The 72,089-nt window shown below is 42.7% G+C and overlaps 1 protein-coding gene and 1 long non-coding RNA gene across 2 annotated transcripts in view; one reads left to right on the top strand and one right to left on the bottom strand.

The window, feature by feature from the left end:
* Nucleotides 1–19,222: 19,222 nt before the first annotated feature.
* LOC104865781 lies at nt 19,223–38,836 on the bottom strand. The gene is made up of 4 exons (XR_781262.1): nt 38,783–38,836; nt 33,191–33,394; nt 20,642–20,704; nt 19,223–19,284 (listed from the first exon to the last, which is right to left on the bottom strand). It is a non-coding gene; the product is annotated as an uncharacterized LOC104865781 (long non-coding RNA).
* A 31,589-nt stretch (nt 38,837–70,425) lies between these two features.
* Nucleotides 70,426–72,089, top strand: part of Gja5 (gap junction protein alpha 5) — a 17,149-nt gene continuing 15,485 nt past the window's right edge. The window contains exon 1 of the mRNA XM_010629486.2: nt 70,426–70,539. The gene's annotated coding sequence lies outside the window, so the exon portion shown is untranslated. The remainder of the gene's footprint in view (nt 70,540–72,089) is intronic.

The following is a 72,089-nucleotide window of genomic DNA, read 5'->3' as shown; positions in this document are numbered from 1 at the left end:
ATTAGCAGGTCCTGCTTTAGAGAAGCTTGTCTGAGAGCACGGCGTTGGGAGGGAAAAAATAAATCACCTTCCTCCCAAGGAATGGCGTTAACCAGACTCCTCCAGGGGCCTTTTTTCAAATCTCTTTCATATCTTAACCTTGCTCTGATGCACTTTTGTCTATTCAGATTGTGAATTTTCTTTGTATCTTAGTATGTTGTATAAAGTTTGTTGTTGAAAACTGCATGTGATATGTCCAGATAAAAGAAAATTAGCATGGCTTTTAGCGTGAAGCTTTATGTTTTTCTGGTCAATAGTAAATCTGTGTTTAATATTTGCTGTAGTCATGGTATCAGAAAATAAAATTCCTTCCAGTGTCCTTACTTTGGTCTCCTCTGTTATCTTTGGGTTTACCTCAAGGCATTTTTAAAGGATTCAAGATGGCGGAGCAGAGATGGGCAGTGAAATGTGGCGTCTCTGGGACCTGGAGTTGAGACACCTGGAAGCTAATAATTTGGTGAACAGAAGGAAAAACGTGAATCTCCAGGATATGGGAGAAAGCTGACGGGAAGATGAGAAACTGTGGAGAAGCTGTGCAGTGTAGAGAAAAGAATGAGGCACTGTGGAAGGCTTACCGCAGGTCCCAGAGAGGGGTATCGGCCTCCACTGGTGCAGAGTAAGCTGGGAGTGGGGAGGTGGCTCCAAGAGGGCAGCGAACCAGGCCAGTAGCACTGCTCTCAAGAGAAGCCCATAACTATAGGTGACTGCAAAAGCAGTATGGTGTTTTATTCTGAAAGTGACTCTTTCCTCAAGGCAGGCTGGATTTTGGAGGAAACCCAGCATAGCACTTGTCATATCTGAGCGGATTTAATCAGAAGTCATCTTGGGGAGATGTTAATTGCTTGGGACTGAGCCACAGAGCAGCTGCAGAGCAGCTATCCTCAAGAGTTTCTGGGGTCATCCTGCCACAGGACTCGGTAGGAAATGGCCCTGGAAGATAGCTGTAGAGTGGGCATGGGATGGACGTAGACCCCATGAGAAATTTAAGCTCAGCCAGGAAGAACATGGGGGCCCTGCCATCCATGGTGAGAAGCCAGGCCCAGGGTGTGTGACTTTCACAGGTGGCTGGGTCTGCAGGTGCTGGCATTAAGTCTGGTGGTCTGCTTGAAACCTCACCCCCAACCACACTGCCTCAATGAGCCAATCAGATCCCAAGTTGTGCTTCCACGATTTGAAGACGAAAGTGTGGGGCTGTGAACCTCCAATGGCAGCCTCACCTCTTTGTGCTGTGTGTTAAAGGTTATCACTGGCTTGGAACCCTGGCCCTACTAGGTGCAGATTCTGTCCTAATATAGTTGACACCTAAACTTCTGGGTGTAACTTCAGCCTCTTGGCTGACTGAGTCTCTTGAGGGTAGAATGACAACGCAGTCAACTTTTTAGTCTCCTTTGGCTCTAGCCCACAGTTCCCGAAAATGGTATGCGAACATTTTTTGAACTGCAAATAATTGTGAGGCCTAAGAGCCCAGGTTCTGTGCAGATGGAATGCTGTCACAGGCAGTGGCAGGCAAAAGAAACCTCAAACATCTCAAATAGTCTCCCAGTGATGGACTTAAACCAGAACAGCTGCTCTGCTGTGACTCCAGGGATTAGTCAGGGACCGGGTGAGTTTGCAGGACTGTGGACTGCTGGGGACCAGAAGCCCCTGATATCTGAGCTCTGTGCAGGAACCCGGGAAGACTGGAGACTGGGTATCTTATTACTCCATTTAAAGAAACACTCCTCAGCCCACAGTAAGCCGCCACTAGCATTTAATGCTGAAATAATTCCTTATGAAGTGGGTATTCTTATGTACATTTTGAAGATTAAAAAACAAAAAATTCAGGGGGGTAAGTTATTTAAGAAAATTGAGCTAAACCATGATTCAAGGTTAGAGATTGTGGCCTGGAATAGAGGGCAGTAATATCTATTCCATGATATTTGTTGAACACTTAATATGTGTCATTCTGTACGAAGAGTTTTTAAAGTATAAGGCTCAGATTTTATCTTTTAAGAGGCTATAACCTGGAGTTGAGTCTGACATGGGTGACTTGGTTGGTGCGGGATAACTAAATTTATTCAGGGCAGAGAGCAGTCCTTATGGACACACACACACACACACACACACACACAGAAGTACACACTTGTTTGCATATGGGAACATAGTTAAACTAAAACTGATTAGTTGTGCCTCGGAAGACTAGCAGAAGTTTCTTATGGGAGCTGAAGGGATGGAATGGCTTTGAGTTTAGGAAAGAAATCTCCTGTCTTTTCCTCACTCTACTGGTGTCAGGCGTACTCTCCAACACTCAGGTGTGAGGAATAGAATTCAGCCATACTTGGTCATATACGTGGACTATATTAAAGCTAAACCAGGATATACTGGATTTGCAAACAGAAGGATAAACCAGAGTACATTTTTACCTAACAAACTGGGTTCATCAAAGCCAATTTCTTAAGCGACTGAATGAGTTGGAGGCCTACTAGAATATTAAGATTTTTATAAGTAGAAGGCACAGATTCTATCTTTCAAGAGAATATAATCTGGATGTGAAATACCCAAATATTCCTAAATCTGTTCTTCATACTGCTATGCAGTTAATTTTGTGAAGGTAAATGCTGCATTTTTTAGATTTACCTTGGATATATTTCATCTTGTTATCCTGGGCAGATCATTTTGGATCCTGATTCTGTTCTTTGCATTTTCTATTTTTAGCTTCATTTGTGTTGCACCCTGATAAACACCTTCTTGCATATGCATACGATCTCTTGTTGAAAATACTGATGGGACGGGATGGAGGTGAGCAGGCAGAGGTAGGCAGTTGTGGACCTGGAATGTCTGGGGGCAGTCGTGTCCCATAGCACCCAGTAGGGCTTGGTGTGAACACCTCTGGTAAGCACAGAGCAGAGACACACATCTGTCAAGCACTTGGCCCTTTCTACTCAGAGTGACTGCGAAAAGCAAACATAATCACTCTCATGTGCAGTACAGTGGCCTCTGCAACAACAAAACCTCATATCTACAGGTTTCTACGTGGTTTCACATGGATCATCTCAGTGGGCTTCACAACAACCTGAGGAGGGAGGGCGCACAGACCTTGCCATTCTAATTCCCAGGCAAAGCCGGGAAATCAGAGCTGACAGAGGTAAGCGACTTCCCATTGCTCACACGGCAGTAAGCAGAGGGTCTGGGTCTCAAACCCTCTTCTGACTTCTAAACTTGTAATTTTTTTACTCATCTAAGAAAGTGGCCATCGTTCCTGAAAGCTAAAACTCTTATTTTTCCCTTTTTCTTTGGGGGGAGGGTGACGTCTCACACTTGTAAGGATTGGCTAAGTGTGTCTTCCACTACTAGACTCGGCTCCATGAGAGCAGGTACTGTGCTGGCCCGCGTGGTTTACAGCTGCATGCTTTCTGCCTATCTGATGTCTGATACAGTAGAGGTGCTCAGAGAATGGGTGACAAATGCACAACTGTTATCTAGATGTAACTGTTAATGATAACAGTCTTTATTTTGTTTATCAGGGCTGGGGCTTTAAATCGCTCCCTTCTACTAAGCACTGAGTAAGTACAGCAGTATGGCTACATTCTCTTGATGCCGAAATCAAGTCACTCTCCCAGCACATTCTGTTTATCCTCACACACACCTTGACAATGAGCATGGGTTAGGGGTGTTGTTGTCTTCTCACCCATGAGAATAGAACCTTTATCTCACTCAAAGCTTCACAGGCCTTTTCAGGAGCAGCTGTGAGTAGATTTTATGTTTCTCTATATTCAGTCCATAGCTGAGAATGCTAAATCCCACTAAAGCTATCAGGCACCAGAGCCTTATGCTGTCTTTCAAGGGTCTACAATGCTCCCAAATTAATGCATGGAAATGACTGCAGGATCTTGGAAAAACAGCTGGTTACTTCCCAGTAGAATTAGCTGTAACCAGTTTAGTCACTTGCAGAGAGAAGGAAGGAAATCTCTTGCAAAAGCCAGCCACATTCCCTATAATATAATAACAAACAAATCTGTTCCCGAGGAGACCCAAGTGCCCAGTTGGTTTAGGAAGATTCAGAGCCAGATAGAGATCTGTACGCTTATGAATGTGAGTGATTTCAGAGCCAGGCATGGTCTTAGATGTGGTGATTCTGTTACATTCGAGGCAAATACTTTGAGGACAGTGGCAAATATTTATATGAAGTTAAAGAAAGCAGAAATGTTGGCAGGTGGAAAACCTTGAGTTGCACGGAGGCAGCTGTGACTATGTGACAGTCTCATTCCTTTCCCTTGCCTGAGATCAGCAACCAACTACTGGTTTCCATTCCCACTGACCCTAAAGTGGCCTACAAGACAGAGCTGGAGGGCAGCCTGCCCCAGGGGAGTCAGTTGTTTCATAGTATTTTTTTTATTACATAGTTTTGAAAAAATACAAAATTGAATAAAAAAGAGCAATAAGTATGGCAGAAGTGTTTATCCTTAACCATTTGAGAACAGGTGGCCAATTCTCAGAGTAATCCATTTCCTGCAGATAAAGATGTTCTTCTGAATGACAACAGTATAATCAGGAAAAATCAGACAATTAGCCTTAATGCATCACCACCATCAAACCCCATTCAAAGTTTTGTCAAGTGCTGTGATAATATTCTTTGTAGCGAAAATACCCAGTTCAAATCACATGCTGCACGTGTCAAATCTCTTTGGTTAATTGCAGTTTAGAATGGTCCTTCATTGCCCTTGTCTGTCACACCCTTGCCACTTTTCAAGATTACAGGCCAGCTATTTTGTAGAGTGTACCTCAATTTAGGCTTGCCTGCTTTTTCCTCAGTAGACTCAGGCTATGTATTTTTGAAAGGAAAGACACTATTCTTGGTGCGTCATACCAAATGACGCATATTTTTAATTTTTCCCATTACTGATGCTAAATTTGGTTGTTTTATCAAGATGATACCTGCAATATGCGTTCCTTACTCTATTCCTGCTCTAGTTTTCCATACCAGGCTTGGAAGATGACTCCAAAGTACTGGTGGAAAGCAGACTGATAAAGCTATTCACCTGCCAACATGTTCTACCTGTCACAAAAAGGGAAGAGGTGCAGAGGCCAGGATGTTGAGTTCTGAAGCTGAAGAGTCATAGAGAATTTATTCTAAAGCCTTGGAACCTAATCAAGGAAACTGAACATTTGACTGAATGTTGGAACTGTGAGAGCTCAGTGACTCCTTTGTATCTCTCATTGCCTCCACTTTGGAACTAGAATGTCTCTAGCTACTATCCTATGTCCTTCCTGTCATTGTATGTTTGGTGCAGTGGGACAACTAGTCTGTTTGGTTCCAAAGGTCCTGAAATGGAGAGGAACTGTGCCCCAGGTATTTTACTTAATAGAGGACACCCAGAAGGCTCATCTAATCTGAGACTGAGGACTTAAAAGATGACAGTTTGGACTTTGAGCTGCTGAGATGAGAGAGCATGAGCTTCCTCTGCTGGCTTTGGAGAAGGAAGCGGCCAGGTTATGAAAGGGCTGGATGGCAGGGAACTGGGCGGCCACAGGAGCCAAGAGCCCTTCCTCACGGTCAGTGAAAGAAAGGACTCAGTCTTACAAACACAGGGAAAAATGATATGAGCTTAGAATAGCATTGAGAACTTTACAAAGAAATGCAGCCCAGGTGACATGGACTGCAAACTTTTAAGAACCTGAACAAAAGACCCAGGTAAGCCATGCCTGAATTCCAGACTCTCAGGAACTGGGAGGTAATGAATACATGTTGTTTTAAGCTACTAAATATGTGATAACTTGTTACAAAGCAGTGAAGAAGAAACATACTGGGCTGGGGATTTAGCTCAGTGGTTCCACCGCCTGCCTCGAAAGTGCAAGGACCTGAGTTATATTCCCAGTACAAAAAAAAAAAAACAAACAAACAAACAAAAAAAAAACCAACAAAAACTGACACACTATCCAAAGTTTCTAGTCCTTATCTGCTCAGGGCTACCATTTTCTGTCCTTCGTACATCCCCTAAGATCTAACTAACTTTTGACTTCAAACCAATCAAGCCACCAACCAAATAACCAACACACATACAGAGTTTTTGCAAAAAGTACTAGATTCATTAGGGATACTCTTGCTTTTTGGGCATCTTCAGGGTTGAGTTTCATGGAAGGAGCCAGTTTGTCATGCTATCTGCATGGCCCCCAGATTTGAATCTGAAGATTACCCTTGACCTTACGTGGCGGGTGAACGGGCAAGAGCAGCTGCATGGAGAACATTAGGAGGCCATCGTGGAAGTCTGGTGTGGGTTGACAATGACTTGGCCAGATGATGGCAAGGAATTGGGAGAAAAGTAGATGGATCTGGGGGGAGGTAATAGAAGTTCCCTGTGATCTCAGTGCCCAGAGACAACCGTTGTTAATATTAATGTTGGCCATGCCAATATTGTAGTGTATTTTCTATCTTCCTCTTCTTTATGCCTACACGTATAATAGTATATTTACAGTATTAGGGTAACATTATGCTTTAATTTTTTTCTTTTTTGGTACCAGGAATTGAACTCAGGACCTTGCACTTGCCAGGTAGGTGCTGTACCGCTGAGCTACATCCCCAGCCCATGTTTTAATTTTGTAGGTTAACATTTACCCATACTTGTTGTAACCAATTACTGGAAGCATTAAATATCATTTGAAGCCATATTTTTAACAACCCCCTGCCTTTTCCATTTCTAAACATATTAATGGAAAATACCCAGAAGGATTTTGTAGACAAAAATGGAGTGAATGATGGCCGGAAGTAGGGGGACCACACACCGTGGATGTCACTGAGGGTGGCTAGGAGCAGGAGCCATCTACCCAAGTCCGTGGTTGAGAGGAGTTGTTTGGGGAGCAGCCCAGAGTGTCAGTGGTCAGACACCAGGATGTCTCACTCTCCTGCTGGTCATACATGGCTTCCCTGTCTTCAGCTAGTTGGTACCAGTCATACCAATAGCATCTCATACCTGCCAGATTTATCACAGCAACTACTTTGTAGGTACTTACAGTGATCTGATTTGAAGTGCCTAAGGATAAATTTTTAAATGACCCATCAGAAGGGAAGCAAGACCACATTGGGTATTAGGAAAGCAACTGATGAATAATTTTAAAAACGAGCTTATTGAAACAACAGGAGCAGTCATCCCGGGAGGACCTACACCAGTGACGGTGAACCTTGCAGAGCTTTTAATGACGACAAACAGCAGGGTGCAGCCCGAGTGCCATAGGTTCACCATCTCTGCCCTGCACTCTCCACTCAGCCGTGTAAACTTCCCTGTAACCCTCTTCTTTGTACTTGCTATTTGCTTAGTAGGAGTCTTACGTACATGACATAAAACACAGACAGACAGACACCCCTCCTCCTGCCCTCCTGCTCTCCCTGCCCCCTGACTGCAGGGTAGGTAAAAAGAGTGGTCCAGTCAGTAGAGACTTAATCTTTGGTCTCCTCTAATAGTGTTCTCCTCCCACTTTGCATTCTCCAGGCCCTTATCTTCACCCTTCACTTTCCCCCACCAGGGACAAAGCAGGGTTTCTTTCACACACACACACACACACACACACACACACACACACTCTGAAAGTTGTCAAATAATTTAAGCCAAGGTGTTTGCTGATAACAAAGGTGCTGTGACTGATAAGGAAAGTGTTAGCTGATACGCTTAACACCCACATAAATATTTGCATTTCAGTAGGGGCCTTCTGAAAAAAGAAGTCATGTGGGGAGACGGCTTTGGAGTACTGAGTGTGGGCACAGAGTTCCTGGCACCATCTCAGACCGTACTAGTTTTGCAGAAATGTTCCCCATCCATCTGTGATATCCCTTTCAGAAAAATGTTTAATTTATACTAGGTGAATGGTCAGATCTCCCTCAGCCCCGCCTTGCCTGGGCACCTGACCTGCACCCTTGCCTGGTATTAGAATTTTTAAAATTAATCAATTAATTCATTTATTTTGCAATACAGATGCATGAGAAACATTTTTTAATAGAGATTTATTTGAGCTACTAAAACAAACAATTAAATGCCACTTGTTACACTGTTGGACATTAATCTCTGAACCAATAAACACACAATTTATTATCCAAGAATGAAAATCGGTTTTGTACTTTTTTGTGTGTCCTAATGTTACAAGGTTCTAAATGTCCTTTCACGGGAGGGACTTTCTTTTATGTTGAGAGTCTTAGCTTTTAAAACAGCCTTCATTCCTGTGCTTGGTTTACTTCCTATGTTTGGCATTATGGTTCAAATCCTTTTTCTTACATTTTATGTTATTATCATTTCTGTGCTTGAAATTAGTATCTATGTATGCTTCTATTTCTCATATTTTGATAATAACACACCTTTCAAATATTTCTGGCATCACACATGGTAAACAATAATGACACAAAGAAGAAAACTGATTTTGTTCATAGCTGTGCCCCAACCCTTAAGGCAATGGCTCAAGCTGAAGAGACCCCAAGGAGGGTTTTATTGAATAAGTGCACACTTGAATGAGAGATAACTTTAGAAATTTAGAAATTATTCTCTTATCTGCAACAACATTGCTCACTGTATATATGTTCCTAAATTAAAAAAAAATAATTACTGTCTCATGACATTCATGGGTTTTGCACAAAGGGTAGAGAGTCAGCTAGAATTGGGTTCAATTTACCTTGATCTTGGACAAGTGAATTGCCACTGCTATAGACAGTAAGTTAGGTAGAAATATACTAGGCTGTCAGACAGGCCCAGGCCCTTGAGGGAAACAGTGCAGAGGATGAAAACATATCACAACTGTGGCTGGAGGTGCATCTGTTGAAGGCCAGTCCTCAAGATAAAGATGGAATGACCAGGCCTGCATGTCTCACCAAGGGATAAGCAATATTCTCCCACCTACCTAGTCCAATAAAGTCTAGATAGACCTCAGTCACCCTAGTGGGTGACCAGGACCTCCTGATTGATTAATCTCCTTCTAATTGGGTCCTTATTTTTTCCATGTACCCTTGCTATGTGACCCGCTTCCCGGTTGGATTAATATTACCCAAGTGGCCATACTTGTGATCTTATTGGTTGATCATAGTTTTGACCCACATTGTACCCACTTCATGATTCTGCTCTATGAAATGTCCCTTGCTTAGTGGGGTTGGCAGCAACTCACTCTTATATTTCTCAGGAGCTCTCTCTCTCTTTCTCTGTCTCTGTCTCTAAGTATTTCCTTCTCTTAGCCTCCTTTGTTCCTTAGGCTTTATTCTTTGATTTTTGGGAGCATGAACTCAGCGTATCTGACACCTGGAAGAATGGGACTTACATTTGTTTCCCCTGTATCACTATTAACCTCAGGTTCTTCATTTGCAGAAAGGGATTAATTCTAGCACTGTAGTTCCTTGCCAGGGTCATGTGAAGATTGCAGGGGACAGCAGGCAGGCGCTGGCTCCAGGGGCATTGACAGGTGACGGTTAGATTTCATCTGGGGTGGGCGTGAGTGATCTGTTTTTTGCCATCCTGTTTTTGCCTGGCCAGCCTTTGGGAGTCAGATCCTCCCCTCCACCAGGGATTTTGTCCTTAATGTCTGGATACCACAGTGCTATCTTGATCCAGAAGTGCTTGGTACAGACTGTCCTTAGGTATAGACAGCTGAGAGTAAAACAGACATGTTCACCAGCGAGTTAGGATTTTCTTTTAGAAAAGTTTAAAATTTAATTTTCCAACGGGAAATATATTTCTATGGTGCAAAAAATGAAACACTTTCTAAGTATTAGCAGTTTTATTACAGACACAATCACATTTCCTCCCTCTGAATAACTATTATTCCTTTGTTATATTTAGGGAAACGGAGCTCAGAGAGAGGCCACGACTCGTTCAGGGTCCTTCTGTTAGTAGGCAGAGGAGCTTGGGCTGGAGTCCAGACCCGCTTGACTCTAAAAACTGGTTTAACTACATTGTGCTGTTGGTGTACGGTGGGAGGAATATATCTATTTGTCTATTTTTAGTGGCAAATTTGGAGGTGGCGTTCTCTTTCTTACCTCCCTTCAAGAGATGGAAGTAAATAATTCATTCAGCTTATTTGTCGCATTCTTTTTCACTGAGTGCTAGAGAGTGGATGCTGCCACTTACTAGCTGCGAAGCACTGGGTAAACTACCTTCCCTCTCTGAATTTCAGCATTCTCCTCTATGAAGTGGGAACAGTGACTCCTGCCTCTTTCTAGGTGTAAAAGCACCCTGGGAAGTGGGATGCGTCCCTGAGGCATCGTGGCTGCCAGTGCATCCTGTGTTTCCTCGCCAGCCTCCTCTCTTTCATAGATGTGTTTTGAATAAGGAGTCCCTGGCATGGCCCTTCTGTATACAATTTTAATGACCTGGTCTTTACTTTACCCCTAATTGTCTCCCCGCTTGGTCTGTCTTCCCACCTGACCCCTCTGATTAGTCAAGGAGCCTAATTTCTTCAAGTACTTAGCATTTTGGTCAATTTCATAGTCCTCTACCTTATTCCGCTCCTTCTGGTCTTAAATTCTGGGCTTCCGGTGCACTACCGCATTTTGAGGCTCTATTTTCTAGTACTTTCCTGCTTCAAATTTGCTATGTTGTTAGCTGATGCACCATGCTGATGGCAGGGAAGGGTGACTCATGACTCCCCGCTTTCCCAGTCCTCCTTCCCCAACTTCAAAAAGTCTGCCTCCCTGTTTCCTACCATCTCGCCTTAGTCTTACTCTCTTTATTTATATCTGGCATTTCTCATATAAGAGAAACCATATGATAGTTATCCCTCTGTCTCTGATTTATTTCCCTTAACATTATGATCTCAAAATCCATCCATTTTCCTACGAATGACTCAAATTCGCCCTTCTTTATGGCTGAGTATTACTCCATTGTGTGTATGTATATGTGTATATATATATATATATATATGTACATATTGCATATTTTATTTATCCATTTATCTGTTGATGGGCTTTGAGGCTATTTCTGTAATTTAGCTTTTGCAAATGAAGCTGTAATAAACATGCATGCAAATATCACCATAACATGGCTTTCATTGTTTCGGGAAAATAGCCAGAAGAGGTACAGCTGGGTCAAATGGAATTTCTACTTTTAGATTGCCTGCAGATTTTCCATACTGATTTCCATGGTGGTTGCACTAGTTTACATGAACTGGTGAAACTACTGACCTGACTTCAAAGTACTCAACTTTGCACAGAAAGTGTCTTTTTAAAAAAGACCTCAATAGGTAAGAGTGGCAAGGCAAATGTGAACAAGTGCTGCAGTGAAGTCAAAGTTTTATTTCCCCGTGAACTAGAGCCTCCTTCCGCCTACTTTCCCTTCAGTGTCTCTCCATGGCTTTGGCTCTCCTGTTACTCACACTAAGGGAATTCATGGATTTGAGATGTCCCTCTTTCCTCCCCTCCCAAAATCCTTTTTCTCCCTGATCATGGCAGTCTTTCAACTTTTTCTTCTTGCTGAGAATCTCCCTTCTCTCTGATTTTCTTGCTGCTCATTTCCTCTTCACTTCACCCTCCCCATTACCATCCAATGCTAAAACAGGTTTTGAGGATAAGAAGCCAAAAGAATCAGACTCATTTGGCTAGAGCAGATGATGGCGAACCTTTTAGAGCTTTCAATAATACAAACAGCTCAAGCATTCATGCCATAGGTTTGCCACCACTGGGCTGGAGGAGGCTACCCTGCTGGGTCAGGAGTGGCCCCTCCTGGCTCTCTCCAGTTGCACCGGGCTTGTGGCTTCTCTCTGACTTATGACCTCACTGCCTTCCTAACTCCTACCTCACAGGTATGCAGCAACTGTTCTTATCCTATTGGTATAGATTAATCAAGGACAGAGACGTTGTTAGTGATTGCTGTATCCAGGGAAACCTATGGAATGCAAAGTACTTTCTTTTTTCCACTCACATAACCAACAGCTGAGAGCCAGGAATTCTCCACAGAGCCCTGATAACCATTCTTCCCTCCCTCTGGCTTCTTGAGTCCACATCCCTCTACACACCAAGTGTGGCAGCCATTGCACTATCCAATGACTGCGGGTACCCCAGGGAGGTGCAGTTTAATCTGCAAGATGTTTCTCTGGAGAGATTTCTTTTCCTGAGCACATTTTTGGGACAGCATAAATGTTTTAGGTGTGATCACCCAGCGTTCCTTGTCTTGCCTGTGGCCTTCCCTTTGGCTTAATCAGCAGTCTCTGTATACCCGATTTGTTTTTCTAGCTGCACCAGTAACTTTTCCTTCCTTACCAGGATTCCCCAAGCACAGATTAGCCCAAGCTACCCATGTATTTGGAGATCACTGCTCTGAGCACCAAAGTACCTTGCTTGGGTTCAGCCAGTGCTTTCTCTGTCACAAGCCCAGGACCGCCTGCACCCCACATACTCTCAAACAACAAAGAACTCTAACCGTGTGTGAAGTTGGATTCTGTTTCTTGCGAGGCAGTCTCAGGAGCTAAGAGGGCACTTGTTAGGGCATTTAAAAATCACATAAAACAGATTGGTAAAACGAATGCATTCTTTATATCCTTATTACTAATACTGTTCTGCAGATCAACTTTGTTTTACACATTAAAATAAAAGGGAGGTACTCAAGTTTGCTAGAACTAATCATAGTTGGGTCCAGTCTCCTAGGGAATGTGTCAAATGACCAGAGATTTATTTTCTGAGCTGACCTCAGTATTTGATGTCAGTAATTCCCAGGGCCCCAGCTAATGTGACAGTACTCGTCTGAAAGTGGCTGGTCAACTATGAGCTCTTACAATATGGTTGAATCTCACAAAAATAGTGCATCGTGTCCTAAAAGAAAATGCCATAGGATTGCTTTTTTTTTTTTAAATTTCAAAGACAGAGAAAATAAATCTACTATGGTAGACACTGGGTAGTGGTTACCTTGGAGAGGTAGAAATCGACATAGGGGATTTGGTGGAGGGCTGGTAATATTTCTTGAACAGTGTCCACTTTGTAAAATTTCATAGTGCTATATGAGTTATACTTACTTATACACTATAACCTGTGTACTTTTCCACATGTGTGTTATATTCCAACAAAAAGGTTTTTTAAAAAGTGGTTTATCACAATTTTGGCTGTTGTGCTTTTGAAGAGGGTTAGGTGAGAACAATTTGATATGATGGTCCTAAATTATCCACTTGACTAGTCCAAGGTGGCAAGGTCCCCTAACCCCAATAGGTAATCTTAGAGGAGGCAAGCCCAGGATCAGGCCATCAGTTGAACAACATGTAAGACTCAGGGAGTTTAGGAATCATACCAGACATCTCTCATGCTCTAGCATAATCTACTTCACCTAAAATAAGGAGGAAGGGTGAGTAGGATGACTCTGTCATCACCAGGAAAGCCTAAGTAGGGAGGATACTCTTCTGCTCTGTGGACTAGGCTTGGCAAGTGGATGCTTTGGGCCCGGTCTTCAAATTTTGAGGGCAGCTGAGAATGTTGAACTGAGGAGCAATTCAAGTGTTAGGAGTTCAGTGTTGAGTATTCAGTAGAAGGAGGGTCCCTTAGCCGTGGCGTTTGGAGCAGCTCTTCAGGGAACACTGTGTGTGTGTGTGTGTGTGTGTGTGTGTGTGGTGCTGGGGAACTGAACCCAGAGCCTTGTGCACACTAAGTCGGCCCTCTACCATCAAGCAATATCCCTAGCCCAGGCATGTTTCTGTTCCCATGATTAAAATGAGTTCTTCAGTCTTTCTTAGGTCCTCTCAAGGCTCTCCATCAATTCTGAGCATACTTGATTGAATGGATACCCTTCCTGAGTCCCTTTGCTGATTCAGATAATCAGAGAAAGCTTTGTTACTTACATCTAAGTACCCCGACCAGTACAAAAGCTCCCCAGCAAAAGAGATTCCAAATTCTGCCTGCAATTCTTCATCCAAATTTTATCCTATGGCTTCTAATTCCACTAACTAGAGACGACTTGGAGGTTAACTATGTTCCTGTTCCCAAAATGCCAAAATTCTTGTAAGGCAATTATTAGTCTTTCTTACTTCAGTGTGAATTCTTTCAACACAGGTGCCTTTTTGCTTATATCTATTGGAGAGCTGTATGTGAAGAAAATAGGATGGAGGATGGAGGTGGGAGGAGTTAAAGAAGAATTTATGGTACAGGTTGTGGCATTTCAGGGGTGGGCAGGAATGAAATAAGGGACCATGGTAGGGAGACTTGGAAAGTCAGAGGGCCTCGTGAGGTCATGGGAGTTTTAAAAGACAGGGAGAAGAGGACACCACGAAATAGGGCTTAGAGAAATGTGTCAGAGAGCCCATGACCAACTCCTGATGTTTCACTTTAGTATATGCATTTTTTTGTTTGTTTGTTTTGTTTGAGGGTAGGTAATTAGGAGCCTTGGCCTGTAGGGTTCTTGGAGTGATTACAGGTGATTTATTATGTTATTACAACCCCAGTGTACGTTACAAACACCATTAGGAGAAGCAGCATGGGTTCAGAATCTACCCTGCCAGACTAATCTTCATAAAACAACAGGAGTTCACTCCAAACCAGTTATGCCAAACTGAACTCATTTCCTTTGTTGATGGGGTTACTAGACTGCTAGGCTTCAGCAGGATAGAGACCCGTGAGCCCGGTACAGTTAAACAGATTTATAATTGGTTGAACAATCCCATGCAAAGACCGATGATTAATGAATCTGTGTCAACTTTAAGGGAGGTCTCTAGGCATTTGCTGCAGGTCCTGGGCAACATTTTTGTTAATGACTTGGATGGGCTCACAGAGCATGCTGATCAAATTTACCAAGAGGGTTGGTGGCTGTGTTGGATGACAGGGTCAGGATTGAAAAAGATCTCAGCAGACCGAAGTGATGGCCCGGGTACAGCAAGAAGGGATTTAGTAGGGATAAATGTGAAGACTTACATTTAGCTCTATGAGGTCAGCTGGATGTGCTGAGGCCGGATGTGACATGGCATAACACAGGGGCAACTGAGGAAGAAGACTTAGCCCAAGGCAGAGGCCTGGTGCCCGAGGGGCAGCAGGGACAAAGTGGAATGTGTCCTGAGGCCATGAAGGGTCTGAAGCCGGTCTGTAGGAAGAGGAACAAGAGCTGAAGGATGGGTACTCTGGAGCCCCAAGGTCTAGGGTTTAGGCCGCCTGTTATTAATTATTTGCAGGCTGGTAAAATGGAAGATGAATTAGATACGTCTCAGTGGTCTCAGAGGGTACAACTCACAGCCATCGGTGGAAGTCATAGCTTCCTAAAATTTCGGGAACTTTCTCAACAATTAAGGAAGTAGGAACACATAGTGTTAAGAGTGCTGGTTTGAATCTCAGACACGCCACTTAATAACTGCTTAATAAACCTCCATGACCACTTAATGAAAACCTTTGGATAAGTTTTCTCTTTTATTTTCCTGATACTAAAACATCTAGCAGCTGGTCTGCTATGCACAGGGACTCGAAAGACAGCTATTTTTGGAATGGTCATTGCTATAGTTGCTTAGAAATGGAAAGAGTGGCCTTAGGTGGAATTGAGTTTGAGCATAATTGGTATGAGGGGAAAGGACTTTATGTCTCTTATGTGGAGGGGTGGAGTGATTAGTAAGGGCCATTTAGTAATGAGATCGACATCTTTGGGACAAAGTGAAGTGTATGTCCCACGGGTAATAAGGTAATCAGGGAGGGGTATATGCCTCAACCATTTATTTTCTTCTAGGGTTGTTCTCAGCAGGTAGGTTTTGTGACTCACAGTGCCAGCAGAGTTAATTTTTTCCCTCAAATTGTGAGCAGCTGAAACTTGACCTATGGGCCAGATATAAAGTAATTCATGATTTTAAACTAGTTTCCCTTTATTGAGTCCAGGTGATAGATAACGTTAGGCAGTGAATGAATCATCTTCCACATATCTTTACAATCATATTTGAATATAGTGACATAGGAACATTATATGATAATCACACAATACATATATTACATTTAACACAGTGACACGGGAATGTTCTATAATAAATATCACAGGAACATTGAGCAGAAAGCAATTAATTCTGACTGGAGGATTAGGAAAGGCTTCTTGGAGAAAGTGGCATTTGAATTGGGGCCCCTGGAAGAGTGAGATTTTAATAGATGGGAGTGAGGTGGAGGCAAGGCCTTCCAGGCTGGGGAATGGCTTAAGCAAAGGCACAGAAGTAATTAGCAGAGATAATGAGCCATCTTCCCAGGGCTAACCCTGCCCTTTTTCTTGGGGATACCTTCCTCACTGCCATCATCAATGACAGCACACTGACATGAAGCTGTAGAAAAGACTTTGCATTCAGTGACTTGTCATTTTTCCCATGCCGAGGTTCTTTTTTGTTTCATTAATAAAATCAACGAAATGCTTACAACATGTGTGTAGAGCACCTGAGCACGAAGGCAGGTGACCTGGGGGACTCAGCGAGAAAGCTTTAGGCTGTGAGAGAGGTGCACAGAGGAGGGAGGTCTTAGGTCCCACCTGGAAGCAGCCTGGGAGAGGCTTTTTAGGCTTTGAAAAGGGCTCTTCTGTCTAGAACCACTACCAGGAAGGGATCTGAGCATGGCAGTCCAGCAACAGAAGCTGTTGCACTGTTATTATCATTTACTCCTTTATACACTGGACAAGGCCTGGCAGGTCACTGGGGAAGCAAGACCCGAGGCCAGGGTGGTTTTCCCCAAGGAGAGATGGAAAAAGATACTACTTCTGCCTGTTTCAGTTTGTCCAGCTCCAGACAAGCACTAGGGCAGAACAGTGTTTGGGGAGCTGTCCTGGCCCAAATTGAGCACAACTGGCCTAACAGTGAGTAACAGGCAAGGGGAGTGGTGGCTACTAAATTTATATATTGATGGCACTTAGTGACAAGAATCATGTTAGAGGGTATTATGGTTTGAATGTTTGTATCCCCTCAAATTCATATGCTGATACCTAATCACCAGTATGGTGATATTACAAGGTGGGTCCTTTGGGAAGTGGTTAGACTATAAAGGAGCTCTCACAGTGGGATTATTATCCTTAAAAAAGAGGCCCCAGAGAGCTGCTTTGGACCTTCCACCATGTAAAGACACAGAATCCATCTATGAACCTAGAAGCAGCTTTTCCCAGACACTAAATCTGCTAGTACCTTGATCATGGACTTGGCAGCCTCTGGAATTTTGAGAAATAAAGTTATTTATAAGCTACCCCATCTATGGCATTTCGTTACAGCAACCCAATTCAAGAGGACCTGCAACTCAGGGAGCAGCTCAGGATTCCAGAAGTCAGCTTCAGTGTACCTTGTCTAAGCCAGAGTGTTTGTCTCAACCCTTTACTTAGTGTTTATTGAGCTTCTGATCCAAGCAAAAAGGTTTGAGATACATTTTGCTAAACTCATAATTTGTCATTGGCTCTAGGTGACTATCCAGCAACTGGCAAGAATCTCAGAATGGAGCCAACTGAGATAGACATCACTGTACTTCTTAGCCTTGTCAAGCGGGTGCCACCCCATCTCAGGAAGAGAGAGCAGGTATAGAAATTCTCTCACGTTTAGGGATTAGCTTTACGAAGGATGATGCTAACCAAAGAAAATGATTGTGCAGGTCACTCAGTCTGGACTTCAATGTCAGATAACTAATTAACTGTGACTTAAGTTCCATGAACATTTCTATTTGAGATGGGAATAACTGATCCTTCATCTTTGGCTAAAGACGTAAGAAGTGAGTTAGGAATGAGCCACAGCATTAAATCACTGAAAGCAAAAACAAAACAAAACAGAAAAGCAGTTATTTGACTTATTTCTGAACCTAACATCTATTTATGTTTCTAGTTTTGGAAGATTAACCCCTCCATTCCCATCACTTGAACACATCAACCATTATTCGGGCATCTCAGCTCAGAGACACCCAGAATTAACGTCACAGGACCTGTGGGGCTGAGTAAATGGGAGCACGCATGACCAAGGACCAAACTGTTCCAAGCTGGTTGGGAAAGAAAGGTCAGTCCGTCAGCGTCTGGCTAGGGCACAGCACTGTGGGCAGCCTGCTTAGCTATTGTACAAATGGTGCCTATGATGACAGAGTCATTTCCAACAGTTCCAATGTCAAATAATCAAGGATCGCTTCTGCCGAATTTGCTCCTTTTTTTTCTTTTTGCTAAATTTGCTTTCTTTTGATGTAATTTCACTCATCAAAAGATAATTCCTTAAATTTTATATATACATATAATCAGTGTAGCGTAATTATTTTGTCTTTGAAAAACTTGTCACGTAAGTTAACATGCCTAAGAACAAAACAAAACCAACAGACGGACCATTTGTGTGCTGAGGCCATGCATTCTATGCTTTGGTTTTGGAAAATCTGGTTATGGGACTGTAGAGAAATAAAAATCTTTTTTGTTCATTTATAAAGGGCACTTCCTTGTTAGCAACACAGCATAGCACAGCCTAGAAAGGTAGAAGTGCGATCTGGGAGTTTTGGCATGGTTGCTCCCCAAAGTAACTTCTGGGGTTTCAGGTAGTTTGAGAGAAGCTGGAAAGGGAACGATATTCACAGAGCATCTCCCTTGTGCTTGGCTCTGGCCAAGTGCTTCACACACAACTTCTATGATCCTTGAACTGCTATCTGAGGTGGGCAAGAACCCAATTTATAGACAAGGATATTGTGGCCCACTGCTTATGGCCCTTGAAAAGGCTAAAGAGTGGATTCATTAAATTAAAACAAATTTATACAAGGCATACCAATAAACTACATTTTACCAGCAAAAGGAAAAGCAAGGGAAAAGTCTGTTTGATGAGAAAGATTAAGACGGCCACTGCTCACAGCACAGAGCCCCACTAAAGCCACAGAAGAATGTTACTGTGCTTGATGACAACTTTGGAGGTGATCCTGTATCTGCACCTTCTTCACATACCAAAAAGGGAGCTCTGGCTCTCCCCCAGGGTTCCTGTCTCACACATGTGAGTTACTAGAGATAACTCTGAACTTAACATGAAAAATCTTTCCTAGAAGCTTCTGCTTTGACTCAAGAGAAACTAAAAGTTTTCAGAGTACCAGTGTGTATTACCCACACTGTTTCCAAGGAATCCCAAGTGGAGAATGCAATATATTGTTTTAATTACCACAGGATAATAGCCTCAGACTTCTACCAAGAAGAAATGAGTATCACATAATGAGCAATAAAAGCTATTGTGATTATTGTTATTGCTTCTATTCAGGCCAGACCTCAGTGAGACTGGGACAGAGGCCAACCTTCCTTTGAATTCCAGTCTTCTCTACCCCATACATTCTGTTCTTCTCTGATCATCATTTCTTTCTTCCTTGTACACAATTTCCTTCCCTCGAGGAGTCCAGCCCTTTCCACGAAGAAGAAGAAGAAAGCCTGGATTAAACGCATTTATACAAAAGTAATAGAGATGTAATGTGTTGCCTCTCCCGGGGGTATTTACATTTTAAAACTCTGGCCTAGAGGGGACAATACTTAATTCAAAGAAACAAATTTCCAGTAGTGGAATTGGAGACCTCACTGAAGGAAGAGTTTCAAGAGAGACTTTTGAGAAGAGGATACTGGAGGTGACAAGAGGAGGGACAGAATTCTTCTCACCAATTTTCATTACAAAAGGATAATGGCCTAGAATTAGTCATTTGGGTGGCATGGAATTAGTTTGCCCCTTTCCCATATTTGTGGAGGAGCCTGTTATCCTTCCTTGACAGAGGGATGGCCTTGGTATCCTTTATTGCTTTCTAAATAGAAATGACTCATTTGAGCCAGGTGTGGCAGTGTACATCTATCTGTAGGACCAGCCCTTGAAAGTTTGAGGCAGGAGGATCCCTGTGAATTCAAGGTCAGCCTGGATGGGCTACACAGTGAATTTAAGGCCCGCCTGAACTACATAGCCAGACCGTGTCTTGAAACAAACGCACACACACAAACAAAATGATTCATTTGAGTTGTTGTTCAACTGAAGTCCGATCAACAGGTGGGAATGGAAATTCACCATAAGGTGGTGATACAAAGGAGTGAAATATGCTCACTACCTTCACAGAGATTATAATTCCTATGGGGGATGGAGATAGTTCTCGTCTATGTTGCAGTAGGTCAATGGTCTAAAGTGTGTTATGGAGAACTATGGAGGGAAGAATTGTCTATCCATTCCCTCTGCCTCCTTGTAGCAAGATGCTATCTCTATGTAATATACTGTATAGAAGATCTGAGCCTCCACTTGTTACCCGTTGTTGGGATACAAGTGCATTTGCTATGAGATTTTTGGTGTGCCTTTTTCTGCAAAAAACCAGGTTACAATCATCAACAGTCCTTCCACAGGGAGCTACGAGATCTCCAGAAGAGAAACTTGGCCACATTCATCTCAGCCTCCACCCCCACTCCTCAGTCTTACTGATCCTGCAGCCTGGTCTTTCTTTTTCGACCACTGTGGATGGTCTGCTTTTATTGGACTGTCACTGGCCCTCTTTTTCCCCTGAGTGCTGATTATCTTTTCCATTTACTCCACACTCCCAGCTCCGGCTGTTTCTGTTCCCCTGGCCAGGCCTCCATAAGGACAGTTCAGGCCAAAATTCTGGGACCCTGTTGTTTTGGGAAGGGAAGTCAGGCACGGTGACCCTGCTTTACAAGAATAGCAGTAGCAGTTATTTAGATCAGTGGATGGTACTGCCTCATTGGGTGAGGCCCTGGAGGTCTAAGAATCGAAAGACCTTTTATATCATGCAGTTTTTCCATGAGGTACTGAGGAAGTCGAGAAATTCTCCCACATGGCCCTAAAGGGAAAAGATAAAGAAAAAAAATATATAATCAAGATTTCCAGCTATGTAATTCCCAGGACATTAAGCAATCATAAATAAGCTTTTAAAAAAATAAATTCTTTTTTTTTTAAATTTTTTTTTTTTTTTTTTTTTTTTTTGATACCGGGGATTGAACTTGGGTCCTTGTACTTGCAAGGCAGGCGGCAGAACCGAAAAAAATAAATTCTTAAGTGTAAAGAATAATGTTGAGCTTTGTACAAAAGCAGTACTAATGGTCAAAATAAATAAGAACTGGGCATCTGAGGTATTTACCTGCAGTTGAAGTGATTTATCTCATGGAAACGTGCTTCTGTCAACACAGCTGGGCTGTTTGCTATTGTTTTAGAGAGGAATTTCTCAGAAGATAATTCCTAGGCCCCCTCCAGCAGAATCACCTGGGTGCTAGTTAAAAATCTAGATCCCTGTATTAGTGTCAAGCCAGGATGCTTTCAGCTACAAATGATAGAAAACTGAACTCAAAATGGCTATAGGAACCGGTTAATTCAGAGACTCAATAACCTCTTCAAAGACCCTTCTTTTTAATCTTTCTTCCTTTTTGTCACTTTGTCTTCATGCTAGTTTCCTTCATGACTGGAAGACGGCTGCCATAGGCCCCAGTGATATTCAGCCAAAAGACTCTTGATGTGAATGGTGAGTCTCTTGTCGGGCCTCCCTACCAGGGCTGGCTTCCTAGGCGCCTGGTGGCCACATCGGGCCTTGTGCTCAGAAGTGCCCGATGGGTTAATGTCTGCTGTCATCACTTTTCAGTTCTTGTAATTTTATCTGTGAACTTACGTTCACGAAAGTGAAGTCTCAGAGGAAAATGGGACATGGACACCATCTGAGGAGATGTGTGCCTTTGTCCTTCCTCATCATCCTACTCACACAGCTTTGTAGTGTCCCACGAATGCCCAGAGATTACATTGGAGCTTGGCAAGACTCAAAGTGAATACAAGGTATAGGGGAGGAAAAAGAATTCTCCCTCTACCCTGTAGTTCTTAGCTGAGATGAATTTCTACAACAAAAGACAGATGAAGAGAAAGAGAAACAACTTGAACTGCATTTATTCTTCCTCTACACATGGGAGATACTCAGAGAAATGAATAAATCTCAAAGAAGTTTTTAATTTAGAGTTAAAAACCAATGTCCCCTGAAAGAAAGAAAGAAAGAAAGGAAGGAAGAAAGAGAGAGTGAGGGAAAGGCTGGTTATGAAGAGAGGCTTGAAAAAGCAAAGCAAGCAAGGGTAAGGGTAGTTACGCAGAGTTAAGCTGCGTCTTTCTGATGAGGTTTTTGTGATGTAGTTATCCTCTCTCCCCAGCACCTTGACAAATTTCCTCTATAGAAGTAAATTTTCCCCATAAAAGGGTAACTTCTACTCTGTTTTTAGAGCCCTTCCTGTGTCTGAAATTTCTCAGAATGTTTGACTCCAAGTAATCCTTATGCTAAAAAGGCACATTTTGAGTTGCCATATTCTAGTCTCCCATAAGGGCATCTCCTTGTTTTTCACGTAGTTTTAGAGCAGCATTTGGACTAACTGCACACATTTTCACAAATACTTCTCCTTTAGAGGTTAGAATTATTAAGACTAACAGCTCAGTGGGTGGGTCTTTCTTTTCTAGACACAATCTCATGTTAAGGTAAGAGACACGAGAATAAGAGAGACGCCAGTTTATGTAGTGTGGTTAACTGACCAGGCTGCCTCCAGGAACAGTGAGCTGAGTCCCAGAACATTTAATGTGGGCTCCTGTTAATTAAGGATCATATTTGCTATTAAAATATGACTCTATTAGAATAACTATCCAACATTTCAGCTAATGTGCTAATCATCTATTTTTTTTTTTTTTTTTTGAGATTGGGTCTCCCTATGTAGCCCAGGCTGGCCTCGAACTCAGAGCAATCCTCCTGCTTCAGCCTCCCATGTGCTAGGATCATAGGCATACACCACCACACCTGGCGAGTCAACTAATTTAACTTCTTCAGTTCTACATGCTTTCAGAAGTTCTGATACTCCTATAGTTTCCCTCTCACCGTTATTGAACGCTTTGCTATGGCTCCTGCTGCTAGCAACAAAAAGTCTGAGAAACAAACAAACAAAACAAACAAACTACATAGACACAATTTTTAGACCCTTTAAGGTTCCCAGACCCTTTAAGATCTGAGGATGGAATTTTCAGGAGAGCTTTCTTACTACATAGAAAAAGAAACTGAAATCCAGAGCAATATGATTTAAGTGAAATCATACTGCAAGTTAGCAGCGGAATCAGGTTGGAATTCAGGTGTCCCTCCTGTGTTACTTTCTGGCCGCAGGTCCAACATCCATGGATCAATCTTCTACCCCTTTCTCCAAATTTTTTCTATCAGCCTCAGCACTGAATCTTCTGTAACATTTCTTGTGGAGTGGAATGAGGAAAAATATCTTCACAAGTGGCATTAGAACTCCTATTAGGAAGGAAACTGTCTAAGAAAAATCCCTTGATAGGCACTTGGGGATAGAAGGTCAGATCCTTAGGTTGGCAGAGAAGAAGTGATCTATCAATTGTTCTGGACAAGAGATGTACAGGGATTGGGCATGTTCAAAGGATAAAAGAAAAGGGAGCCAATACAATTTAGAGAGACGAAAACTAGAGTTGCTTGAAATTTGCAGAGGGAGTCCTTAAAAATACAGATTTTTTTTTTTCATACTAAATTAACGTGTTTTCATTGCTGCAAACTCAAGGTAAATTCTTCCTCCATTTTCCTTAAAATGTCGGCAAAGGCCTTGCAAGATATGGGGGAGAGGGGATGGGACGGAGGGGAGGGATGGGAGGGGTGAAAGAGACCCAAGGATAGGGACTGAGTTCGTGGGACTCGCACTCCAGGACTGGGTAAGAAAAGGAGCCACATGCACTGAGAGGTTCAGCACACTGGTAAATGTAACTAATTCCAGACCCAGAGGAGACCACAAAAACGTAACTGCTGTGAGAAAGTGAGGATGTCTTGAGGAGAGCACTGAACTTTCCACAGGATGTGGAACGGAGATTTGTCAATCTTATCTGGACCTCAAGTGGCAGGGTCTCTGCCGCTGACATTTGGGTTATGTTAGATTTTTATTTTATTTATAGCATCAAATCCACTTCCTTGACCCTCCACAATCTTGCCTCACCCTGTGAAGCCAGGATATACCCAGAGTCTCTCTGCTCCAGTGAGGGTGGTGTCGTTGTAGCCTCAAGAACACCTCAGGCTGACTTGGAGCCGGGACTTAACTTCCTTGGATCTTGAAAGCCCTTCCTGCCCCACTGTTCACACTATTCATCCATCGTAGCCACGCAACTCGAGCCCCTGTGTGAGGGAGTGGTCTCCTCCAGCCCTCACTGCCTCTGTTTCTGGCTGCTTGTTGCTCCTACAGTTTATACCTGTGAAGTCTACTCTTGGTTAATATACTGCTTTTTAAAAAGAGGCATAAAGTAATACACCGTTTTCCACAAGTTTCCCCCATTACCCATTTAGTTCCACTTGGTCTTCCACTCTGCCATATTGTGGGCTCATTAAGGCCAGGGGTCCAGTTTGTTCCCTCGAACCTCGTGGTGCCTAGCAAGGTGTTGTCTGTTAACATTGACTGGTGGCAGTCAGACTTTCACCTTCCCCTCAGTGACAAAATCCACGCACTGGACCCTGCTGCCCTGAGTATCTCGGTTGTATCCCTGCACTCATCAGCAAGGAGCCTTCTGGGACTGTTGAACCTTCTTCTCAGTCTCACTTTCAAGTCAAATTTCTCTGCAGCTGCACTGATGCCAAGAAGCTGGGGTGACGATCAGTATCCCACGGAGCCCAGAGCTGATTTGTGAACCCCCAGCTTGCCCTTGTCGAGCGGGATTGGCTCCTGCTTTGGAAGACCTTCTGCCATAGCTTATAAAGGCTTCTGGTCTTTGATGGGCACATTTAGTATCAGATTACAGTAAAAAAAAAAAATAGCTTCAATAGTCAACCAAGAATGCACATATGCATGCATACATATGTGGCCAAAACAGAGGTTTTATTAAAAATACCCTATTTTATGAAAGTTACATTTTTTCACTTACTTAATTAAAAATGGTGACAGCAGCTCACTGAACTAATTTCATGACTCACTAATAAGCTGTGATTTGCACCTTAAAATATTGTTCTGGAGGGTCAGAGGACAGCTGGCAGGGGGACGCAGCCATTCTGAGACCCTCAAAGGCTGGCCCCTGGGGACAGGAGCTGGTTCTGGGTCGCTGCTTCCCCTTCATGCTGTAAGTTCAGTTCGAGGTAAAGAAGCTGCAGGAGAGGCAGACTGATGTGGCATTTACAGCTGGCTCTGCGTGCAGGGGCAGGTGGCAGTTTCCTGCAGAGCGGCATCTGAGGCAGGCCATGAGGTCGCCCAGCGGGGGCCAGACATTGTGCATCCTGTTATGTGGTGACAGGGTGGCATTGTGGTGGCACCTCATGGGGCACATTGAGTGGGAATCTCCTGTCCGTGGCTACTGATGAGAGGCGGGCACTGGAGGATGGAGGCTGGGGAGGAAGGAAGAGACAAACACAGGTTCTCACTGCCATTGAGGGATGGTAAGCGTTCAGGAACCCGCCTCGGAAAGTCCAGCTCCCTGGGGCCCTCCTCGGGCTCCCTCTGTGTCCAGAGCAAGCTCTATCAGTGAGGGTCAAGGACAAACACAGCTCGGCTAGGCCTCTGCCTGCCGACAGCATTCTTGGGCCAAGTGGAGGAGCGGCCACGTGGGGCAGGAGGCCCTGAGGAGATTACCCTGGCTGTAGCATCTTATCAGGGATGCCGCAGACAAGAGGTGACAAGGAAGCGTTAAAAGTCAACAAGGTGCTGCTGAGGCGTACTGGCTCGCTTGTTCCCTACCATCAAGGGAAGCGGCTCAGCAGCTCCTTTCCACCCTGGCCTCAACACCCTAGGGTGCAGGGTGCCCAGGGCATTAGCTTCGCTGGCTCTGCAGGGGACAGGGGAATCTTCTCCAAGCTACGGCCCTGATCCGGGTCCTGGTAAAGCAACAGAAGCACCTGCTGCATCTCATCTACAACCTGGAGCCAGAGGGTCAGCCCCACCTGCTCCCCTCATAGTGTGTGGCAGTGTGGACAACCTGAACAGTGTGACCTTGGGTGAGTTATTTTAATTGTCTTGCTGTAGGCATTCACGGTCATTAAATGGGATTTGACAAGGCCATGTGTGTGTTCCTATGCTTAATGAAGTCAACAAATATTTAATGACTACCTTATCACTCCCCATTCTAGGGAGAACAACTCCTTCCTCTCATACCTCATATTCTACATGGGGGAGATACAACAAAATATTATCAATAATATGTCAGGTTGTGATAAATGTTGTGGAGAGCAGTAGTCCGGTTAAGGGCAATCGTGGGTATGTGGACAGGGTCCGGTATTTTATGCAAATTGGCCAGGGAGGACTCTCTGATGAGGTGACATTTGAGCAGAGACATGAAGAAGGAAGGGATTGGGGTCCTGCAGCGGTTGGGGCAGAATATTTAAGCAGATGGAACAGTAAGTGCAAAAGCCCTAAAGCGGCAACACGCGTAGGGGCTCAGAGACTGTCGGGGAAGCCAGACTGTTCGGTGAGACGTGAGCCAGAGTAGGAGAAGTAAGAGATAAGGGAGCTATGGTCATGAATCCCTCTTTAAAAAGTTCTTTTTCCACTCATTCTCTTCCTGGGAATTGGAGCAAGAGAACGGGTTTGTGGGGTGAGGCGGCCATGCATTTTCTCCGTCTACTCAGGTCTTGCATGCCCACCCTCTCTAAGGTCACTTGCATCCCGTATGTACCTAGGAATCCATCTGCCAGCTCACGCTCAGTGGCCCACAGACAGCCACACGTGGTAGATGGCCCTTGACAATCATACTGCCGTTCTGTGGTTGTCGTGCTTCTTTGTGGGGAGAGTAGACAGCCCTGCTGGGGCTGGGCTGTGGGACTAGGGCAGGTGGAGTAGGCAGACATATGCTGTATCACAGCTGAAGCTTTTACTGTGCTGGTGGATTCGGCTCTGTCCCCTTTGGAGCACGTTCCCCAAAATGAGAATGGCCGCCCCTGCACCTCAGGCCACTCAGAAGATACATGGAAACCAGTACTTGGTATCAAAAAAAAAGAAAGAAAAAGAAAAGAAACCAGTCCAGTACCACAGAGCCAAAGCTAGTCCGTAGCCCTAAAAAACTAAATGTGCTTTAAAAATAGTGTCACTGCAGCAAAATCTGACAAATAAAATCAGACACTGTGTTCAGCACTCTCAACCATTATCTTACTGAATCGTCACCACAGCACTTCCCCGTGCAGTCGGTGCTCTTGTTCTACTGTTGGAGATGAGGAAGCTGAGGCCCAGCCAACTTAAGCAACTTGCTCAGAATTATGAAGCTGAAAAGAGGCCAAATTTAAACTCAGGTCTGTCTGACGCCCCAGCCATTATGCCATGCGCCATTTTCTCTCGTGTGGGGAAGAGTAATGGACAAAGAAGTCCCTCTGACAACTCCCAGATAGCCCACGGGTAAAACAACACTTCTCTTTCCAGGTATGGTTCAGCAAGCTGGTAGACCATTTCCCTGGCCTTTTCTCCTCCCAGCCCATTCCACCTCTACTACTGCACCAGAGCCAGGGACTAACATTTTTGGAGGATCTTAACACCTAGGAGGAGGTACCATGTCAACAGATCGTGTTATTGAAAGTGCTAAGTGCTATCATGGGGCTGTGGCCACACAGAAGAGTGCTCCGTGCTCAGCTTGGGGGACAGTTAAGAAGGTTTTCAGATACATGAGCTGTCTTGAAGGACAGGTGGGAGCCAGCTGATTGCAGAGGCAGAAAGAGAAGAGTGTGAGTGAAGATATGGGAGCGAGAACTGCAAGGCATTGAGAACCACAAGCAGCTGTGTTGAGCTGAACTGCAAGAGGGGTGCGGAGAGTGTGTGGTAGTGGCAGGTGGAGCTGGTCTGGAGAGACAGACAGATGGTACCTGAGGGTCTGGTAATGCAATACACTAGTATAGCCAAAGAAGTTAGGAGAGCAGGACCACGTCCTAGTGCCGGTCTACAGTATCACTTTACTAGGGCCAACACACAGGGCTGAGCTACACTCAGTTTGTTTCTGAAGCCCCCAAGTTTCTTCATTTGCTTTTCCATGTTGCTTCATTTTTGCTCCCACCTTGACCTCAAAACGTATCAGAACTTTCCTGTAGCCTTCCTTCACTTGAGGGCACCAGGCCCCAGTCTTTTTGGCACCAGGGAACAGTTTCACGGAAGGCAATTTTTCTATGTTCTTAGGGGAGGATTGTTTCAGGATGATTCATATGCATTACACTTATTGTGCATTTACTTAAATTATTATTACATTATAATATATAATGAAATAATTATACAACTCATCACAATGCAGAATCAACATGAACCTTGAGTTTGTTTTCCTGTAATAGGTGGCCACATCTTGGGGCGATGAGGCACAGTGACACCTGAAATGTGTTGCTTACGTCCAGTCTACTCCATAATCTTATTTTGGTTGCTGTCACTATAGAAAACCTTGCTTCACAAACAGGGGTTGCTGGAAATGGAAGCAGGCTTTTCAGTGATTTTTGTGGTAATTTAGGATATTTTGTTTGGCTTTAATCCAGGTCATACAGAGTTTATTTAAAGTTGTCTGAGACATACTATTTTTTGTTTGTTTGTTTTAAGATGTTCACTACAAAAGATGCAATTCTTATTTGATTAGTTTTGTAAGTCCGCCATCATTTGTGATCTCAAGCACTGGATTCTCTTCCAGCACTAAGTCGATTCACCTGACTCATTCACAACTGGGTTGTGGGTCTGCACCTTCCAAGTCCAGGGTCTTTTATTGTTGGAAAGTAATGCTCAAACTCTTTTGAAAGCTGAGATAGGTGGTCATGCACCAGGTGGGAGAAAGAAGGCTCTGGATCAGTCACTTTCAAATTCTCTTCTAATGTCTGAAATGTCAAAAATCCCAATGCTTACTCATTGACTTCAAAGTTTCTTTGGCTCTGAATGCACCCACTTTATCTGCTCACGTGGACACAGTTGTGGTTCTTCTCTGGAGTGACAGATTGAGTTCATTGAACAGGTTGACTATGTCACATGAGTAAGTTTTGGGACCAACACTGTGTCACTGAAATGTGCTGCTAGTGGGGACTGTTTTTCTAAAAGAAATCTCTGGAGCATCTCTAGTAACTTAAAAACTCTGCTCAGTGATCTACCTTTGGAAGAACATCTCATTTCTGCGTGTGAAAGAAGACATGTTCTCTGTCCATCTCTTTACTGAGCTGCATGAATAGACATGTGCTGTAATGTGGCTAATGATTTTAATCACACCCTGAAAAACATTGCTAAGTGAAGCTGACATTTTATGATTAGCAAGCATTTCTTTATGGCTGATACAATGCATAGAATCACATTCAGGAATGACCTTTTGGACCCAACTAGTGACACCAGAAATCTATGTCCTAGCAGCTGCTCCATCCATGTTGTTCTATACCAACACAAAATGGCCAATTCAGTTTTCCTGATATGGAACCATTCAAAGGCTTTAATAATCCTGCATCTATGGTGTTGGTTGGCAACAGACAGGAATAGAGACGCAGATACAGCTGGGTGCTCAATAAAACCCAATGGTGGGGATAATAGTAACAGCTAACACTGAGCAGTACAACTGAGCACTACAACACAGTAGACAAATAGATCTTTTTCAGATGTATAAGTCAGACCATGACATTTCTCTGCTCAAAGACTTGCAATGACTTTCTGTTTCTCAGAGTGTAAATGCTAAAGCCCTCACAATGGCCTACGAGGTGTCCTGACACCACAGGTAATTGTCAGGACGATGACCTGACGTGGTCTCTTCCCCCTTTCTTCTCCATTACCAGGCTGTAGCTATGCTACTTTCCTTACTATTCAAACATTCCAGGCCCATACACACCCACATTACAGATCTTCTACTAGCAGGTATCTCTGCACCAATATTCTTTCCCAGATGTAAGCCCGGATTACTCCTCCCCGACTTGAAGACTGCTCCAATACCACCTTCTCCATGAGGTCTGCACCGGTCATCATATCAAAGACTGCAGTCCCTTCCTGGCACTCTCAATCATGCTTTCCTGCTCTAGTTTCCCCTTGCAGTGCTTGTCACCTACATATCAAATAATTTACTTATTTATGACATTTTTCTACCCCCTAAATGTAAGCTCTCCTCAGAAATGTGGTACCTAGAAAAATAGCTAATATTTATGTAAAGCTGTGTTCTAGGTCCTATCCCAAGATCATATTGAGACATTTAATTTTTGTATCAATACTGCGAGATAGATACTATTGTTAGGTCCATTTTATGGAGAAGAAACGTGGAACATGAGGAGGTGATGACTTGACTGAAGTTGTACATCTAGTGGTGAATCCTGGACCCAGGTTTTCTGGCTCCAGAGTTCATTCTGCCTCCACCCCTACTATTGGGAATTGAACCCAAGGCCTTGGGCACATGGGACAAGAACTCTAGCACCCATTAAAATTTTTATTCTGAGTAGGGTTTCACTAAGTTTTCCAGATTGGCCTGGAACTTGTTATCTTTCTGCCTCAACTTCCCAAGTAGCTGGAATTACAGGCGTGGGCCACCACAACCAGCTCAGAGTTTGTTCTTTTAATGTAACAAGTATTTTGTCTCTTATTACATAATACTTAGCAGGTGCTCAATAAATACTTTTGGAACTAATACATAAATTCCTAAGAGAACAACCACTAGTCAGATAATAATGTTACCTTACAGACAGGGGTGGGGTGGGGTGGGGTGGGGTGGGGGAGACTGAGAGACAAAGATGTTAAGAAAATTGCTCACACAGCCAGCATGATAAGGTAGATGGTGACAGATCTGAGTCCCCAGTGCTGCTTTCATTTCCAGCAATCACACTATGGATAGAGGATGGAGGTAAACTCTCATAGTTTCTCATTCTAAATGCTTCAAATAAAATTTTTTGCTTAATACAACACCTGAGAATTCTCATCAAATACTTTGGACAAGGTAAGAGAGAGCATCAATTTTCAACATATTAACGTAAAAACTAATTTCACATAGGTCAACTGACTCTCACAAAGAGGAAATATAACTTAGGAGCAGGGCTACTGTTTCCCAGATAGATTCCAATTTGCCTATAATTTACAGAAATACAGAGGAAATGAAGCACCACTCCCACTAACTCCTTTGTCTTCAGAAGAATGCTGGAAATTGGACCTGTGTCATTCTATGGCATCAGATTTGAGTGGAGGCTGGCCTGGCATGGTCGCTGCTGCTCTTAATTCTGGTGTGAGAACCACTCAGTGGCTCAAAGTCATTTTTGTCAATTTTCCAAGCGTGTGTTGGCAGCCATGTTGTCCTGCCACTTGCCCGGCTGGCTCTCCATCTCATGGAGACATTCCCACACTGAAGAACTCAATTTATTTACATGTCTGCATTCCTGACTTTACAATCGGATCAGCTAAAAATCACTCTGGGAGACATCAGGGATATTAGGAGATTCTAAGCACATGTTAAGACATTTAAGAGTTGCGTAGCTCTAAGTAAAAGAAAATGTGGTCGTGTACTTAAGTCTTAGTTAAAACACGAGTTTCTTTTCTGGAGTATCCAAAAAGTAAAATTATTGAAATAAGAAAATGTGACATGCTAACTTTGATATTCATACCCTTACCTTTTTTGTTGTTTTTAAAGAAGGTACAGCCACTAAAAAGCCTGCCTAACTGTATTTCCTCTTAAGGGAGACTTAGTCTGAATATATTCGTTGCAAGTTAGACTATAAAATTCTAGAGCTAACCTGCTTGTTTCATCTATACCTAAAAATAAACTGGGAAAAAGTTTAGAAGTGTTCTTTATAATATGCATGTGTACTTTGTCTAGTTTTAAAATAGAATGTATAATTAAAACATTTGTAAATTTTACCAAGTGAAAGAGAGCTTGGAGAAGACAGAAGCTAGCATAGCGACTGACGTGCTAGGTAGAACTGTGTCTTTAAGAAAAATGAATCTTAAAAGCCCTTCTATTTTAAAGGTTCGTCTTTGTCCCCAGTTCAATTATTATAGCTCTGTTATAGCCCTCATCATCTTGCAGTGTCACTATTTACTCTGTGTCTCCCCAACTAAACCGTGAGCTCCTCAAGGGCGGGGGTGGGTCCTATTTTGTCTTTGCATCTCCAGAGCTCAGTGCACAGCCTGTGTGGGCCATGGAATACTGGGTAGGAAGTGGTGAAATAAACAAAACGCGATGTGGCCTTAGTCAAAGGGAGGTGGCAATCACAAAGTTCATGTTCCAGTTATGGGACCCATTTGCAACTCTGACCAACACGGTGATTACCCCTTTGGCCAAGAACAGGCTTTCACGCCTTCCATCCTGCTATGGTAGAAGGAGGGTGACACATGACACTTCTCCTGGGGGAGAAGTTGGGGGGGCGAGAGGGGGAGAGAGGGGCCGGGGAGAGGGACACTGTGGCGATTAGGGATGGTAGCAAGCAAGTGGTTTGCCCTATGTATCGGAAGGGGTCAAAACGCTGTTAGCAGTGAGGGGAGATTCTCAGATCAAACTGTAGGTGAAGATGTTGAGATTCTTATTAAAATAGTAACGAGATAATGCCACAAGGAAGTGACCTCTCCCCTAGATAATGCTTGGGTCAGAGATCGTACGGCGCACCGGGAAGGATAAATAAAATCTAGGCAAGGAAAGGAGAAAAGGAATTTAGATCTATCCAGAGATGGCCCCTTGAGTACTGCCGGCTAAGAGCTGGCTTCAGCTCTTCACTCAGGAGGAGGCTCACTACGAGATGTGACATGCTTGCACCTATACGTAATTATGCTCACCAACTACTCTATACAGTCATTGTCCGCCAGCAAGGATGGATACATTTTTTAATGTTTCCATAATTCTCCGGGAATTGGGTCTGGACCCCACGGATCCTACAGCTGACTCAGTCTTGATGCACTTTGGGTAGGACGTGGTACTTACCAAGGCACATTACTGTACATGCGCTCTGGTTAAATCCAGAGCACAGTGAGGATTTTGTCATTGTCCCATGGATGAATAGATTTGGCTCAGCTGCCTGGTGCTGTCCCTGACACTGCCTGTCAGGGCCCCTCACTGAGCCACTTCTCTGGAGCTAGTACTCTACTCTGCATCCACCTGGCCCCGATTTTGGGTTGTTTTGAACACTTCACAAATGGCTAAACAGTAAGCAATCAAGTACAACTCACAGTGTAACCCTCTGCGCTGCCACTTCACTGGAGAAAATCAGACCTACTCCAAGGAGTATCTGAATGGCTGAAATTGGTTCTGTCCCATATTTTCCTCAAGTTCAAGTAAAACACTCACAGATTCTGTTTTGATTTCCCTGCTTGCAATTCCCCAGGTAGGAAGCCATCTGCCTTGATGAAAATGATTTATCACGGGAACAGTGTGTAACACATGAACAGCCCACCTGGTTAATGTTGACTCGGAATTTCGCTGCAACAGTCAGGACTGTTCAGTGGGCTGCTCCTGTCGAGCACTGCTATCTGTCAAGCCAACTCCAGGCGTTGGGCTTTAGATGGTTCTCGACTGGAATCCCACTTTTAACACTTTCTACTTGGGAGATCTTGGGCATGTTCTTTAATGTTTCTGAACTTCATCAGAGTTTCCTCATCTGTAAAAAAAAAGGAATCAGAATACCTACTTCCTGAAATGCTCTTCTGAAGTCACAAGATAAAAATCTCACCCATCAATTCACTTACAGGTACAATAATGGACTTTAAGTTAATAGACAATCTCCTCCCAGAGAAATTTAAATAGGGCCTCAGGCCTTACCCCAGGGAAAGAAGCTCTGATGGAGTGGTGGCTCAAGGCCTTTTGCAAATGACAGTGTGTGAGTCTGAAGCAAAAGAGCTTCTGAAATCGACAGAGCTAAGAGGGATGGCCTCAGAAACAGGGCAAGTAGTGTCATAAGGAAGATGATGAATTCTTTCAGCTAATGTTTGAGTGCCTAGTATGAGCCAGGACCTGTTCTAAGGGCTAAAGACCTAGCAGTGACTTGAGACAATGAAACCCTTATCTCTGGAGTCTGTATTCTAGAGGGGAAAGACAGCTAGAAATGTAATAAAGAAATACAAAAGTGCGGCCCGGGCTTTGGCTTAGTGGTTACACTGCCTGCCTCGCAAGTGCAAGGGCCCAAGTTTGATCCCCACTACGAAAACAAAACAAGAAATACAAAAGTGTCTCAAAAGACGTGTGAAAGAGGGGAAGCTGGGAGGGGATTCTAATGGTTTGCAGTTTTAAGCAAGGTGGTCAAGAGCACCCACCTAAGAAGGAAGAAGCAAAGGTGATGAGAATGTCTCCAAAAGGTCACGGCGGAGCGGGCAGGGGCAGAAGTTAAAGAGGGCAGGTAGTAAATAGAAGGTTGGAGGGAAGACTTGTGACCAGGCCCCAGCCTCAGCTCCACCCTCAGTGCCTGGTGAGGTCAGATGGAACAAAGAGCAGTTTCTGTGTTCACTGTAGTTTTTATGGGCCCAGCTGACAGCGCCCTTTCCTCCATGCCCTGACTGCCACCCTGCTAGGTACCAGCCTGTTTTTAGTAGCTGCATTTGAAAGAAAGTAGAAGAGCCTTTCTCCAAAGTAGGACTGCTGTGTACGGTTGTGCAGCCTGTGCTGCGCTGTGCACAGGTTGCCACCTTTAAGGAGGCTCCATTAATATTTTCCATGCTCTGTATTTCTATGTTTATGAAGATTTTCTGGCAGGTATTAGTAAAGGGACTTTCTAATAAAAGCTGTTTTTATGATCATCTTCTGATATTTGGCAATAAAAGGATCCTGAAGAAGGGGCACCTTTTTCTAATTCTCATTAAGGCATGCGGGAGCCAGCGGCAACTCAAAGGTCCAGATTTCCAAATCCGTTTGTTGGTAGTAGACTTATTGGTTAAATAATGTCCCTGCTTTGCTGAAAATTCAACTGTGGTTCCCATTCCATGCTGGAGGAAACTCCCTCCCAAGCCACGCGAGCAGTGGCAATTCCAGAATTTCTGTGTGAACGTGGTTTAAAGGATGATATCTGATGGCAGGGATGAGGCAGCCACATTTTCAGGGCAAGCAAGCAACGTGTATTAAGTTTTGGGGAGCAGCTCCTAGGGATGGGGAGCTGTAAAATGCGATTCACGACCACTGATCCCATTGCTGCACATCTGTTTCTTCTGTTTGGTCTCCGCTAGCATCCCTGGCCTCCTCCTCCCCTCTATGGTCTGGGTGTAGTTTGTCCCGCAAAGGTTTGTGTGTTGGAAGCATGGTCCCCAGGGTATCAATGAAGAGCTGAGGCCCAGTGGGATGTCTACAGGTCATGGGTGTGTGTCTTCAGCATCGACCAGGGATTAACTCATGTAGGGATTCAGATGGTTCTTCTGGCCCCTGAATTAGTTCTCAGGAGAGTGAGTTATAAGAGAGTAGGCTCCATCCTGGAATTGCTCTCTGGCTTCCTGCCTTATGATGGGATCTCGCCCTCTGGTATGTGCCTCTGCTATGATGCCATCTGCCATGATGTGAGGTGGCCAACAGGCCCTCCCCAGAGACTGCACTATACTGTCTAGATTTTCAGCTTCCAAACAGTGAGCTAAATAAACCACTTGATCAGTCACTGGCCTCAGATATTTTGTTACCATAGAAAATGGACCGATACACCCCTGCACTGAGACTCTGCCCTAGCTACTTGAGGTGCCAGGTCACTCGAAAGCACGTGCGCAAGATGTTCTACTGCTAGGAATCTCTTCATACCCACTTCTCCTCCTGCCTCACTGTGTCTGCCCTGTTATCAGCTCCTCTGTGAGGCCTGATTCCTGAATCTCACTTCACATACACATGATAGCTCTATTTTGACGCTCACGAAGCTTTTTAAAAATTTTTAACTTTTTGTACCAGGGATCAAACTCCAGTCCTTGTGCCTCATGAAACTTTTTATTAGTTCCTTTTAAGTACTTTGTCTGTCTGCATTAAAATAACAGGTTCATCTGTCTATTTATATCATAGACCATGGACTCCTTAAAGGCTGGGCTGTGTCTTATTAACCTTGGTAAATTCTCTTTAACACTACAGTTGCTCAATAAAGGGGCCATGGTGTGCTTCTCAAGTATAATCACTAAACATCTTCTGATGCTAATAATGAAAATGGTGCTTTTAAGTCATACGCTTGACGACCATAGCACATAATACAAGTAGCTTTTAATCCTTCAAGTCCCAAAAGGCTGTTTTTTTTCCATTTGTCAAGTCTGCACTGAGCCTGATAATTTCTTAGGAACTGAGATATAAATATGCATCAAATAAGTACACATGCAGATAAGAATAACACCTACGTTTATGGTAACACGGATCAAATATCCTGGGCTACAGTCTTCATACTTGAGGGGATAAGCAATCCCCCTCTGGGGTTTCAGAGAACTCTCATGCCTCAAAATGGCAAAGAATGGGCCACCCAGAGCCCTAAGCCCATATAGCTGAGAAGCCCCCTGGGGTTTTGCTGCAGCCATTCCAGTTTCTGCAGGCCTTGATCACTGGGGAAATGTACAGAGCATGTGGCCTTTGTAACCCCAGCAAATAACACTTCTTGGGAAGTTGCCATTCTCAGGCATCAGGCATGTTGATGAGTAAAGTTCCCAGAGGGACTCAAGGGCAGAAATATCCTAATTTAAAAATATTTGGCAAGTGGCTTACAAAATGCGTACAAGTTCAATTACTCTGGGCCTCCAAGTGCTATGGCAGGTGGCATGTCTGTTCCTCTGACTTGGGATTATTCAGAGCTACTGCATTTGTCTCACTCTATCTCCTCTGTAAGGGACGAGGACTGCTCAGAAGAGAGAACAGCCATCTCAAGTAAGTGGTGGCCAGGTTGGGGACTCTTGTGTTCTGGGGTAGAAATCACCCGTGGTCTTGCGTGGTCACCACAACTCTGAGAAGTGGACAGAATTTCACTGGTTAGAAAAACATAGGTCAGGGAAATGAGGTGACTTGTGCAAGGTCACCGAAGCAGCCCAAACCGGACCCTAGATGTCCCGACTATTTCACTTTCTTTTTTTCCCCTTTGCACTGTTGGGGATCAAATTCAGGGCCTCACACATGCAAGGCAAGTGCTCTACCACTGAGCTGTGTACTCAGCCCCCAAGTCTACTTCTGTTGTCATAGGCCAGTTGTATCTGTAAACCATTAATAGCCACAGTTCTTTTTAGTGTCATATATTTGAGCATATTTTTATATATGTATACATAAGATGTACGATGACCCCAATATATTAAATATATCATACAATGCATTAAAATATGTTTCAGAAAGGAAAAAAATAAAGTAAATGATTAAACAAAGAAAACAAGGGCTAGGGCCTGGGATTTAGCCCAGCGGCATAGTGCCTGCCTGGCAAGCACAAGATCCTGAGTTCGGCCCTCGTACCCCCTCAAAACAAACAAACAAACAAAAACAAGCACTTATATTTGTTGAAATTACTGCAGAGAGAGAGCTGAGTACTTGGTTATTATTGTTAACTATACTTTTGAATATGGTTTGAGATTTTTCCATAATAAATTGTTAAACAAACAAGCAAATGAAGAACAAAGAAACAGAATAGGGCCCCAAAACAGAATTAGAAGCTTTGGCCAGGAGTCTCAGAACTGGGCAGGGTAAACAGGGAAAGGCTCCAGGACTTGTCCTTGGAACTGTCTGCCTTCTCTGTGGCACCCTCTCCAGGGCATGCGGGATGACAGTGTCGAGCTTGTGACATTTCAGAAATATCACTGCAGGTTGCCTGAGCTCCTTCCTCCTTGAGAGGCTAGTGCTGTCTGGTCCAGAGGTTTATACTCCAGAGTTGTTCTGCTGGGCCCACAACCCTGGCTCCGCCTCAAGCTACTTATGTGATTCTGAGAAATTACCTAACTTGCATGTGCTCCAGTTTTCTCTTCTGTAAACGGGCAATAATGACAGTAGCTATTTCACTGGCTGTTGTGCCAAATGACACATACAGGTCATATATAAATACACATAACTTATAAAGTAGTAGGACAGTGTTTGCAACCTGGTATACTGGTACTACCTGTACTTGCTATATTTATAATAATCATCATCACTCCTCCTGCTGTTCCTTTGTATATTGCAATCTGATTTCTCAGGGACTCTGTTTCCCCTATTTTTATCCTTGAGTTAGTTTTGCAAAATGTCTGAATTTAATCGCTTCTAGGCCTTTTGGCCAGGATCAAGTGTAAAATGTCTGAATTCAAATAGATGTTAGTCTTCTCTGAGCAGGTGTGATTCAGAAAAGGGGAAAATAGTTCTGACTTATATTAAATGTGATAGGAAACAAAATCCAATGGAAACAGGTGAAACAATGATGAAATAAAATAGATTTTAGTGTAGAGTTGACCACAAGTCACTCTGTGATTCTACACACACCGTTCACTTCACTGGGCCACAGTATTGTCATTTTCTAAAGTCAAATGATTTTATTACGCCCTCTCCCAGTCCGGGGATTGAACTCAGGACCTGTGAGGCAGGCACCGTGCCCCTGAGCTAAGTCCCTGGCCTAAGTCATGTGATTTCAAACAGTTGATCCTTGATGTCACTTTCAGCATTAGCAATTTTGGGTTGTGTCTTGAATTCTGACTTATTTTTAGCTGTGGTCAGCGACAGGATTTTAAATTTTAAACACTGTCATAGATTTAAAACCTGATCATTATAAGATCTCTTGATCTGAAGTTCTGACACCTGCCGTTTCACTTCTGTGCTTTGTGACAGACGCCTGGTTAACTTTCAAAACAGCAAATCATAGATAATGTATTAAACTTTCAAAGAACAAATCACTTGTATTCATACATATATATAATGATTAGTTGATAATGCCTGAAATCATGCTAGAGTACCAAATAAAAATACACATGTCATATAAGCTGATCTTTATTTGGGCAGTTATACATAGCTGGCTGTATAAATATGTATCTACTTATAGATGTTTTATTATGTTCTATATCTAGTTATATATAGGGAGATAAATCTGAGATACATATTGGGTACAAACCTATTTCTTGGATCCTTGAGTCAGAAATAACTGGAACATTTCACTTAAAAAATGTGTTCACAGGGCTGGGGATTTAGCTCAGTGGTTCTACCACCTGCCTCGCAAGCGCAAGGACCCAAGCTCAATTCCCCCGCACCAAAAAAAAAAAAAAAAAAAAATGTTCACAGTCTTTTAACAATGCACAGCTTCTATGAAGTCACATATGACTACTTCTTTGTCATACAATGGGCACTGTATGCCTATATATGCATAGACGTTGATATACAGTATAAACAGTATATACTCACTGAGTATACATGGTGATTATTTGAGGGCAGTGGCATTTCAGGTACTTTTTTTACTTTCTTCTTTATTGCCTATGTATGGTTGAACTTTTTACATATATATGGTTAAATTTGTTCTTTTTACATTGACCATTTATTACTTATATAATCAAAAGAAAGAAAACCTTTATGGTAGAAAGAAAAGTACATTAAGAACACTAATTTAGATGCTTCATAAGGACATCATTATTAAAGGAGGACATTCTAATAACTAAATGTAGACAAAAATGCCTCAAATCTCTTAGGGTAATAAACCTCTAGGGTAATATAGTAAGATGTTTTTGTCCCATGACTGAGTTTTAGGGCTCCTTGGATATCTTTTAAAATTGGCTACAACTAGCACAGTCTAGAAAATGTCCAGAGGTGAAACACTTTGGCTTTTTGCAGATAATTATGTACACTAAACATTTCTGTGCAGAGACTGAACTTCTTTCACTTTTACAAAACTACTCAAAAACACTGCATTTGCATCGGTGCCTCAGTGTGCTTCCTATTCTGGTGGCCTCAGGCCGCTGACTGCCCCTTCCCAGCCTGTTCCCCTCATTCCAAGGAGAGCCCCTTCCCTGCGGCAGTCCTGGCCCTGTTAGCCAGGCCCCTCGGTCCGGGCAGCGGTTCCCACAGCGGTTATCAGGAGAGCGGTGAGTGCTGAACAATAGCAGAGGAAGCCGGCCGGGGCCCTGTGCTGATAGCCTGGCAGACAGCACGTCCGGGGCAGGTGAGGGACCTGGCACACTTCCTTCCTAGTGGAGCTTGTCTCCTTTGCTCTAGGTCAGGCTCTGCTTGGGAACACAGAGTCTTAGCTCATAGTTCAGACCCCGCTGTGGGGGAGACAAGGCTCACCTCATGAGGGCTGGCTTCTTCTGGCGAATTATGTGCTCATTTGACCCTTGTGCCCTCAGGTAAGGAGCCTGTAGAAGCCAATCGGGCAATATCCCAGTTAGAATTCTCCTTAATGAAGCCAGCCCTATGCATTTCTCTTGCCTGAGCTGATCCCCGTTTTAAAAAAAAAAATCTCTCGAAGTTCTCACTTAGCTCTTAATACAGTAATAGTAGCGAATATTTACTAAGAGCTTATAATGTGCCAGGGGTCAAACTAAATGCTGTACATGTGAACTAATTTAATTTTTGCAATAGTTCTGTGAGGTAAGACGTAGAATCTGCTCTGTTTTATAGGTGAGGAAACTGAGTAATAGGGAGACATGTCTTCTCAGTCACAAAATTAGCGAGTAGCTTGGTAGAGTTCAAATCCAAGTCACTGTTTCCCTGGAACCCATCCTTTTAGCCTCTCTTTTACAGAGGCATACTCAGTGTTCAAAGCTTGGAACAAGAAAGGCATGGTGTCTGTCTTCTGGGAGCTTCTAGTGTAATAGGACAGAGAGACAAAGAAGAGAAACAGGAGAGACCAACACACAGGTTTATGGCAAGCACAGTGAAGTGTGACCTAGGCTGGCTACACAGTTCACCTGTGATTGTGAGACCACATTCTAGAACGTTCTGTAAACCTAAGTCTAGCTTAGAAAATATAAACTCGCTTACCAAAACTTTGTCTGAATGTTTGCTGTTAGGGTACTGTAGGCACCTGAGTGGCTCAAGGTTGAGGAGAAATACATGTAAATTCATTGTGGGAAAGTGATTCTCTTCCTGTAATTGTTTACTTCATCTTGCCCAAACAATCTCCGAATTCTACCTGGCAAGGACAATAGGGATTCTTTTCTTTCTGAGAATTTTCTTTGGGAAAATATTTGAGGATTCTAAACATGACCGGTGATGTACTAGGCCTTTGTTTGAGAGGACACAGGGTCTTCCCTGAATAAAAGCACAAAAATGCTCAGTTATCAGTTTCATTTCCAATGCGTCTTTTCTTTCCAAGTCTTAGTGAGCAGGTTTGTATGCCAGAGACAGTAGAAAGGTATAATCTTGAGTACTGGCCTCCTGGAATAAAAATTAAATTCCAAGAAAGTACACAATTATTCATATTTCATTCTGTCCCTAAGAAAGTCAAACATTGTATTTTTAGTCTAAGTACTCTGGTGAATAAAAGATACCCCCCCACACAATCTGTTCCTGTAAAGATGGTGGAATACAGTATAAGAATATCTTCAACTGATGGTGATTCTTCAGAGCATAAAAATGCTTTTAAACCTTGCATTTATTAAGGGAATGGTAAACATTGGCTATTTCATCAGAATCTTATAATCACCAGTTGAAAAATTCTGGGAAGTTTCAACTAAGCTTTGTGTTGCCTGGAAATATTCCAGGCACCATTCTGATTCATCCTAACATGCATTTATAGAGCTGTTACTATGCGGAGTAGGGGGAAAAGAGGGTTTAACTTGTAGTCCAAAAGTTCTGGTTCTAAAACTATTTGTTAGCTGCTTAGCCTTGAATCAGTTCTTTTTTTGTTTGTTTGTTTGTCTGTTTTTTAGACAGGGTCTCACTATGTAGTTGAGACTGAACTGGAACTCACTATGTATCCCAGGCTGGTCTCGAACTCACAGTGATCCTCCTGCCTCAGTCTCCTGAGTGCTGGGATTACAGGTGTGCACCACCACGCCCAGCTGAATCAGTTCTTTATACTGTGTGTTCATCAATGTCTTCCTCTGTCAAATAAGATCATCCTTTCCCAAACAGAATTACTTAATAGATTAATGCAATGATTTCATGCAGCCCGCACAGTGGCATTTCCACTCTCTGTCCAAGTTAGGAAACCATGAGAGAGATAGAAACAGAAGAATTAGAAGACTCATACCACAGTGATACATGCTCACCCATGTTTATAGCGGCATAGTGTGTAATAGCTAAAAGTTGGAAAGAGCCTAATTGCCATCAACCGGAGACTAAATAAAGAAAATGTGTGTGTGTGTGTGTGTGTGTGTGTGTGTGTTTAATAAAATGGAGTACTACTCAGCCATAAAGAATGAGAAAGCAGAGACATTTATACCCATTGAGACATTTATAGACTTTGAGGCCATACTCTTAAGTGAAATTAAGACACGCATGTGTAAATACTGAATAGTTTCTCTGGTGTGAAAAACTAAAAGCATAAATAAGGATCAAAATGTATAATTGATATTGTGTAATAGAAAGAAAAGGCCTAAAAGAGTAGAGGAAGTGGGAGAAGTAGGGGAAAGGGAAAAAGGGAAAATAAAAGATATGAGAAAAGGAAAAACATGGAAACAAAGTCTTTGTAAACAGGGAAGGGTGGAGGGGGTAAAGGGAGGGCTGAGGAATGAGAAAAAATAAGAAACCAAGTCATGTAAAGGTACAAGATCCCAGTGATGAATGTAACTGCAGTGTATACCTAAAATGTATCAATAAACTTAATTAAAAAAGAAGAAGAAACAGAAGCCAGGCAGAGGAGGCTAGTATATCACATCGCCTGTCTGAACGGACAACTACAGGAAGAGAATCACTTTTCCACAGTGAATGCACTTAGGTCCGAATGGGCCTTTCTTCTCAGGGACCCAGCAATGCCCGACGAGGCCGTGGCCCCGTCAAATGCTGCACAAGGAGGAGCAGGGAGAAACCGCTTTCTTCCTACAGACAGGCAGCTTCTCAGGAAGACGGGCAGGGGAAGAGGAGGAGTGATGTTTGTCCACAGAACTGTCCTGTGATTTTTGTGCCTTCATGGGCCTCTTCTATAAAAGTAGTAAAAATTACATGCGCATTTTCATAGAGATGAATCTATTAATATATTTTAAAACGTTTTCTTCGACTTAAAATTAATTTTTTTCTACTGATTTTAAAATGACTTAAAACTGTTTTCTTCTTTTGGTGGTCCAATAAAAGTGTTGTAGAAAGCCGGGTGGGTAGCCACATGCCTGTAATCTCAGCACTCTTGGAGGCTGAAGCAGGAGGATTACAAACTAGAGCCCTGCCTGGGCAACTTAGCAACTTCGTTAGACCCTGTCTCGGAAAATTTTAAAAGGAGTGGGGATGGGGAATGTAGCTCAGTGTGAAGACCCTGGGTTTAACCCCCCAGTACCATATGTAAAACAAGTACTGTGGGCCTCAGCCACTCTGTCTAATGGGTGGGCTGGTGACGACCGGGTCTGTGTTCCCAAATTTCCTGACTGGATGATGCCTTCCTCTTACGGAGCACTGGATGTTGTCAAAGTAATGGTGTGAAATGTTGCTCCAGATGAAAACATGCTCCTCACACCTCTACGGGGGTCCTAAAAAGACACGCACGGTGCGGAAAGACTGAGTAACACCAAGGTGAATAAGATATTCTCTTGCCTATAAGAACTAATCACAGCTCAAAGCAGGGGAAATCGATGCAAAAGTGAAGAACACGCGGACAGAATTCCTGGAAACAGTTCCTCGAGGTAGCGACAGTTAAACCTGGCCTCGAAGGTAAAAGAAGTTTCCAGATATGGAATAGACCAAGGCAGAACAGAGGGTGCAGAGAGGTCATTCCAGACTGTGACGCTGGCTAAAGATATGGATTCACTAGATCGAATGAGTTATTGTAGTTGTTAAATTAAAAAAGCAACATTTGCCTGTGCTCCGGGCCCCAGTGGACTCCCTGTCTGATGTTTGTGGAGTTTTACGAGTGGGATGCAGAAACCTACTATGTGCTTGGTGCTTCACAGACATCTCGTCTATTCTTCACCCCCGTGATTTGAGGGTCATCATCCCCACTTTTTCAAGGAAGTTGAAACCCCAAAAGTACAAAGGACTTATTCAAGACCACAGAGTCCAGTTGATATTAGCAGACGCCAGCATCCGGGGCCCCTGACTGCCAGCCCCGAGCCCTGTTTTCTGCCTCCTTGGAGACTTCAAAGGGATTTTCTGAGAGCAATGTAAAAAAAAAAAAAAAAAGTTCTTGCAATTATATTTTAAGAAGAATGTTTTCCCAGAGCCTCATTTCTGACATTCCATTCCCCAGACTTTCAGACTCCCTGATGCATTTCCTCTCCTCACCTGCTCTTGTATCTATTGAGGGCTTCATCTGTTGGCAGTGCCCTTTCCTGACCTATACAGCACTGAGATCTCTGCTGTTCTGGGGTCTTTGCTTGATTCTCCAAGAGGCGCCTGTTCCAGGCGCCTAATCCTAGGCTGCTTGTGCATGCTTGCCCCAAGACCAGGTTGGCTGGTAGGAGCTAAGAAATAGTGGTCCAGGAGCCAATATTTGCTACATGCCTAGCACTGTGCTTAACTCCTCTCATACACTCATTTATCTTTTCAACACTTCTCTGACAAAGGCATCAAATTGTAGGGACAAGGACACTAAGACTCAGAGTTCCTGTAACTTTTCCAAAGCATCCAACTGGTGGTGCTGGAGGCACTTCTAGAATTTAATTCTAGAAGCCCAACTCCATCCTCTGACCCTGAGCCGTGATCAGGTCTAGCCTCTTGCAGTACTTAGAGCTTCCCGCTGGCTTTTCATTATTTGCAGAAAATTGACCCGTGCTTTTTCTTTAATTTCAGTTCTCAAAGTTTGTTTCTATTTCTCTGTGTTTCTGCACACCCCTCCCCGCCCCACTGGGATTGAACCCAGGGCATTCTCACTTCCCCGGCCCCTTAAAAATTTTTTTAAAAAAAACTTTGAAACAGTATTTTTCTAAGTTGTCCAGCCTAGGTTCAAACATGTAGTCCCCTTGCCTCAGCTTCTCTCAATGCTGGGTTTACATTATGCCCCACTTCTCAGAGTTCTTTGTTGTTTTTCAACTTAGGCTTTCACAAATGCTTTTTTTCCATCAGAATTTTTTTCATTTGGGTGCTTCTTGTTCAGAAACTTTTAGTCTCTTTTATTTATTTTCCCCCGATCTTTTGTTACACCTTTTCTGTTGGCTTTTTCTCCTTGCTGCCAGAGGAATGGATGGAAACTTGAGTTCAAAATTCTAGGGTCAAAAGGGATTCTGCAAAGCCTCTCTTTACCCTTCAGCCATTCCAAGTTCTGAGCTGATTCCTGAGTGCTAAGTGGCTGTGGGTTTTATCTCTTAGGATCCATTCTCTTGCTTTTTGACTCCTAATTCTGCCTTTCCCTTTTGATATTAAAAGCAAGCGCAGATAATCTGGTGCTACCACATCGCTTCGCTCTGCATCCTAGCTCTGCCACTAGACCATCCGTTGAGCTTGGGTGGGTAACTCAAGCTCCGTGTATCTGTTTCTGAATTCTTACTGCTTCTGCCTCACACGGTTACTGTGAGGAGCAAACACACACAGACATGGTGTTTGCAACAGTGCCTGACAGGGAATGAAACATACCATAAACATCAGTGATTTTTACCGTCAGTCTTTCCCAGACCAGGCCAAGGGAATTCTCTTATCCTGGAACTTGAGCAGAATGCCAAAAAGACAGAAATCCACTAGAGCTGATTAATTTGGGTAATTGTGTTTACCCAATGTAAAACATAAGCCAATTATTTTGTAAGGCTTGTGTTAAAATTTACCTTCTTCCCCCTACTCCCAGGCACAGCTAGCACTTTCTAGACCTCAGAGGCTTTGAGCACATCACACTTACAGGGCCCGAAGGTGGAATGTGGGTACAGAGATAGCCCGTGTTGGAATAGGCACAAGGATTGGGGAGAAACCATCCTATGCCCTGACCAGTCCTAGCAGAAGTTGACCATACCCTTCTGCACTTTGCTTGTCCTTTCCCCAGAATCACAACATGGCTGTGTGCCCAGTGGTTTCTGGTTGATGTCACACCCCTGACAAGCCTCAGTGGTTTCTACTGAGGGGAGAACCCTGCCATGGCGGGTGGATAATAGCATCAGTTTCCTTGAACTTTGACGTTTACAACACATTAGTTAAATTATACACTGTTGTGATGGATTTGTCACAGGTAGGACAGCCTTTTGACAAAAAGGAGCATTTTTAAAAAAAAATGAGGACATTAAGGCTGGAGTTAAGGGACTTGCCCAAAATTACACAGTCAGCAAGTGACTCAGCTTTCATCGGAATTGAGTTCACAGTTCTTTGGGACACTGCATATTCTGAACGCCTAGTACTTCTGGATATCCCTGTGACTGTGTCACTTTGCTCTTGAGAATGCAGGGTCTCCAGTGGCCCTTCCTCCACTGTCACCACTGATGCCAAAGAACATGTGTCCTGAGAGGCCTTGTACCTACAGATTCTCTGCTTAGAAGGAGAACTTTTGGATGTACAGTCACAACCCTGTGTTTGATAAGGCCACAGGTGTGTCCTGGGAAGAAAGCAGGCTGAAGAGTTAGAAGAGTTATATCTCAGGCAGAAGCAAATTTCATTGTCTATTCATCCTCCCTTCCCAAAGGCCTCTTTCTTGGAGAGTTTTCCCAAGGTTTTAAGGAAAAGTCACTCTTGGCCGGTCTCTGTATGGATTTTCTTGGATTCAGGTCTACTAGGTCAAAGAGGAGCCCTGGATCTGAGGCAAAATTCTGCTCGGTGCCAGTTCCACCTTTTGGCAACTGTGCATCCTTTTCAAGTTCAGAAGAAATGAAGTTACCCAATCCTGAGCTCTAACTATAGTGCTAGAGCCCAGGAGCGATGGCCAATGGACAAATGGTTTTACATTGGGTGTGATCCTGGAAACTGAAAGGGGTCCTTGCTGTCTACAGAACAAATTAATGTGGTTTGCAGAGCTCTTAAAATCTGGCCCCAAACTTGACTCTGTGCGAGTCAAGTTCCCATACATCTGTTGGGCCCACGGTGTAGGATTTCTTTCTTCCAAAATGCCACTTTCTCACCTCATGCCTTTGCTCAGGTTGTCTCCTGGTGCCCAGGCTGTCCTTTCCCCCTTTCTGTCCACTCACTCTTCAGGACGTAACACAAACGTCATTTCCTCTCTGGAGCCTTTCCTCGTACTTGTACTGTTTGCTCCTTTCTCAGTTCTCCCAGAATTCTGATCTACAGTCGCACTTCTCACAGTCACATCATTGATTTTGTTGTTGAATACACAGACACTGAAACCAAACTGGTTGGGTTCAAATCCAAGCTCACCATGAACCAGCTGTGTGATTCTGGACAAAGCTTCTGTTTCATTTTCCTCCTATGGACAATGGGGCTACAAGTATCCGTCTCCTAGTTTTAGAATGATTATATAAGGTAATGTGTGGTAAGCACTAGGGCCACTCCCTGGAAGTATGTAAGTGTTTGTTATCATTATTATCATTATCTGTTTGCAGTGACCTGTCTTGTTTCTTGCCTATTTAGGTCCATCAGAGGATCCACCACTCTATTTAGGTCATTGGTTGGACCATAGAAAATAAACCAGATCTGGAGATAAATGTGAGCTTCCCACATTCCCCTGTGTGTACAGTGAAAGGTCAAGGATGTATATGGTTCGTGGCTTCCATTCTATGTTCCCCTGAGATCAGAGCTCTACACTGACCCGTTTATAGTCCTTACCGCCATGCCCTGTTCCAAACAGACACCTTGGACATCATAAGGTCCTTGTAAACTTGGTGATCTAAACCAAGGCAACATTTTTGTTCCAAACAGTTCCTGGTCCCATGGGTGCTCACACAGACATTACTCAAGGGGATGCGATGTTGATGAGTGTATACAGTTCCCAGCAAAGTACCAAACCCAGTGAGCTTTTACAATAGAGGACTGGCTGAATAAATGAATGAATAGATAAATGGATTAGCTAAAATTGAGCCACTGATTAATTTTAACACACTATACATTTCTATAGTGAAGTGGCCAGAGTGGTGGATTGAATCCATTTGGGTTTCCTGCTTCTGCAAGCTGAAAGCATCCTAATTGAAATATACCTTCAAGTGTTTTCTCATTTTTATTATCCTCATCTAGTGTACCCCTGAGTTTTCAATACCTTGCCACTAGATGGAATAAAAGAAGGGCTTAAGAATATGTTGTGCTACTTGTCGTGCTGTATAAGTAAGAAGTGGGGTGGGGTCTATGAGCAAACACAGTTGGGAACCTAAGTTGAACTCTGACTTCTCCTAAGCTTTGGTTTGGTATGAGATAACCAAGTACCTAGAATCAGAGAGGCACACAATTTTAGACTTGGAAGGAACGATCAAACTCTTGGAACTCAAACTCTTCCTTTTACCAAGACAGAAACTGAGAGCCAAAGAGTAAGAGTGACTCCTCAAGGTCACTGGACTATGTGCCGAGTTAGGACCTGTGTTCAGGTCTCCTGAGTCCCTGATTAGTGCATTTCCTTCAAGACTTTCACAGCCTTCTCAGCCTTTGTCTCTTAGGCATGTTCTAGTGCCACAGGCAGAGCTGGTGCTTTAACCTCTGGGCCATGCGGGAGCTTACAGAAACTTTGGTAGGACTGGAGCCAAGAGGCACAATAACGGGTCTTCAAGGTGCAGTGGGTTTGGTGGTGGTGGTGAGCCTTGCAAAGTTTGGTTTAGCCATTCAGGGTTGCAACTTCTACCTCTTTTTCTCATAGAAACCCTCCCCTGACCCATGAAGTGTTTTCCCATGGTTTGTCAAGGTCATTCTTATCTCCTCCAGTGTTTCACCTCTCTCCCAACACACTCACTTCCTTTTGCGTCTTATGTTTGTGGTGGGGAAGGGGTTGGCTGGATGGGGAGGCTAATGTTTTTGTTTTGTTTTTAAGTGTTTTGTTCAGAAATTCTGCTTTTTCCCACAAGCTGCTGGCAAGCCTCTGAAAGGAGGACTCAGAAATCTCACAGAGTAACTTACTTGGAACAGAGAGAAGAACACGTTGGTATCAAGGATGCCATGTAGAAATTAAAAGGATACTGCTTGCCTTTAAAAGAGTGATATTCTTATTAATCAAAAAGTGAAATTCTCAATAAAGGCCATGAAATGAATTCCGATAAATGCATCAGACAGGAAACTATGTAACCTAAGGACCTAGCAAAAGGTGGAGGTGATACATTCCATGCATTTGTCTGCTCTGGAGAGTGCAACACATGTGCTGGTTTCTGAGAATTCTAGTGCAGCGGTAACATCAGTATAGACAGAAAAGGCACAAACACATTATATTGCCATTGGGTGTCATTTCCCCTGACTTTACTCCTGATAATCATTAAAAAGGTGAACGTGATGTATATCTATCGACAGAGAAAATATCCTTGATTTGTTTTTAACTGAAAATAAAAACAGACTAAAAAAAGTGTTCACAATACAATTTCACTTTTGTAAGAAGAAAGTATGAGGATAAAAGTATAGTGGAAGGATAGCTATTAATAGTTGGTTTTAGGTAAATTTTATGCCCTGCTTAGACTTTTCCGTATGACCTTATTTTTTTTTACAATAATATACTATTACTTTTTATAATCAGAAAAACATGCTGGGGTTATATAATGCTGTCTGTGGTACAGTTCACGGTTAGCTTATTAAAGGGTTGGTCCTGGCATTAAGAAAGGCAATCAAGGCCTGGGATTTAGCTCAGTGGCTCTGGCGCCTGCTTTGCAAGCGCAGGGACCTGAGTTTGATCCCTGGTACCCCCCCCAAAAAAAACAACAAAAAACAGAAACAAATAAAGAAAGCAATCAATACATGTTATTTCCCTTCCCCACAAAGAGAGGGATGCAGAAAGAGGCCATCCTCATTCCAGCTGTTGGGTGGAGAACCTTGAATATGAGACTCTGGAGGAAGACGTACTCCGAGTTCTCATGCAGAACTTTGCATCATTCTTTTCCATCTGGAGACTATACTCTCTAGGTTAAGATTCTCCTATACCTTCAGCCCTTTGGTTAAACAACACTGGCCCTTCAATTAGCTTTCAGGGACTACCATATGAAGGTATTTTTATAAAATTATTTCTATGGGGAAATATGCTCTATATTTCACTTATACCATCAGTTTTTTTTGTTTTGTTTTTGGTACTGGGGATTGAACTCGGGTCCTTGTGCTTGCAAGGCAGGCCACCGAACCACTGAGCTAAATCCCCAGCCCTATACCATCAATTTGAATTGGAGCTTTTGGGAGGCATTCATTTTCAGTTTGGAGATTGACTTGAGCAAGATTTATTCATTAATTAGCTTTAAAAATCCCTCTTATTTTGTAGTAGATTGCAAACCTGGGGACAAAAGCTTCGAGCTTATGTTTCATTTGTTAACTGAGCACAGAAAGACTTTTCAAAACTGACGGGATGTTAGAGATTGACACGTAGTTATTGAATGAGTATTCTTTCTCATTGACTGTAGGGGCTGGCTGGAATTGCCCAAGTATGGAACAGTTATGATAGTGAGTAACTGCCTTCCGCTATGGGTGTGTCTAGATGTCACCCCAAAGCCTCATGCAGTCACAGGTGGGACTCTTTTGGAGCTGGCTGAATCCAGAGTATGTGATTGATTCATGGTGCAACGCTAAGATTAAGGGTGGGTGATTATTAAGTCAGTCCCCTGATTGATTTGACACTGCTCTAATCCCAGTACCTGGATACAATATAAAGGATTGAAAGAGGCTCCTCTCCCCACTTGCTTACTTGCTTTGTTACCTTCTGCCCACCATGAACTGTTTCTTTCTGTGATGCCTGTAGGTCATGCTGGCCTGCCTTGGACCGAAACCTTTACAAATTGTGAGTCAAATAAGCCTTTCCTCCTTTAACTTTGGGTGGTTTAGTTTTTGTCTCAGCAATGAGAAAAGTAACTAAGACACTTTCCTAGCACTCATTCTGCATCTTACTTTCCTTTTCCTAATAACAGGCTTTTGTGGGGTATTGCCTGCATTTACCCAATATGTTTCACATTCATTGATGTCAGGCTAGATCCTATAATTCTGAAGCTCCTTAGCATCTGGGACCATTTAGAAAATGGTCCTTAGCTTTAGGACCATTTAGAAAAGGTCCAAATCCCTGGAAACTTTATAAGGGAGTGAAAAAAGGCTTGACTAGGCATAATGAGAGCTGGGTACTATCTTTGCTAGTTTTATAAATTAAGAAAAGTTATAAAAGGAAGAAATAAGCATGCTTACTTGAGGTGGTCCTTTCATATCTGACAGGTAAAGTCTGAGCTGAGAAGTTCATCTTATATCTGTGAATCAGATGTCAACCTGTTTGATTTGAGGCTTCTAGGCCAAGGGAGGGGTACAACATGTTGGCCTCTGTTAGTTTTGTTACTTAGATGTGGTAGCCATTTCAGTAACTTGAGTTTGTAGAAAATAATCTTTTTGACATCTTAGACATGGAGCAGTGATCTTTGACTTTTCTGGGTCAGAAGAGCTTTGTGAATTATATCAAGATTATGGCTTCTCTTCTTCTAAAGTTTTGCAATAAATACAGATGTTTCTATACCCCATGAAGCCCATCATAGATGTTTAAGGATAGGGTCCATGCATGTAACATGAAGATCCTCTAGCCTGAATGCCAAGTTTTAAACTTAATGGATTGCTGTGATTTGGCCAAAAATGTTTAAGAACAGCTTAATAGCACAAGTTTTACATTTTTAGGGTCTATAAGTAGCTCTAGCTCTTGGAGATAGGTTGTTCTAAGGTAAACTTTAAAAAAAATAATTAAAATTAAGTAAAAAGGATACAAGGAAATCAAGATTTAACATTTGTATTTAACTGCAGCTTCAAGACGGGAAAGTTAACTCAAGCCTTTTTGTCTTCCAGAAAACTCGCTCAAGAATATATCATAAGAGCCTTAAGGACAATACACCTGCAAATCCAGGGTCTGGATCTGTCCTTTTCACTTACAGATTGCGCTTCCTCTATGTCCAAGGAGGCAGCAATGTTGGTGGGCAGCATATCTCAACTTCAAACACACATAGATGGTTTGCACTGTAACCTGACAGACAGTGTGAACACATACCCTAGATCACCCATTTTAAGACGTCCCTTTGCATATACTCAACTCTGGCTTGTAATGCATCTCATTTCTCTGAGGTCCTGCACTCCGCTCCTGAGTGCTTCCTGTACCTCTGTCTAATAAACCCTTCTCGTGCCTCATACTGGTGCATCCTGGACATTCTTTTTCTGCAACAGGAGTCAGTGAACTCACATGCTTATTCTAGAAAAAAGGCTGGGTTAAGTTCTTTATTTCAGCCTCAGGGACCCTCAGAAACTGCTCAGGGACATGATTGCAGCAAGGCATGCGAACAGGTTAGGAGATTGCAGAAACCCTGACTTTGGTAAGCTCAGCCAAAAGGCTTTTTTCATCTCTTTCTTTGCTCCTTCTCCCTGTCTCAAATCCTTTAACTTTTTCCTGCAATTAGTTATCAGGGAGAAGCAGGGACCTAGAGAGTGGAGGAGTATAGTGAGGCAGAGGAAAGGGAAGTATGTGGCCTTTGTGTTTAGAAGCACGCAGCCCAGCTGGAAAAGCACTGCTGCAGTGCACCCTTCTCGCCTGTCTGCTGCCGCCTTCCTGAGTCCTAGCGCTGTGGTGCTGCTTATCAAGCCCCCTCTCAGTGTTGCTTCCCTAATCTATTTATTTATTTCTTCCTTCCCTCATATATGATGCTGATATTGTTATAATTTTGGTGTAAACTTATCTCTCTGTCTAAACTGATATGTGCTCAGTAGTTACTAAGTTACATTTCTGGACTTTTTAAACCCTCTATGAGTTCCTTGTGTATATATGTGTTACAGGTTCCCTAGATATAAAGATCTCTGTAGTAGATCTTTAAGTAAAATCCAGCTCTTGTGTACAACTTCCTTTCCTGCTTTCTTGATCTATTGATAATGGTCGGAATAACTCAGATTTCTATGTGACTAACAGGGACCCCTGGACTAGTCAGTGACAGAAAACAGGGCAGGCCACCAATTGTGAATGATTCTGATTCTGCTGTAATAGGGCAGAGTTGCCCCTGTGCGTAGTTCTGGTTCTGGAAAAGGGGACAGACTGCACATGCAGTGTGACCCCAGCATTGGCCTAGCCAGGTTTGGGGGCTCCCAGCACTACACATAATGGGACCCAGGATGAGGCGGCAGTTCTGGCTGTCTGGCCTTGGGAAAGGGTTTTGTCTTCTCTCTCTTTTTATGCACACAAGAGAGATCTTAAAGATCTATCTATCTATCTATATATCTCTCTCTATATATATATTATATGATTATGGATAACCTAGGGTCTGTCCCCCAAAACATCACTTCCAGGTTATCTTTTATGAACTTGGGACTGATTTAAGATAGAAGATTTTAAGAAGTTGATTTTTCTCCAAAGGTAAATTACTGAAAAGACAAGCATTAAAGCTCGTCTCACTTTTCTCCTTCTGACTCTTACTGGTTATAAGTCTAGAGTGTTAACTAATAGGAGATTACTCAGAGTAGCTTAAAGTATTAAGGAAAATATTGTTATGACTTACACAACAAAGGTGAGCTAATTGACAATCCCTGGAAAATTTCTGACTAATCTATTTACAGTTATACACTTACAACCATAAAAATGGTCATTATAATTCAACATGGCCAATGCATCTAAGAGTGCACTTTAATATTGTTGCTTTATGTTATCTTATCTGTCTGCCTAATTAATCTGTTTTAATAAGTGCTTAAAGTATCTACAGCTGCTTCATTTAAAAAATAGTTCTTTTGAACTCAACAATTTCTTTTTAAGTTTTTGCTTTTATAGACTTCTGGCTCTGTTAGGGGTTTCCAAACAAAAAAATTCATTGTACAGAGTTTTGAGTATATCCAAAATTAAAACATTGCAGTGATAAAACATAGAATGATAATAGACTCAAGGCTTACAGAGGACTTACAAATAAACGCCTTGAAGTTTGGTGACATAACGGTTATACATGATTTAAGTTAATATGTGTTTCTGTGTGTGTTCACTTTCAGGTATATGTTATTCTTCAAAAGTTCTACTTAAATTGGCTTAAAGATAAGCAGACACTCATGCTATAGCCCAAATGCTTTTTATTCACATGGCTTAACAATCAGTTAAGATGAATAGCTTGGTGAGAGTACAGAAGTCTTTATTTTATTTTTCTTTTTTTTTCAGATGTCTTTAAAATTGCCAACATATTTCTACCCAGGTTGTTATCCAATGAAGATGATATTCATTAAAATCTGGTTTTAGAATACAATGTCTGTTGTTGTCTGTGTATAATAATTTAAGGGTCTTTCCTTGGTTAGAGAAAATAAAAATATAGTGTGTGGGGGAATCACCTTATTGATTATGCTCAAAGCAGGCTGTAAGCTGTGCAGACTGTAAAGAGATCCCTCAATTAGCTCATTCTAAGAAGCAAGTCCTATTCAAGCTTATATGTCTCATAGAAGCACCTCATAAGCATCAAGGTAGTGTGCAGATTAGCATGATCTTCTGGCTACCAGATACAGCAGAGGCCAGAGAAATGGCATTTAGCAGCTGATGACTTAAATGTTATAAAGAGAGAAATAGCATGTGAAACTGTGGGGCTCAGTATGAGATAACAAAGTGTGTGAGATTGGAGTAACCTGCACCCAAATTTTATTCCCACAACTAAAACCTTCTTAACTAGAAGGACAAAGTTCTAATTACAACCCTATATTTTGTCTATCCTGTTCCTAAGTTGAGAATGCAATGTCTATTCCTTTACAAGCCTTGCCTGCATTAGTATCCATAGCAACTGCATAAATGCACATTCTTGCTAATAATTCCCCTTTACCCTAATCTGATTACCAATAAAAATCAGTGGCTTGCGTTGACCAGGGCCCTTGCTGGTTGCTCAGCACTGGCTGTCCTGGCTCCCCACTTTTTTCTTTAATTCTGTCTTGAGCCTTTCTTCAACCCTGCATTATACACTGGGCAGGAGACTGGAACCAACTGCAGAGGTAAAAATACAGCTTAAAAATATTAATTTGCTTGCTTTGGTTCTCATGACTCATCTAAAATAATGTTTAAGATGAATACATAAGAGATGGGCATGGTGGCCCACGCCTGTGATCCCAGCACTCAGGAGGCTGAAGCAAGAGGATTGACATGAAATCAAGGTCAGCCTGTGCTACATAGTAAGTTCAAGGCCAGCCTGAACAACATAGTGAAAAAAACAAACAAACAAATGAGTAAAAAGTAAGATTAATCCTTATAAATGTTTATAACATTTAAGTTATCAGTTGCTAAATGTAAATTTAAGTATTTTTAGCTTCTTAAATCTTGTAAAAGATAATATATTTGGTTTATTAAATGTTTTTTCACAAATTATTAATATATACAAAGGTTTAAGATTGCTTTCTTGAATTGACTGAGTTAAAATTTTAATATATAATTTTATATTAAACAAGAAAGAAACTTCCCTTAAATAGGGTCTTTGGGTCTGGGAAATTACTGGACAAAAAACTCCCCTCTGTGGCTGAAAAAGCAGCTGCCTAAACAGGTTTGGTTCAGTTTTCTTCACAGATGGGTAGCTTCTTCAGTTTTTCCTCAGAGTCTTATTGTACTCCAACCCAACAAATGTTATTAAAGAAGAAATTACATACATAAAACTAAGTTGGATATAATTAAAAGGCTAAGTTTTCTATGTCTAAAGCAATAAGTTTCCTTAAGATATTAAAATGCTCTTGGTTAATCTAATAAAAACTAGATTCAAAACAAGGTTTTATATTTTACTAAAATAATTTCTCACAATTCCATTATTAGAGTTTTGGCTATTTAAACAACTGAGTTTAAAGTGTTAAGTATTATTTAAATGTCAACATAAAGTGTTTTCAATAATCAGGTTATAACTGATTAAATAAATAATATGTTAGTTTACAACATACCATATATCTAGGACTGGAAGTGAATATATATATCAAAAGATAAAATTTGCTGGGAGTATAAGCTTTAAAGTTACATTTGCTACATATAAAATAACTATGAATGTTCTTTTATGCAATACACATTATATCTAGATCTTAGACATATAAAATGACCAAAAGTCTTTACAACTCTTTAAATTTGATCCTACGATTTAAAATCCAATCTACATCTATTAACCTTGATTAAACAAGCATTTCGTTATTGTATAGATGAGATTCACTTATATTGGATAATAAATTTATTTATGGTCAGTAACACTGTTTTCTAAATTTCCATGAGGTGTAAAGATATTTTAAAAATTCTTTTCAGTGTGATCACAACATATAAACCTGTTTAAAAAAAACCTAAATTTTGCCTTAAGAGTAAAAAACTAAATAAATATATATAAAGACTTCTATGTATTGGGATGCTGATTATTGCTAACCTCATGGTACACTGAATATGTTTGTGGTTTGTTTTGCAAGTGTAAAGTCATTCTAGGATGCAAAAATTAGTAAAGTACCTTATCATGTTGATGACCACCAAAGCAGGGGTTTATGAAGATGGATTTTTGTGAGTTTAGGTTTATGCACTTATTATATAACTGTTTTACGCTAGTTAGATGTGCCCAAACATTATACAATGGAGGCAGTGTTATTATAATGATTAAAGATTGGACATTAGCAAACCATCAAGTACATCTGTAAATAAGTACATTCTACTTAAAAAGATGCTTCGTTAAAAAAGGAAGTAGTAAATTTAGGGAAAAATTTCTTTATGTCATTTAATATTGTATAGTCAGATAAAGGTAAACAATTAAAATGTTTACAACACACCTTAGTGTGATACACATAAAGTAACGAAGAGTGCTACTTTATTTAGTCGTATATACACTAAAATAAAAAATTAAATATGTATCAAAGAACCTAATAGTTGTAGCATAATGTCATCATAATCATTTAGCCAAGATGCTATGTTTGCTCTTGATTTTAAATTTTCCTAGTAGAACTGTTTAACTGTTATCTGTTTATATTCTACATTAATTTGACTTCTAAGACACTCATGATTGATAAAAGAAATAGCAGCTCTCTAGCCATATTTTATATTTCAAAGGGTTCAATATTCAGATAAGATTATGACAGTTAAACCTACTGCTCCCACTTTCAGTACTGTTGTAATTTATCTCCCGGGTGATCAACAGCTAAGGCTTGGAGACCAAAGCTAAAAAGTACCTGGGCTAAGAGGACAGTCAGTTATTTTGCCCTGGCCCTCTAAGTTCAGCCAGGATCCAGGATGCGATGGGACCCTTCTACATGATCCTACAACTCTGGCAAATCACTTGACCTCTTGAGCAGGGAGATTTTTCAACCCCAAAAGATAGGAGTAAACCAGTGTACACAGTGCTTAAAAGAGGGTCACTTAAGAGGGGAATGTCCCTATGCTTCCACGGGAAACCATTACAGTCAAGCGAGATCATGACCTGTTTTGACAGATGACACAACTGGTAGAGGAAAAATAAAACTAAAAGAGCTAAGAGGCAGCATGGCCCCCAAAATAATGCCTGAGAAGTCGATATTGGCCCTGGCCAGAGGTATGTATGAGATGAATATGCAGAGCTAAGGGGCTTTTGGAACCCTTTTGGAATGCACGGCTAGAGGTTAATAGACACCCTATGGGGCCACAAGTCTAAGGAGGACCAGACATATTGCTTAAGGAATGAATGCTCTGATCTTTATTCTTTTCACTTAGATTGGTCCTAAGGTCATTCCAGACCACCGTGACCTTCCCCTATCTTACGTGAATTCCTGCACAGATGTCCTTCCTTTGTCTTTTATCCTTGCTTCCTGGTTCTATCAATAAAAACCCACAGAAGCTTCAGTTTGGGGCTTTTATGAGACTTTCTCATGTTGCGGGGTCTCAGTGAAGGGGAGCCCCTCTGGGCCTTCTTGGTGTTTGGATTGGACTTTGGCTATGAGTGATCTTTCATCCTTCTTAGTGTGCCTTGCCATGGTTGTGAACAGCAACAAATATATAGAGAGGGAGAGCGGGAGAGAGGGAGAGCGGGACGGAGAAAGACAATGAGAATGAATTTTGATTAACACAGGTCTCTCTTTAACTTTCTCTTAACCACCTAATAGGAAACGATGACCAAACTTATGTATAGATAAATAGTAATATTAATTTAAAAGCTGGGCTCAATATAAAAAGGGGCTGCAAATAGTGCACTAGCCCCTCGTGGCACTCCAGCTATCCCTGTAACTTGTAGCCACAAGTTTTGATTACCAGTCTAAAATCAAAGTCAAGTCACCATTTTTCTTAGCCCTGATACCACTCTCCCATGAAGGAATTAATGTTTTCCCTGACAGGGCCCAGCAACATGCCAAAAACGTTCACAAAGATGCACACCAGGTGTGTGGACGATTGCTCACTTCTAGTGCATCTGGGCAACCATGGTGAGTATCTGCCCTACAAGGGAGGTAACTGTATAAAGCTTCAGCATTTTATAAAATAGCTACAGCGACAATTTTAAAGCTTGCTCACAGGTATAATGTCTTTCAGTGGGCAATAAACGAGAGTCTTCATCAAAAGGACTATGAGAAAAAATTTCTCTAGCCACAGTTAATCCTCAGATATGAAGATACAGAGATCCCGATCTGCCCCAGGCTCCTAAAACTCCTATGATAAAAGATAATTATCAATGCACAGATAAATACTTTCATGTCTGGGATCAACATTTCTGGCTGACACACCTACTGTGAAACAACTCAGCTAACTAGCACTCTTTTGTTGATAAATAAAGCAATGCTACCCCGAATACGGGACACCTACTACTGAAGGCTGTAATTGCACTACTGTGTTTCCTACTGACTAGAGGACCAGGGCTAGAATAAGATGGCTAGATCTAAATGGCACCCAGTGGTTCTGCAGCACAAAACCTATGGTCTTAACTGCCTCCAGGGTAGATAAGAAGATGAAAAGTAGGGGGCCCATGGTTCCAGAAGGTTGTGGGTTAGAACCATAAACAGACCAGTTAACCTCCCAGTCTTGCAGCATTGATAGACCAACTCAGTTTTTCACTAGCATGATCACCTGGCCTCTATCTTTATTTCCCATGTAAGACTTGAAGATGTAATATTCAATCTTTTACTAACTATACTCAAAAAGCTCTAACAACACTACAGAAGGTATTTCATTACTAAATTTAAAATATCATTTTAAAAGCCATTCTACAAAACCAAATGGCCCTAGATATTCTAACAGCAAGCAGTACAAGGTTAAAACCTGTGCTGTTATCAACACAGATTTTGTCTTTACATTCCTGACAACCCTGCAGCTGTGTCTTCTGTGTTACAATATCTATGCTCACAAACCAGTGCAGTGTCAGACTCTGCCACAGGCTTCAGTGACTGGCTAGGATCCTGGTTCTCCAAAACACTCTGGTTTGAAAAAAGTTCTCATTTTTCTGGCTAAGATACTACACATTGACAATTTTCTTATGTTGCATAATCCAATGCTGTTGTGAGCTCTAATATTTCATATGCCCTCGTCCTCCTTTTCAGACTATCAAAAGACAGAACCTGATATTCCTGTATCTCCTTTAGATCAGCCAGGACAAAACTCTTGGTCCTTGCTTAGGCAAGATCCACACCTCTCCTAAGTCTACAGCAGTTAGACCATCAGGCCTTCTGCACCCCCTTAAGAATAAGGGACCAAAGTAAGTCTCAGGACGAAAATAGGTCAGATTAAAATTTAAAAACCAGGTAATAAGGAGACAAGTAAACCAAGATTTTAAAATGACATATAACAGCAGCTTTAAGACACAAAAGCCCTTTTCCCTTCCAGAAAACTCACGAAATAAAGAAAATCCTAAAAGTTTTAAAGACAATAAACCTGCAAATCTGGGCTCTGGATCTATCCTTTTCACCTGTAAGCTGTGAAAGCTTCTTCTGCTGCCAAGCAAGAAGCAATACTGGTGGGAGTTGGCGAATCTGTAAACTTATTAAGAACTCTTTCTTCCTTTGGTTCATGACTTCACTCCTCCATGTTGTGAGACCATGGACTCAGCACACTTGACATCTAACACGTTGGAGTTACAGTTTTCCTACATTAATACTAGTTCACCCACCTTAAAGACACCCTAGCAGACCTAGGAGAATCTCTTACCAATAAACTGGCCCATTTACTGTAAGGGAAATCCCAGTTTCCAAGGTTCTCTGAGATTTGATTTCTACTCCTGACCTTAGGCAAATTTCTTGCCCTCTTCAGGCCTCAGTGTCCTCGTCTGGTCCAGCTGATCTTTAGATTTTCTTCAAGCTCTTAGGTTCTTCAATCTGTGTTTCCTTGCTAGCTGATATAATGAGATATCCCTCTAAGGAAAGATGGTTCTGTGATGCTAACTTTGGTCTGCCACTGAGGAAATTCCTGTTCAGACACTGATTTCTAGAGCAACTGTCTGAGAAGCAGTTGGTGTTGCAGAATCCTTCCAGGGGGAGTCTGGAAACAGAGGGGTCTTTTTCATTGCTTGGGAAGAAATCCAGTAAGAACCATCTCAGAGTGCAGCTATGTCTGCAGGTACGTATTTAAATGAAACTTTCATCTGGGTTATCAGACAAGGCAGGTCAGCATCTCAGGAATGAACGGGAATCTCTCCACCAAATTCAGGCATTCTCCCATTTCCATGACTCACCTCCTCTCATTCCAGAAAGTCGTGCACAGGAATTAATTTATGGGTTCTGTCCAGAGGTCTTTAAGTAAACAGCGCTAACAATCCTTTCAGCTACCCAGACAAACTTGATTTCAGGCCCCAGGGAGGAAACCAATGACTTGTAGTTACTTCACTATTGTTTTCCGAAAACAATTTGACTTCCTTTTCAGATAGCCTTGGAATTCCTTCTTTACAAATTGAGGCACTGGAGCTGAGCTGGCCAGCTCAGGAGGACAATGCTTTCAAGGCAAGAAAGAATGCCTCGATTAAGAAGTTTCAGAGAAACCTTAAAAGATGGTGGGCAAGCAGCTCTAGGGGGTTTGCAAGAGGCTGTGTGTGAATGAAAAGAACTTATCTGCCTCTGCCAATCTTGTTACTGAGAAGTTCAGTTCTGATGCATTGAGGAACCAGGCCTCTTACTTCCTTGGTCTTCAGTTTTTTGTGCCATTGATAAAAGAATTCAGTTAAGAAACATAGGCCATACAAAAGTATAGGTAGAATTTATTTTAAAGTAGATAGAAAGAGAGTTATGCATTCAATCAAGGAGGCAGGAAGTGCCATGAGGGCATCTGCATTGAGCACAAGTTTGTATACAAATTTAGAACTTTAAAATTTTTTATTAGGACCGTAAAACCTTGGATTGGGAATAATTTGTTTTGCGAGTGTCCCACAAGATGAGCAAACATTTCTAATAAAATCTAACTTGCGAATAGAGCAATGTCTCATAATACTAGTAGTACGGGACACAGAATGTCACGTGATCGCAACTGGGCCAATGGTGGTTCTGGGTCTCTCTGCAGGATTGTAGGTGATTGTCTTCCAACAGCAAGAGGTCGTGGAGAAGTCTTGTCTGCAGAGTAGCAGGAAAGTGGGGAGGAGGCTCGCTTCAAATAAGAGTATGGAGACGTGTAAAGTGTGGGAAACAGTATAAGATTTTGTACAAAATCACCACCCAAATAAGGCTTTGGCACTGCAAGCAATGAATCTGTTTAAGGACAATGCAACATCACATTTCTATGAAATCCTCAAAAGGAGCCAAAAGGAAGTGTCATTGGTTAGGTTCCTTGTTAAAGTTGCAGGAAAAGAGAGATTCCATTGGGCCAATAGATAGCAGTGATTCCATCAGTGGTAGTGAAAGTCATCCTACGTGGGAGCCATCCTCTCTCTTGTCTCCCCTTGCACCAGCCACAAAGGTTTCAAGGTAAGTGCAGGTAACGTATCTATTTTTCTTCATAGTTTGAATTTTACTTATTATTTTGTATTACATTATGGTATTGTAACCATTTTTATATGAATATATTTTGGTTGTAGAATGAATCATCTGAGTTTCCATTATTTCTTATAGGGGACATTCACTTGGATATACAAGTGCTTTGGATTACAAGAATATTTCTGGAATAAATAATGCTCACAAATCAAAGTTTTATTGTACATATTTGCAGTATATAATGGTACATAACACATCTGAATTCCCTTTTTCATCCTCTTTCTCTTCCTTCTCTCACCCTCCCTCCATCTCTTGGTTCCTTTCCAATTGAGAAAGATCTATCTCCCTACTTCCTATTATATTTTGCTTTTTATTTATAATTTGAGTTTCTCATATAAAAGAAACCATGTGATATTCAGCTGTGTGTCTGATTGATTTCATTTAACATTATGGTTTCAAGGTGCATCCATTTTCCTACAAAGATTCAAGTTTATCTTTCTTTATGGAAGAGTAGTACTCCTTATTATATAAATGCCATTATTTTCTTTATCCATTTATCTGTTAATGGACACATAGGCTGCTTCCACAATTTTTTTCCTGTACTGGGAATTGAATTCAGGGCCTCGAGCTGGCCAGGCAGGCGTTGCATGGCTGAGCTACATCCCCAGCCTCACAATTTATTTTTATTTATTTATTTTTTTAGTTTTTTGAGACAGAATCTCACTGAGTAGTCCAGGCTTGTCTTGAACTCACTATGTAATCCAAGCAGGCCTCAGATTTACAATAATCCTTCTGCCTCAGCCTCCTGAGTGCTGGGATTACAGCCAGGGACTGATTCAGCTATTACGAATTGTGTTGACATTGTTTTACACATAAAAGTTTCTCTCAGGTTCAGAGAACTAGGATAACTATGCTTTTCAGCATCTTACTTAGAACTTACTTTAGAATTGCAAAATGTCTTCCTGTCCCTTTTAGACAGTCAATGTTTCCTCGGGGGCTTTAATCATTTAAGGAATTATGAAAGAGAATAAGAGAAAGTTAAGTTCTTAATTTACACCAGGTCCCAGCCCACAGCAGGAGGGCGTTAAAGAACCTTTCCTTTTCTTGGTATGTAGGCATACAGGAATGCTGTCTGTCTTGTTCTGGAGTTAGCTGGCCAGGTGATCAGATCAGAAGGAACGTACACAGTGCACATAACCTTATGATGTCTCCGTACTCTGGGATAGCCTTGAGTCTGAGATCTAACAAATGATTACTGATGTATTATATATCAATGTCTCTCCTTCCTTAGCTGGCAACATGAGCTACTTTGGACCCGCCCTACCCCATCTTGTCCCTCAGGCCTGCTAATGTCCAACTACCTGCCTACCAGTCTCACCTGAGGTCTCCTCTCCTGAGATCTCACCTCTCTTCTACAGCACATAATGACAACTAAGGTGTATGGTGTATAAAGAATAAATTCATGAAGATGGTGTTATTATGACCACTTAACAGACAAAAAAGTTGAGGTTCAGTGACTTGCCAGAGATGACCTAAGTAGGGAAATGGGGTTGGGGTTTCCTCCCAGATCTTCTGAGTCTAAATTAGGAAGAGACCATATAGATATAAAGACAGGTCATCTGTCCCTGAGCTACCAGACTTTAGTCTATGCCCTAAGAACTGAGCCTTCTCCTTTGAGAATCTACATTTGAAATGCACTGGACGTGGATTGTAAGTGGAAGACCTCTGTCTGTGTTTTTTCCTTTTTCCATACTCCAAAACTGCAGTTGGGTTGAGAATAGTATTAGAAAGTTATCTTTACATATTACTTCCATCAGAGACTCCTCTCTTGGAGGTTCTCCGCAGAATGACCAATCTCTTCTTGCTTCAAGAAAAGATCCCTCAGGGCTTCCTTTGGAGGTAGACTGAATCCCAGACATTTTGAAAACAGTGTTTATGGGAACATTGGCTTTTGAAGAGAGTTGGACTTTCTCATTTCTGCTACTACTGATTACCATGTCACCCTCTGCTTCACTACCGCCACCACGCAGAGGGAAAGCTGAAACAGCTCTAATTTTTTGTATATCTACCCACATATGCACTCTTTCCGTGGCAGTTTACTTGTTCGTGTGCAGGGCTCTTGCCCCATTAGGAGCACTGAAGTAGGGTACATATCTTTGTATATGCAGTCCCTGTGTATGCTGTCTCCGGTGTGCCATCACTGGGTTAGTGATTAATGACTGCAGAGTATGGGCTATGTCTCAGGTTCCAGGAGGGCAGCTGTGAAGGAAGTGCAGGTTCACCAGGAAAAGCAGTTGCCATACTCTCAAGGACAAAGGGAAAGACGTATGAATGGCATCTCTGGATGTGTTCCGTGCCCAGCCAGCCTGGCCATATCTGGTGGCCCTGCTCAAAGGAGGCCATAAAGGTGAACATAACCATTACAGCTGTAACAATCAAAACCCATGTTTCCATGGTAAACTCTTCTTTCATTCTAAGGTACTCTAGCGTCTATAATTTTGATCTTCAGAACAGGTGCATAATTCATTGTATGTTGAACATGTGTATTTATGTGGGTATACAAGAGTTGATTGACCAAGAAACATTCGCAATTTTTAAAACTTTATCACAGTGGGAGGCACAGTGCCATTAATCTCCCCTCAAAATTCTCCCTCTCCCTGCAAACATACTTATCCCATTGTTCCTGTCCCTTTCGGAAGCAGTTGTAGAAGTTCTTTTTTGTGAGTGTACTTACAAAGTATGACAAAAAATATGGTGACCATGCCTGCTGAGTGCCATCCAACAGGAACGTAGGCTCATAAAAACATCGCGGTGAGTCCTCATCCTTAGTCACTGGATCTTGTGCCATGCTCTTCCTCAAAGTCAAAATGACCATGAAAAGAAAATGTTTTGAATTAATTTGGGACATGGAGGCACCCATGACAGCACAACGAAAGATACTCATGAAAAAGGATCTCTGGAACTGCTTCAGAAAGTGGCAAGAACAAGGGATAAGCGTGCTCAAAGCGAAGGCAAAGTATTTTGAGGGACGTTCATGGCAATATGTCTTTCACTGTAAATTTAAAAAAACTTAAACACATCCTACTTTTCTATGGTGCCTCATATATATGGTATAAAGATGTGTTGTAAATTGTGTATAATATATATGAGAATATTTAGCACTTACTACATTTTAAACATGATAACATATCTCATTCAATAGCCAACCTATTCATTTGATAGTTACCATCATCTTGATTTTAAAAGTGATCAGAAAACTGAGCATGGTAATCCTAGCACTCAGGAGGCTGAGACAGGAGGATTGTGAGCTGGTGACCAGCCTGGGCTACATAGCAAGTTCAAAACCAGCTTGGAACACAGGGAGACCTTGTTTCAGAAAACAAACAAACAAACAATGACTAGGGTGTAGCAAAAGAGTGTAATAGCTGCTAATTGGTGGAGACAAAATCTGAACCCAATGCCAGTGCAACCGACAAAGGCCAGGCGTGATGGCGCTCACCTGTAGTCCCAGCCCAGCTACTCAGGAGGCTGAGGTGGGAGGATTCCCTGAGCCCAGAAGTTCTGGGCTACAGTGTGCTATGCGGATCCAGTGTCCACACTAAGTTCGGCATCAATACGGTGACCTCCCAGGAGTGGGGGAACACCAGGTTGCCTAGAGGGGTGAACTGGCATTGGTCATCCTGGTGCCCTGCTTTCTCTTTCTTAGCTTTGTCTCTTAGTATATTTTTTTTTCCTCAGGCCTGCATCATATACTGGGCAGGTGAGGACTGGAACCTAATTGCAGGAGTCTCCAGCACCTGTCCATTTTACCTTGACTGTAAGGCTTAATAGAAAAAAAAAACAGGGAAAATTTTAATCTCCTAAAGGCCTTTAATCCCCTATAATAACTTGACCCCAGGAACAAAGCAGAGGGTAGAGACTAATTTGGGAAGAGATGTAAAACCTCTACTCTTCAATGAGGTTTTAAACATCAGTGGCTAAATTATCAAGGCAGGCTGAGGGTACTGGACCTCTATTTACATGCAAGAAAGGGCTCTATTTCTGAGTGACTTATCTGAGGGCATCCGAGTTAACAGCGTAAGTGGTGGAAATTTTCTTGATCTTGTATTTTATGATTTTTGTCAAGAGAACACCTAGCACTGTAACTGAGACTTGGCTGAAAACATCTTTCAAAATAAAGGAGAAGCAAGTCCTTTTTAGACCTGTGAGGTATGTGGGCAAGGCAGACCAAGGACACCAAGTTTGTTAAGGAGAGAAGAGTACGTCAGGTCTGCATTATAGTCTCCGGGCCTCGGTCCTCTTGCTTTCAAGGACTCCCCTCTGGAATTAGAGTACAAATCCTAGCCCAAGATCTCCCAGCAAAAATCTTAATTTTTTTTCTTGTAGAATGAAATTCTCAGTCCCAGGGCTTTCAGTGAACCTGCACCTACTTGCTGCCTCACATTCTGACTGCAGTGGGAAAGAGTCAGGCTTGCCTGGTGCTGGATTCCTCCTCCTGCATGGCCCAAGCCCACCACAAAAGAGTTCTTAAGCCTAGGGTCCAAAATGACCCTATCTGCCTTAAGCCCAAGAAGCAGTACGGTTAAGACCCTGCCCTTCTCTTTGGGATTAAAATGGGATGCGACAAGCCCACGCTTGGAGACCAAAGCTCTAGGAGCAAGGAAATCTGTTTCTTTGGCTTGCTGCTTCTTGGAACAGAGTGTCCTTGCCACATGTGCATCTCAACCTGCAGAAAAGTGTGACCTCAGACCACTAACTATGGCTCCAGGTACCTACTTTGGCCCTTCAATGAGGCACTGGGGACTCACTGCTCTTGCAGTCAGATGCTGACAGAAAGTATTCGCATGTGTGGCCGTGTAGGCTGTAAGGCACGCAGCTGTTAAAACATCTGGATAGCTGGGTCTTGGGAAGAAAATTTGTACAGTCAGAGATGTACTGGGTAGAGGAGACATGGAAAGTTCTCATTTGCCTTCCCGTCTCTAAAGAGAAGGAAACAAAGAAGCAAATTTTCAAGATGCCATCATTAAAAGACTTGTAGAGAAGACAATTGGGCCTCTTCTTAGAGATGTCAGAAACAACTGAGCCAGCTTTATAATCATGGCCAAATACAGTGTTTCCTCCAGCTTGGGCCCCATTCTTCTGGTGCGCTCTGGAAGTATGTCTGCTCTTATTTTGAGACCCCATGTCTTCCTCTCTCCCTAGGCCAGTGGGTTTCCTGAGAATTTCTTCTACAGTTGTGGGGCCTTTGGCATCAGGCAGACCTTTTCTCTAATTATTGAGGAGTCTCAGGAAACTTACTGAACTTCTCTGAGTCTGTATTTTCCTTACTGTAAAATGGAAATAATACCATTATGTATCTTGTAGTGTTATGAGGTGAACACACCTAACACGTAGACCATTAATAAATGTCCCATTCCCCTCTCCTCCATTATAGCACAGCAGATAGATCACTCTGTATGAACCTATTTTCCAAATGATTTTTTGCTCACGTAATCTGGGACTTCATTATATCATTATCATCGACACAAATATGTATAGAATACTGCATTTATACTAATTGTTTTGCCTAGTTCTTTTCTGCAACAAATTTATAAGCTTCTTGTGGACAGGGGTCTTTGTCTACTCTCACTAGCCTAGGCTGAGCTCACAGGAATGGCCGATGGATCCTTACTGAGCCCTGGATATATGTGTGCATACTTCAGATGGTCTTTTTGTTTCTTCCTCATTTACTGGTACATTTTAGGGATACAGTACAGTTACATTCATCATTGGGATCTTGTTCCTTTACATGACAGGTCTTAGTTCTCATTTTTTCCTTGTCCCTGCCAGATGGTCTTTATTTTTCTATCTTTTTAATTCAAAGTCAAAGAATGTGAAATGTTTCTAGCATACCTGGGGCACAGTAAATATTTAATACAGTTTATTTTGACACCTCATTTTTAATGTGTGGAACACACACATCTCACTTTCTCTTTCTAGGTTCTCACTATGTAGTTGAGGCTGACCTGGAACTCACTATGTAGCCCAGGCTGGTCTCGAACTCACCTTGATCCTCCTGCCTCAGCCTCCCAAGTGCTGGGATTACAGACATGTGCCACCACGCCCGGCTCTAGGATATTTTCTTATGCTGAATGTGAGTAGGTAGGGGAGGGCATGGTAGAGCTTCAGTTCCACCCCTGCACCTTGTCTTAACTTCTTTTCTAGGACATCAGGCACCTGCTCATAGTATCATTTTTGGTGACAGCCAAATTCAGCCCCTTTGGAGAATCATTCTATGTCTGGCATTTTCCTTAAATTTGTCAGAATTCCTTGCCTGTGAAGGAATCAATTGAGAAATCACTCCCTGAAAGTCCTTCCCAAAGCAGCTTAGTCTGGGGCCATCCAAATACACTTTGTCTTAGGTGTCACACGGACCGAGGGTCTGGCTGTGCGAGACTTCAGCCTCTTCCTGCTCTGATGCAGGCTTCCTGGACTCTTCTGACACCCCGTCCGGTTTCTGCTTTCTTCTTTACCTGCAGGGCAGGACTTTTGAGACCATTTACTTTCTGTACTCCATACTCTTTCCAGAATAGTGGGTCTGTTCAAGGGCAGATCCTTCCTTCTGGGTGTTCAGAGGAAAATGACCTGCTCCCCTCATCTGTAATGATCTAGGAATTGATAATTGGCTGTTACCTCTCCTTTGGCAGCCCGATGACTAGGAATTCATATTCTATTAAAGTCCTCACATTTAGGCTATCACACAACCAAGATTATGGATTTTTTTAATTTTGTGGATTTTTGAGAAAGGGCCTCTCTTGAACTCACTATGTTGCCCAAGCTGGCCTTGAATGGGGTGCGATCCTCCTCTCTCAGCCTAAGAGTGCTGGACGACAGGTGTGTACTGCAATGCCGAGCTACTTTATGGGTCCTTTACCTGGCCGTTTCCTGGCTAGAGATAACAAAGTGCTTCCAGGTACCTTACTTTGTAGTGTGGCTCGGACGCAGGGGCCAAGTGATAGGGGACAATCTCTGTTTTGGAGAAGAAACTGGGCATGGTCAAAGCTTTCTGTTGGTTTCGTGGGTGGAATTTTATTCCAGCCATGGTGAATAGAAGGTTGTGTATTTTGTTGTACTTTGCTGCCATACCCATAGGCTTCCATATACCAGACAGTGTTCTTATAGCTCTGTACGCCCATTAGTGCTCCTTCCAGCCCTGTGAGGTAGATATTGCCTCCAATTTCAGTTGGGGAAACAGAACTATGTGGAGGTTTACTTGCCCAATGTCACACAGGTAGGCGCAGAGCCAGGATTCAAACCCAGACCGGCGGACTCAGAAACATCTATGATACTGCATGGAAAAAAGAGGGAAACTGGCTAAAGAATTAAGATTCCCAAGTTTCTTTTCACTTGGGCTGTTGCCTCCATGACATAGGAGATTTGTCCCCATGTTCCCTCTCTTCATGCTGATCTTAAGCTTATTCATCCATGGAAAGAAAGTACAGCCCATTAAAGTGAAAGGTTTGCAAAATCTTGGAATGTCTGAGTAGTGTTGTATGGGGAGGACTTGCTTCCAGAGATGATGTGGAAAGAGAAACAGATCCAGTGCAGATCCCGCATCCGCCCCTTAGTTCTGTGTGTAGCACTGACAAGCAGGCTTGGCTCTGTAGCTCAGTCTCCCTGGCCGTTCCAGATGATCTCCGAGGATTCCTTCCGGATGTCATAATTTGTGGGATCCCAGTCATCAGTTTGTCTGTTCTCAGTCCACTGGTAGCAACCTCTATAGTTGAGATTTATTGCACCCTGGCTGGGCCTGTGGCCAAATACTTAAGCTGAGGAGTCAGAAGAAGAGGATGGAGGAAAGGGTTTAAGGAGAGATGCCCTCAGGTTCTGAATTTGCTGATCTGTGACATATAATCTAACAAAAGACAACCCTACTCTCTTTCAGAAGTTCAGTTCCAATTGAGAGACCTGTATACCTTTTATGGAAAGAATAAAGGGATGAATTCTGGCATTAGCTAAAACTTCTAATCCTAATTCTGTCACTTACTAACTGGGCTACTATGATCACATTTCTTGATTTCTCTGAACCTGAGTTTCTTCAAATGTGAAATGCAAAAAAAGATCTACCTTGTAAAATTAGGAACTGAAATGGTTAAGTGAAATAAAAATGAGATCTAGTCCTATACCCTGGAACACAGCAGGTCCTGTCTTCTTGTTAGAAGAAAGTGGGGAGAGAGCATCCTGGGTGGCAGGGAATGCCCTCTCAACCATTTGGAACAGAGAGCTCAAGGCCCTTTTCCTTTCTGGCTACTCCAATCCCTATTCTGGGTACAGAATAGTTGCGATTTGTGAGAACATGTTTTCCTGTGCTGGCGGGTGCTCAGCTCACTGATGTAGGTATAGCAGAGGTCCCAGAAGAGCTCCTTGTGTGAACACCCTTCTTCTCGGGCGACAGGAAAACGATGGCAAGAGGGATCTCTTGGACGCTGCCAATCTTCCTGCAGGTGCCTCAGGAAAACTGTGGCTTGGAGACTTTGAGAAGACTTGGCAGAATAGCGGCCAGAAAAGACCCAGGGAGGCAGTGGACCGGCCCAAGGGAGGGGGCATGTGTCAGGGACCGAGGGACTGGCTGCTGCTACTAGGACAGCAACAGGGGGTGGGTGGGGGTAGGAGGGGCTGAGCCTCATCCGGAGAGGAGAGGCTGCGGGAGGTGGATGGAAGAATTCTCTTAAAATGAGAACAAAGATTCTAAGAGTGCAAAAGAGCGTGGGGAGGGAGGGACTAGGGGAGGAAAGGGGTGGAGAGAGGGGGGAGGAAGAAGTGGGAGGAGGGAAGGCTACAGATACGGATTAAAAAGAGGGTGGAAGAGAACAACTGACAGGCTGGAGAGCAAATAACAGTGGGCAGTTGAAGAGGCAGCCAGAGTGTGGAGAAGCCAACAGGAAATCCAGGGAGGAGGAAAAGAAGCAGGTAAGGATGGACTTGAACTTTAAGAGCTAAAACTAAAAGTCAATAGGAAGTAGCCAGGAGAGAGATTTGCTTCAGAGGCTGAATAAAAAACCAAGCTCTTCCTCTGAGTACCTGCCTGTGAGTTTACCCTCTGCCCTTCTCACGATTTCTTGTGATACTGATGTTTGGATACATGAAGGAAGAAGGGTCAGCGAAGCGGCAGGGACACAACTTACTTGATTTATAAGGAGCTGCAGAGACCTGAGAGGGGACCCTCGGGGTTAGAGTCTCTGCCTGAGGAGTCACAGTGTTCTGCATTCTCAGAAGTACTCAGGGGTCCATTTCCAGGGACTTTTATTAGAAGGAATTAGCCCTTGGAAACAACAACAACACTGTTTTACGATGTTTCCTCTAGGCATGGAATCTTTTCTGAAATGCTTTCTGCAGCATCTAAGGGAGTGTTTTGATTTCTTTTTTCTTTCTTTCTGAGGCATGTTGGACGGTTTAAAAATATTCTGTACTTAGTTTTCTGCATAGTATCACACCCATACTGAGCAGTGGTTACACAGGAGAATCCGGGGTGCCTCTCAGAGCCAGAGGAAAGAGCAGCCCAGGGGAGGGGTCCCTGATTGTCTCCTTTCCACCCGGCCATAGTGTAGAAGGCCACAGAGGTAGAAGACACGAGGCAAAGAGGTTTCTGTCAGTTCCTTTGCGTCTTCTCTGAGTGCAGACTTGGGCTGGGAGACCTGCGTCTGGTCCTCTCCATGGCTGTGTGACCTTGTACAGGATATTTCCCCCCTCTGGGCCTCAGTTTCCTTATCTAGATGGTCCCTGTGCCTCCATTCAGTCGTAACATCGTTCAAGCTGTGATCCCCCTGGCTCAGACACAACTCAGAACCACTGAAAACACGAGGGCCTCATTCACATCCTCTGTTCAGTTTGTTCCTCTCTTCAGTTTTTTCTTTATTCCCTTTCCCAGGATCCCATCATAACAAAAGGATTCCTGGTTCTTACTCCTCACGTCCCTGAGATGGATGTTTCCTGAACAGCACTCTGGCATACCATGATCCGACTGGCCTGGGAGAGGGAAGGGTAGCACGAAGAGCACTGGAAAGGCCCTCAGGAGACCCAAAGTTTCAAGAAATGGTGCAGAAAAGAGACCGAGGCCAATGTGTGGGAACCGTTTGCCTGGTGGTTTGGCTAGAGGCATCCCAGCCTGACTGTCATACCTCTTGGCCAAGCGGTCTCCATCTTCTCTGCCCATTGACCCCAGAGGCACCAGCTGGCCCAGAGCCTGGCAGAGAGCTCTCTAGGGACAGGCCTAAACCTGCAGCCCTCCCGTCAGGTTCCTTAGGGCAGTGGAGCTGTTCTGAGTCTGCCCCCTGGTTGTCCCCTCCGGGTCTTTTCCTCACTCAGCGTCTGCCGCTGGGGAGCACCACTGCCAGCAGTACACAGAGCAGCGAGAGGGGCGTTCTCCAGCTTCTGACTTGGAAGGCTTTGGGCTTCCCACATCTGGACACAGGGCATGCATAGAGCCACGGCCATGACAAAAATCACACTGCTCGGACTTG

Source organism: Fukomys damarensis, unplaced genomic scaffold (genome assembly GCF_012274545.1).
Source record: "Fukomys damarensis isolate Sample0158 unplaced genomic scaffold, DMR_v1.0_HiC HiC_scaffold_33, whole genome shotgun sequence".
Classification (NCBI taxonomy): Eukaryota; Metazoa; Chordata; class Mammalia; order Rodentia; family Bathyergidae; genus Fukomys; species Fukomys damarensis.
The sequence above is the reverse complement of the archived record's forward strand: the minus strand, read 5'-3'. Positions and strand labels throughout refer to the sequence as shown.